Source organism: Accipiter gentilis, chromosome 32 (genome assembly GCF_929443795.1).
Source record: "Accipiter gentilis chromosome 32, bAccGen1.1, whole genome shotgun sequence".
Lineage (NCBI taxonomy): Eukaryota > Metazoa > Chordata > Aves > Accipitriformes > Accipitridae > Astur > Astur gentilis.
Window position 1 is genome coordinate 10,268,291 of NC_064911.1, and position 72,089 is coordinate 10,340,379.

At 43.0% G+C, this 72,089-nt stretch overlaps 1 long non-coding RNA gene across 1 annotated transcript; it reads right to left on the bottom strand.

Moving 5' to 3' along the window:
- Positions 1-28,921: 28,921 nt before the first annotated feature.
- On the bottom strand, positions 28,922-55,922 carry LOC126053201 (uncharacterized). Its single transcript, XR_007510297.1, has 3 exons — positions 55,826-55,922; positions 55,665-55,737; positions 28,922-29,275 (listed from the first exon to the last, which is right to left on the bottom strand). It is a non-coding gene; the product is annotated as an uncharacterized LOC126053201 (long non-coding RNA).
- Between the last annotated feature and the right edge of the window lie 16,167 nt (positions 55,923-72,089).

The window sequence follows — 72,089 nt, forward strand, 5'->3', positions numbered from 1 at the left end:
TCACTTTTCTTCACCATCAGAAATATCTACTATAAATAGGTGCATAGTGCTGTGCAGTTTTGTAGCTGTCTTGGTCGTGGTGAAACTGTGTGTTTATAAATCAGTACTCATTTTAAGAGCAACATCTGGTCTAAATTTTGCAGCCAGCTGTTCACACCTTAAGGAAAACGTCACAGGTCTGGATGACTTGTGAATAATTAAGTATTTGTATTTTACTAATCTTTTGCTGCCCTTGCCCAACAAGTGTGTGGTTGGGCAATAAACATGAAATGGTTTCTATTAGCAAATGCTGTCTGTATCTTCACTGAAAATACTTGGAGTAGTTGTGGTTTTGAGGGGCCTGTTTTGCTTTGTCTTTTTAATTTGTACTGGGGGGGGAACAGACATTAAACAAAACACTGAATAATACCATTGAAAATATTTAAAAGAACAGACTTACACTTCTATAACATCTGTATACAATCTCACTTCATATTTTGGGCTTAGTTAAAAGGTATGATACTGTGATAAGGAAGGTTTGGCATTTGGAGGTGTGCTTCTGATTGGTGTTTGAATGCGACATGATCATGTGAATATGAACATATGATAACATTCCTGTTTTTGTATAAAAGCAGGAGGTATTTGCCAGTATCCACCTGCAAGCACAAAGGGGAAGTTTGTGTGCTAGCAAATTGGAAATGAAAAGAATTGAGAATTTGGTCTCTTTTTGAGGTATTTCCTTAAATTAGTTAACACATGGAAAGATAAATTTTCAGGCAAATCTTGCAAGTTGGAAAAGTTCTAACCAAGTTCACCAATTAGTAAAATGACAACCTTTGCATGGGGGAGATCCTCAAGTAGCATCAACAAATATTTAACTCTTCAAACCTATGGCCTTATTTAAGTTTCTGAATGAATTCAGGAGAGGTGTAATATGTAAATACTCATCATTAATGGCTACATTTGTAGTACCACTAATCCCTTAGTGCGTAATTCTTCCTAAATCAGTTGAGTGTGTCTCTTCAAAAGCTTGTGGGTATTTCTTTAGGTGCTTGATAAAGCACTGACTTCTCAATAAGTGATAGTAATAGTGTTCTGCTGGATACTGTTTGGGCTTTGAGTATGTGTGCTAGTAGTGATCAATTTGCACTGTAGTTACTAATGAGCCTCAAAAATGAAGTCTGCACTTGATGTAGTCCCTAGTGAATGAAAAAAATTGAGATGATCGTCAATAATTGGTGCTTCCAATTTGTCTAATAGCAAACCCAGCCTTCTGGATGCCAGCTCCCTAAATGGGCAGGTATTTTGTCATACAAAATGACATGTAGGCAAGGTGCCTGATGTGCCTGGTGGGGTTGGGTGGGTGGTAGCTGAAGGAGGCATGCTGCGGCACCAGCTTCTGCAGCTGAGCCGGAGCCCTGGCTGGGAGAGGTCTGTCCCTCTGCCGAAATTCCTCAGGGGAGGAAGGAGTGGATGGGAGGCCTCCCTCCCCACAAGCAGCTGTGGAATGAGGATGAAATCCAATGTTTATTCTTTCTTCCGGAAACTATAGGAAATGTAGCACTCACGTAAGTTGCATAATAGTACTTGCAGTTGCAATAGGGAGAGCCTGAGTGGGACACAAGGAGAGCGAGGTGTTAGAAACTCTGATGCTCTTGGAGAGGAAAAACTGCAGTATGGGCTACGAAAGTATTAAACTGCTTTACCAGGGAACTTCCCTGATCCTTGCTTAGGGGAGTTTTTCTTCTGGTTTCTGAGCATCCTTAAAAGGTTTTTGACCTTTAGTTAGTAGGTGCCAGCTAAACAGTGCTGCAGTGCAGTGTCGTTAATGCTTGGGAGTAATTGTTAGTGCAAGTAGGCAAGAGGATGTGCCTTGTGGCTGGGGTGAGGAACTGGAAGTCAAGTGACTGGTTTGTTTCCACTCTGGTGCTGGTCTGCTGCCTAGTGTAGGCAATCTTTTGGTGGAAGTTGTCTGTGATTTACTCATCCCTTTTTCTTTTAAGGGAGTTGTTCACTTGAATGCTACTAGTTGTCCTGTCTCCTTCACTGTTGTCAGCTGCAGTAGTCCAGCTCTGCTTTGTGATGCTTGGATGTCTGAGAGCTTGAAATGACTAATGATATCCAAGCTTTCCATCTTCATATATAGAACATAAAAATGCTACCTTTGGTCAAACAGGTGCAGCATGAGCTTGACTTTTAATAGTGGCACTGCTTTAGCTGGGTGATCACCTGCCTCTCTGGAACTGCTAGAAACTGTTAGTTGAGGAATATCAAACAGGTCTCACTAAGACCTTCTGTTATGCAGTAGCTGGGGAAGGCAAAAATCTTACTTGACATCCAGAAAACCAAAGTGCTTTCTCACAACTGGTTCATGGCTGCAGGAAGAATGAACCTCTGGGACTCTGAAATCCATATACAATCTTAGTGAAAGGACACTGTCAGGATGATGCTCAAAGTTGCAGCTGCCTTGCTGGTTTTGTTCACTCATTTTCAGTAGGCAGAACGATGGGGAGGAATGGTTCACTTCTGAATGTGAAAGGCAATGTCTTGTCTTCTGGTAGTTACTAGTAATAGCAGCAAGGTTATTGTAGGAGATACCTTTATGTAATAAAAATTGAAAAGTACCACTTGTTTCTTATGCCACAAAAGAAACCTCTTATGACTTACCTATCTAGATTTCTCTCTTGGAAATGATGTATTTTAGTAGCACTGTTATATAGCAAAAGATCCTCTGAAAGATATGTGGATCATATACTAGAGAATGAGTACAGAAGGTGGCATTATATTTGAATAAGAGATGTCTAATTGCCTCTTAACTGTGAAGTACTGTGGCATGTCTTGCTCTCCTGTTAGGCACAGAACACATCTGCTAGATTATCTGATCTGGTAGGGAAGGGGGGAAAAAGCTGTACTGACCAGCTGAGTGCTGTGTTTTCCCCAGGAGTTTCTGCCTGAAGAGGTGCATGTTGAAGCCAGAATGCCCCATGAATAATGTGTAACTTCAGAGATTATGACTGGTTTGGTTTCAACACCTTCAATATACTTTTGCTGCCTGATAAATTGGCCTACTGGAACTTTCTAACTTCTTGGCTGAGGTTAAGAGCATGTAATTCTGTGGTGGAGGAGCAGTATGCAATTCAATACCACATAAGTGAATGTCAATTAAAAAGTGCCTAGATATGGGCAGGGAAGCTTAGTCAAATAAAATATTCCTTTAGGGGGAAAAAACCCCACCAGAACAAAACACTTGTACACTGTAGATAAAGCTGCTTCTTTGTGATAGCCTGGAGAGCCAAAACCATTGGAAAAACTATTCCTGCGATGTCAGGTTAACCTTTTTTTAAAGGGTTACATTCGGAAGCCTAGTTAGATATGAGCAGCAGAGGTTCTAATGGATATCCTGAGCAGTGTAGTTCTGTAGTCAGACCAAAGGTATTTTCCTCCTGGAATCTGTCATTTACCTTCCCTAATTTGTTTGGTGCAGAGTTGCTTCTTTGGTATCTTGTGCTTGTAAGTGCAATTTTTATGGAATTTAGGAGATATGTCTTATGCTTTGGGGATGTGCTGATAATCAAAAATTGTTAAAGGAACTTGCTTAGCAGACACCTTGATTTAAAAACAACACACCCACTTCATTGTGATGCTATTCAGGGAAATGATTCAGTGCAGTTTCGGTGGGTTTAAACAATGGCTTAGTGGCACACCTATTTTGTAGAAAGCTGACTTTTAAATGGGATGCCTGTTTTCTGCAAGTCTATACATAGCTAACTGCCGCAAGGTGATACTTGGTAGTATACATGTCCTGTACAGAGCCTCCTTCATTGCATACTATTTTCCAATGCACTGAAGATTGCCAAGTGAATCGGAAATATTGGAATGATTTGTTGGATCCTTCAAGTTTCACTTTCAGAACTGTTTTATCTTGTAGTAAAACATAACTATGGATGAGCTGATTCACACACAGTATGTACAGTCAAGTCCATTTGAAATGGTACACTTGGTTTTTTCCTACTCTACACACAGTTTCTCATAGCATGCTACCTCATTTATCTTTATCTCTTTGTTCATGACCAGTTTGAGTTGCAAATAGTAAAATACACTGCGGAGAGCTCATGGTCTTGAGCTCAGCTCACAGGCTTCAGTTCTGTACATAAATTTGTGTTCAGAAACGGAAATGGTAGAGCTGACACTGACAGTGAGTGGCAGGCTGTAGTGATAAAGATGCATTGTGAGCACACCTTCATGCAGAGTGCTGGCATGTCAATACAAAAATCCCTAACTGAAGTCTCTCAAATACAATGTGAATTTTGACTGCTTTATTCCTGCCCATGTGCATCTCCGGCACACATCTGAGAGTGACTGTGCAGTCGATGGGTACTGTACAAATGAGTCAGTTCCTGTTCCTTTGGCTGAAGCTTCGTTAGGAGTTCTCAAAAAAGTATTTCAGAATGTGGATGTGGTCAACATAGTCATTTTCCAGGCATCTTAAAGGAAACCCACATCAACTGTGAAAGTGAACTTTGAACTCCTCTGTCCTGCCACTAACAGAACTCTCGAGCAGTGCTAGATGGGAATGCTTGTTTGCTTCAGTCTGTTTTCCCTCATAGCTTGCACTTCTTGCCCTTAAGATGAAGTGCCCGGTTATTTTTCAGGAGAATTTCCAATGATGCGTCTGTGTATGACTGATTCATTACTCCACTGGTGGTATGTCAGCTAGACATTGTAGTTAGAAACAGCTTCTGACAAATTTTAGGCCACATTGAATTGTTCAGCACATGTAAGTAATACTGAAACCAGTTAAACCCACTAGAACCTGTAGTGTTATTTCCCAGTTGTTATGGCAAGATGCAGTACAAAACACTTGTGCTGCACCTCCTAGGATTTTATATATGGCTTTAGCTGAGTAAGTTCTCTTGAAGGCATCAGTTATTAAAGGGGGGGGGGGGGGGGTGTCTCTCTTTTTGAGATGTCAGGTGGATTACTTTCACTGAAAATGTTTGTCTTGTACTCTGAATCTTTGCCTCTTTAGAATGGCTTAGTTTTAAACAACTTTACTATAGTCTTCCTGACTTTTGCAGTGGATTTTTTGTACATGTACTACTTGTGGTTATGTACACATTATGCAAGCTGGGAATATACCAGGATCCAGGCTCTGAATGGCATTATCTCCAAAGTGACTGTTTTAATACTTCCTCTAGTTTATTGGTATGTGCAACTCTGCCACCTAATTGTTATCTTGTACTGATGTTTGTATTCATATAGTGCACTGGATTTCCCCATTGGTTACCCAGTGATGCTGCATGAGGCATTCTGCCAACAGAAGGGAGATGTTTCCCCTGGGAGCCTTTAGAAGGCTACTGCAGTGGAATGGTGAAGCAAGCCTCCAAATGGCAACATACACTTCATTTAGAAGAAAATGCTACTACACAGATGATGGGAAAACGGTTTGAATGTGTGTTGGAAAATGTAACTCCCAGGTCTCTTATCTGGAAACCTGTGCACTATATACAGTGCTAACTATGCTGTATAGTTAGAAAACAATTAGAGTGGAAAAGCTGTGTTATCAGTAACTCTAAAGGTTGTAAATGAGTGACTCTGCTTTATTAGTGAGGTGTCCAGCCTTCCTTACAGTCTTTGACAGGAAAAAGGAATTTTTTCATGCCTTAATTTGCATGTTCACAGCAGTAGTTGTGAATCTCTCGTGGGCAGAGGGACAAAAAGAATGAAGACTTAGTCTGAAGCTGATCATGACATTAGAAGACATAGAATGGAAAGTCAAGAGTGCCTGTTGTCCTTGCTGCCTATCAGAATTGTTCATGTGCATGTTTTTGTTTGGGCTTCCTCCCTCACCTTTAGAAAAGAGTGAGGATTAATGAGACTGGCTATTTGATAGTGGTTCCTGTGTTACTGCTGTGCATTACAAAATATCAGGTGTATCTAGACTTTACCAAATGGTTTATCAGGACAAATCTACCTGGTGTTTTTAAAATATGCTTTAATAATAGTTACAATTTTAAATTGCTATTGTACTACAAAGACATCTTTACTTTTTATTCTTTTCATCTTATATTAAGTATATGAAAGTATGCCGTGTGAGATCTGAATTTAATATGGCCACATTTAAGTTTTCTTAATGTCATCTTGATCTGTAACAGGAATCTAGTTCTAAAGGTTTTGCTTCAAAGATTAAATTTAATTGCAGTAATGGATCTGACACATTCCTGACTTGTGTGGTTTATTTTGCAGTGAATGTAACTTCCCTTCTTCAGGTAACCTTGCTGTTAGACTACTGTGAATGAATATAGAACTCCTTGCCACTTGTCTTCTGTGCTTATTAGATTGCTACTGATTTTTTTTAAACAAAATGTGTACTGATGTACTTAATGTCAGTATGTCTTGCAGCTGTAGGGAGATGGAGACCACCTCACTCATCAAGCCATATCTATTCTGAAGTGCAATCTTAATTCACAATACTGGTGCAAATGCACATGTGAAACGGTTGGTCTGTATCCTCTGCTTGCTAATTCATACTTGCTCTAAGTTCATTTTGAGTTCTGGGCTTTCGAAATGTTTATAGTGTTCAGATGTACAATAAGTTTTTGGTTTGGTTGGTCAGCCTCTGTCTTGCTTGGATGCTTGGTCTTTAAAACTCTACCTTTAGAGTATACCCTGCCATCATTTCTCCATGCTGTATCTTTGGTAATGAAAAACCCTTTTGGGTAGGAAGTTATTGAGTTGGAGTAGGCCTGATTCAAAAAGGCTTTCTTGTTTACTCTAGTGTACTGTGGATAATGCAGTACTTGAATACCTTAAATACTTGGAATAAAAAAGCAAATAATCCCACAGAAGTTGTAAAACTTCCCAGAGGAATACTTAGGACTTGTTCATGCTCTGCAGTGGTATTCTTAGGAATAGGTAATACTTGCATTTAAAATAAGATGTCCTATTAAGCAGCTGAATTTAACAATGACTAGTGAGTGGGCATTGCAGTAAATCAAACTGGATTAAATGGTCAGGTATAGCCCATGTTTCTATAACATGGCCTGTAGTCACAGTCTGTTTTGAGTAGTTTGAGTATGTATTAGGGACTGGGAATAATGGCTTCTCAGCAGAGTTCTCCACTTGGAGACTGAAATCCTTTCTGTGTATTGTGGGTACTTCATGTACCCTTGAAGGAAGTAGTGCTTATTTGAACCAGGTCAGGCGTCCTCATGAGAAGTTCCAGTTAAGATCTGCTGTTGTAATGCAGTGTTCATAACTCATCAAGAAAAGCTTCTCAAACTGCAGAATGAGTTTAATCACTGTCCACTACACACTGTAGTGCAGTGTTAATCTCAGTTTTGGTAGGAGACGTTGCTTAATATACAGTTCAAAACTGCGAACACCTTGTGATTTGTGTAGTCTACTGTTCTGTCATAACCTGAACCTATTAGCAATCCATTCAAGATTTAATATTACTGATCTTTCATACTATTTGGGATTTCCCTTTGAGTCCTTTTTCAAACCCACTGGTATGTTAGTCCTTATTCTTTTCTCAGTATTGTGAATTCCTATTACCATAGTTGCTGCCTGCCCTGAATAAATTTTCCTTCTTCATTCTAAGATCACCTTAGCAAAGGACAACACTGCTTCCTATTTTTCTGTTGTGGATATATTTTTGAGTCTCTGACTATTCCTGAGATTCTTGAGGTATCTTGTCCCACTGAAGTGGATACACAAATGAGCTACTCTTTTGGTTCCTTCCAGTTACATTTTACAAAAAAACAGTCCTTGGCTAATTTTTGTGTTTTTCTTGGAGATGGTCTAAAAACAGTTCATGTTATGGAAAAACTAGAGGATAATCTTGGCAAGATTCTGACTGGGTAAAACAGCCTGGAGATTGTATCTACCATGGGAGGAGAAGCTTCTCCAGCTGGTGCCTCCTCTATTCTGTTTCATGGTAGTTATCACTTGCACAAAATACTTCTGCAAGTTCAATCGTCTCTTCCAGGTTCCATATTTCCCTCTTTGAGAAAGGGATGAAGTAAAAGTTAAATGTCATACTACAATGTGGTCACGTATACTTTCTGACCTATTAAGTTTGTGGCTTTATGGTGTTTCTGCAGTATCCCATTTATCTCCCTCTTCTAGTATTACATTGCTAAAATCCGTGAAAGTCATCTTCATATGTTACAAATAGCCTTTAATTTATCAGCAACAGTAGTAGTACTGTCTGCATCTCTGGCACCCTTGAGACTTACCCCAGACTTTTGTGCCTTTTTACCTTAGTTAATGTGACATTTTCTAAAGACTTACTGTTTAGTGGTCAGTATGTACAGAGTGCTTTTGCACTGATGGATGCAGCTACTTCTTTTGCCTACCTCTTATCTGTATGATGTCAAGCACGAGGGGCCTTATTAAATAACTCAGCTGATGGCCTGTGTAGTACAGTCCCCGATCCAAATAGGTCTTTCTGCTTAAATGCTCAAAGAAGGTAAAGTAGTACTGACAGCCATCTCTCTGCCCTGCCACTGTGCTTGTTTGTCCATGTTTACCTAATCTCATCACTCCAGTGCAAGTGTGCATATGTGTCTGTAAATTTATGTATGGAGAGGAGATCTTTATTTAAATGGTTGTTCCAGTAAGGCACAATCTTTTTGTTTCCCTATGGACTCTTGGTCCTGTGTGTATTTTAAAACTCCTCTGCTGGTTAACTTGTAAAGCTAGATCTGTGTGACTTCTTCCACAACATGCCTAGGAGTACCAATTTGGAGTAAGATACTTAGTATCTTTAAAAGCATTGATGCCAGTGTCCCTTACACATAACTATTTCTGCTTTCTCTTAAGTTAAATATAGAATATCACCAATCAAGAGCTGTGTGAATTGGTGTCTGTAACCCACGTGTGACTTGCTGGCGTGTAGTGCTTCATGTGGATTTAATATCAGTAAATATTAACACTGGTTCTGTAGAATAGACATCTATTTTGGGAAGCTTCTTAATACATTGCTTCCTTTAGACCATAAATGGTAAAGAGAAATATGCCCAGCAGAAGAGCAACAGGTACAAAGTCATGTGAGCTGTGGGATAAACATATGTATTTAGGTCTCTGTGGCATAGTAGCATGCTGTTGTCATGTGATAATCTTCAGACAAGATAAAATGTGTCCCTGGCTTTCAAATTTCTCTTGTAAAGATTTCTTAACACTTAAAGAATTATCATCCTTATTTTTTGTTGTTGTGAGGCACTTCATCTTCTAAATAATCTGGAGAACACTTACCTAGAATACAAATTCTAATTTAATTTCAAATTTTCTGAAGACCTTAACTGCATCTGTACTGTAATCTGGGAGTTATGTTCATATTTCCAGGCTTCTGAGAGCTTTGATGTTCCCTAATGATTTTTTAGATGTCTACCTTTACACTACTTAAGATGTATGTTCTAGTTGTAGACTCTGCATTTTCTTAACTTATATGTGGATAATGTAACACTCAGACCTTCCTAATGTGTAACTTGCCTCTTGTGTTTCCAGAGTAAAGTTTGCTGCTGTATAAGATAACAGGTGTGACATGTTGGGTGGACTTGTTCTCCTTTTTGTTGAGATGGTTCTAGCATTTACCAGGGGAAGGTGGCTGTCATCTCACTCCATGTCTCAGTGAGAAAGTGAGTCCCTCTGAGCCATAAGGCAAAACAATGCCCAAACCATGTCTAGTGCAGGATCCCCATCCTACAGGCTTACAACTATTTGATTTAAAACTCTTATCTAGGTAGTTATTGTATCTTCTTTCCTCAGCTTACCCAGGTCTGCTTGGGTGGCAGAGTTATTTTCCTTATAGAATAGTAAGGTGATCAGAAACAGTTTAATTTTACAGCATAAATGTAGTAAACTTCATATTGCATTTATTTGAAAGTGGGCTGGGGGAGATGTTCACTTCATCTGAACAGCTGAGTTCACTGGAAGGCAATTAGGAGGAGAGGGTGGGAAAAGGACAGTAAATTAATTTATAGTCACCACCCTCTTGTTGCCTATTAGGGTGTGATACAGGACCAGGTAGCTTTGTAGCATCATCTCTAACTGAATAATCAAGTGCCTTATATTGCAAAGTTCAAGTAACATGAATGCTGTTCTCCTCTGAAATAAGTACTAACTGCACTTGGAAGAGTAATTATCTTTAAGTCCTGAAGGAGTACACGGAAGGATCACTGTCAGTGCTGGGAATTAGTCTTAGGAATTGTTGCCACTTGGCTTGTTAACCAGCTTCTGGATCAAACTTGTGTCATCCCTGGCTTGCTTTCAGTTATTCACTAGGTTGCCATTTCAAGTTGATATTTTTTCTCCCTGATAATTCTCTGCACATAGGTATCCAGCATGAAAAAATGAGTGTTACTAAAGATGAGGGCCCCTATTTTCCACACAGACTGGGTTACTATGCAAGCTTGAACTGCATGGTAGCTTGAATTGAATTGCATAGTAAGGACATAGTAGGGCTTTCAGAGCCCAGCCATCAAAGATTATGTGCTGTAGGGTTATTGAGAGAGGCTTATTTGAGTAACTTCAGCCAGCATCAGAATTTAGTAGTACTTAGTCTTAATCTCAGCTGAATCATATCTGCACTAAAAATACAGTATTTTTTGCTTAACCCATTTAGTTTCTACTTATGTTTTGGTTAGATTGTTAGTCAAATTACTAGTATTTGGCATACTAGGTGTGTTCTGTTGCAAGGTGCATGCATGCTGTTTAGAAAAGAAAGTTAAGCTAGCTAAAGATCTGACAAAAGAATTCTTTGACATTTGAATCTTGCCTAGCATCTCTGCTGCAGCAATGTTAATATGCTGTAAGCACCAACCATTTGCTTCTTAAATGGCTGGGTGGGCCTGTTTCATATATGTGCTATACCCTGATGTATGCCCATAATATCCATGTGCAGCGAGTCTGGCAAACCTATCGCACAGGCATGGGGGCTGCCACCAGTCTGTCTCGTGCCCTGTGTAGGTCTGGGTTAAAAAGAGGAGCCCAGGGGTGCACAATTTGGGGGGAGAGTGTGGTTTCTCACTTTCTCTTGTCACCTCTTTTCTGCTTTGGCAATCTTCTGCACTGTAACCCTGCCTTATGCATAGGAACACTGGGTTCGTGTCCACACAAGCAGATCTAACTGTAGGTGTTTCTGTAATACCATTAGTGTGCAGAAAGCTATCTTCCATATGTCTTGTAAAGAACTGAGCTGCAATCCTCTGGCAAGGTGTTTATTTAATGCTGCGGACCTAAACAGAAACTTCAGTAGCACTGTTTGCTGTCTGTATAAAAAAAATCACCTTACTGCTTGTGAAATTGTGATTTGGTGGGTAAGTTAATTCAGTTTCTCATATTATATTACCATCCAATGGACAGTTACAATGCACTGGGGTATAAGCACTTACTAACAATAGCCAACAACTGAATGCTACTCACTTGCAGAACAGTGTGGTCCTGATGCAGGCATTACAGAAAGGAAGTTCTATAATTTCATAGCATACAGAAGCCTCTAGCTTAGAAACCTTAACTGATGCATGTACCCTTCCATGGAAGCTTTGTGCCACTCTTCAAAGTTGTAGGCTCAGTTATTCATTACTCCATCAACTTCAGTGAACAGTTTGCTTAACTCAATATCAAACCTGTTTTCTTTATGCCTGTATAACTTATTTTGAGTTGATCTGTAGGGGGCTTTTTGCATGCTAGAATAAATAATTATTTGCAGCATCCTTTATGGGTTTTCACAACTATGCCAGTTTCTTATCTATTTGTATCAAATCCTTCAAAGACTGTCTGTGAAGTCAACTCAAAAATAGGTCCTGGTTAAAGGTAACTGTGTTTGCATTTATCAGCAATTAAGTTTTAAAAACAAGCTAGCTAGTTGGCCTCTGGGAATGCAAGTGGTTTTGCCTTTAGGAAGTTGTTTTAGAAGGCTGTGCCAACTTTATACCTCCCTAGGCTTGCTCATTCTAGTGTTCTCTGGCAAAGCAATTTAAAAAAATGTCTTGGGCAGGATTTTCGTAAATCTATTCAGCCCAATCAGAAGCTTCACTTAATGGAGCGATGTATAAATAGTGCGGAGAGTCAAGTGACCATCAGCTGGTCTGAATGGGTTTGACCACTACAGTCACAGGGTCTGAGGTATGCAGGAGCTGGAATCACTGAAAACATGCTTTGCTGCAGAGATATCCTGGCCCTGGTGTAATTACGTAACTGCAGAGGAATTCATGTGTGTAAGAATGTGTTTTAATTAGACACCTGTATTTAATGTTGGTTTCACCTTCTGTATTATTACTGTGGGCTTTTAAAAAAAGTTACCGCCTCGGTTAACTTTCCCATTTCATTAAGTAGTGTGTATTGCAGTGCATAGCTGAACTCCACAATTATGCATTTCCTTTATAAAGTGTATGCCTACTTGGTTGAAACAATGCACTGATCTGTTTTACTGAATTCAGAACTTAAGACATAATGGCTCTTTGCCTAAGTTCATATTAGGTAATTAGAAGCTCTTGGCATGCTTGGTAAATACTGAAATTCCTTTGTATTGTGCATTAAGCATGGAGAAATATTTCTTCAATTGCAGTGCCAGTGCACTGAAATTAAGCGTTTTGGCTGTCCCTGGTGATGGCTTTATTAAATCTTGGTGAAACTGTCAGCTCTGAACTTACAGAGCTGCTGGCTTGCTTTCTGTTTGGGAAGTTACTGAAGCCAACATCCAGGTAATGACTTCTTTATTGAAAGCATCCCCCCTGCCTGAGTTATAAATATCACAATATGGATTCTAAGCAAACTAGTAAAATGGCACCTGTTTCTTTGTGTTGAGTTCACTTAACCTGTGGCAGCGCTGTCCAGAAGAAAAAACTTTTACCAAATTCAGTAACTTCATGGGAAGAACTATTGTTCAAACCCAAGTAATTGGCATTTCCCTTCTTCCTTCCCCACCTTCCTTGGTCTTTATGCTGAATAGCTTTTCCCCGTTTTCATTATAGATTTTAATGCTTGTCAGTGCCAGCCGTATCCTTATAGTGTATTAGCCCATGATATGACTGACTGTCACAGCAAAGCTGGTTGAGGACCTGTTTGTTCTCTTTCCTGTCAACTCAACAGCTAGGCCTTTGATTAAAAAACTGAGTTATTGGCTTTATTCAAACTGGAAAAACTACAGTGGTGTATGTATCAGTTACCTTTCTTGCCTTGATTGATCTATATAAAGGTCATTCAATCATATTAAGTGTATCTTGATTCAGCAAGTAAAGGTAGGAGTCTGTTAGGAGGTGATTCACAAGTGTTCTAGTCACCTGCCTTTTTATTTGATGCACAACACACATCCAGTAGGCTTTTTTCTAATTTTTACTTGATGTGGTGATGTGCTTAGTTGCTTCTTGCATTTTTGGCAATAAACCTTCATATTAGTGCAGTTCACCAGTGTTCACAAACCACCTCCCTTTTCTTTCCTGCGAGAGCCCTGAACTTGAAGTGATGAACCCTTTGTCTTCTGGGGGGGTTGACCTCTTCCTGTGGTGGGTGCACATGCATGGCCCACTGCTTCAGTGCTCTGGGGGTCTTAAATGCTGCTTGGCGGCTGCCCCTCAACATAGCCTGCCCTTAGAGGGAGGGTGGTGTCTGGGTTTGAAGCTCTGTTCCTCCCTTTGCCTCACTTGCTCCTTTTACAGATGCAAGGGGCCTGGCTAAAATGCACAAATGACTGAATAGTTGATGATAAGTCAGAAGTGTTTTCATTAAAATAAAAATTCTTAATTTAAAAAAATAACATTTGTAACACCAAGAGTCTTGTAAATCTGCTGGCTGAGCCTCTTGGCCTCTCCTTGAAGACACAGTGACTGTGCTTTCTCTGGCTTATCCCAGATCCTGCTTGACTGAGGATCAGAGGAGAGATATTCCCTCTGACTTCCCTGAGTGGCCACAAGCGCCTGTGGTGGAAAAGCTCTGTCCTAGTATGGGGTAGGATGACCCTTTCCTCCTGCATGCTGCTGGGCCCTAACTGAGAGGGAAGCTGGGAGTGTTGCTTGATCTGAGGTCAAGGATGGCTAGCCCTAGGCTAGAGCATGGTGGCAATACAGCAGAAGGTTATGCTGGCTTTTCTTGAGGACAGTTGAAGCCAGGGAAATGCAAAAGTGTTGCCTACAAAAGGAGGGAGAAGCAGGCAGGTTGCAGTAAATGAAAATCACTGAGGTGAGTTCTCCAGCAGAGAAATGCCAGTATTTGTTTCCCAGCTTCAGGGCTGCTGCTGTCATGCTTCAGTGTTACGTACTTATTCCTGGCAAACTTCTGTCAGTTGTGCAAGCTCCAGAGGTTAGCATCGGTACTGTATAAGGATTAAATAATGTTGATTCATGCTTAATAAATGATGTTTGTGAAACTGCATTGTGGAAAAGTTCAGTGGTGTATGCATGCACCTCTTGTGCTTCTCTTACAATGGGGGCATAACAGCAACCACTCTTCCAGAAGTATTTGAGAGCAAGCTGTTCCAGTTATTTCCTTTCCAATAGACCAGTCTTTAATCACTGATACTATTGTTATAATCTAGTCAAACATTTGTGGTAAAACTGCTCTAAAAAATTACATGATTAAAAATACATAAAAATGCTCTTGCAGTCACTTATGTGTATGACTGTATTTTAAAAACCACTTCTCAGGCCAGTGACAGTGTTAAAATACTCTGTCACTAAAGTTGAAAGTCTCACCAGTTCCCAAATAAATGTTTTATTTAAACAGATACTTGAAATACTTAATGAGCAGTTCTAACTTGATAGTCATTTTATGTCTTTACTGGCTTAATTCTTGCAATGTAAAAATCTTAACACTTACTCAAAGACTTCAAGGAGTTACCTAGAGTATATTTCGGTTACCATTGGAAGGCCAAGCTAGGCATGTATCCACTGAGATCTTTCTCAGATGTACTGCACTATGCTATAGTGGCTCCTGAGCTGGTAGAAAGGAGCTGGGATTCCTTCATTTGACACCAGAGATGAAATGATTTCAAATTCCCATGAATGGGAGTTTTTATGCAAAGACTCAAAATGCTGCACTGATTTCTAATAGAAGTTAACTCTAAGCAGCTCCCCTCCTGCTCTCTGCTAAATTATGTAGGAATTGTACTTTTTTTTCACTGCAATGTGGGATACATTTCCCCGTTTTGGGATTACCTCTGTGCCTTTAAGTTTACTTTTATTTATTGAATGCCCTTTCTGACAGGGTAAGAACAGCCTGGTTTTGAATAATTCATGGCTTCTTGTAGAATGCTGTCTGAGGATTGAAGAGAAGCTTAGGGTGACTTTGGTTCTCCTATTATTCTACTTCATATTTGTGAGCATTTCTTATCTGGTTTTGGGAGAAGGTCTTTACTAATACATGGGAATGAGAGGTTATTTCAGAATAAAGATATAGAACACTGAGTACTTGTTAATTATAAAAGCTAATGACTGCATACCTGAGGTGACTGTTCTGGCAACATACTTCTCTGTTTACTATCTACAAGAAATCTCTGTAATACCAACTGTAGGAAATTCTTTAAGAAGGCTTATCTACAGAGCTGTTTCATATACTGATTTCTTTTTTTTCTAATTGTTTCTGCAGGTCCTGTTGGATTAATGCTGTGGATCGGTCAACCCAGAACCTGTAGTTGCCCATCAATCGCTCAGTAGTCAGTGTAGATTCTGTCTTTACAATCAGCAGCTACATCTGGCTACTGGGTCTCTGATGACATCTCATATCTTCTATCTAGACTTTTTATTGGATTTTTATCTTCTCTCCTGGGTGCAGAGCAAGTTCACAGTGCTAACAAGTTAACTTCTGAGGTGTGGCCCCACCTGAGGTGTTGGATCTACTTCACAGTGGGAATCAGATTAAATACCTGCATGTTGTTTATTGGAAAGCAACAGTCTTTTCTGTAGCCTAGTCTTGGGGCTTGTAGTAATCAAAACTGAGAGTATTTGTAAATTTGAGCTAAGACAGTAGTCGAACTTCACTCTTTTCAATGAAGAATCTTTACCTCTTCTGCAAAGGATAGGTATTGAAACAAGTCACCTTGGCTGATTGCATGACTACTATGCATTAGGGGAGGAAATGTACTGTGAACTGTGGTGTGCACAGCTGTTTCTATAGGTTGTATGGGAAGACTGTCCAGGTTTGGGGCATGAACCTGGCATACAATGTAGATTTCTGTGTTTGTTAAGCAACAGCTACATTGTCTGCTGGGTTTCCAGCTGCCTGGAAATACAAAGTGGAGGGTTATCTACACTTTTTTTTGGTCAAGTTACCTCCCTTGTATCTCTGAGGAAGACAATGCAATTGATGTCCAATTGCTGCCTCCCCCTCTGTTCTTACACAAGGGATCCAGCTGGTGTCAACTAGACCTCTGAGCCAGGTTAGGTCTGAAACTAGATAAGGAAAAAAAAAAACCGTTTAAGGGATTGAAGTGTTACCTGAGCATGAGTAGCTGTCAGGCAGAAGTTAATGCCTGCTACCTATGTAACCATTAGTTTGCCTTGGTAATGGTGCTTCAGTTATTTTATTTTTTTAACTTCAGTTGGAGAGCTATATATGCGTGTGCTGTACAGTTAGGGAAATCTTTTTGGAGAAGAGAGTAGTGGGGAGCTATTTATAGGTTTGACTTTAAAACATGTGCTGCACATAGCATGGCTTATACACAGAAGGTGCCTAGAAATAATTGGGGAGTAATAAGATAATGTCTTCAGTGCTGATACCAGCTGGATGTCTTGTTTCTTGAGCAGCACCAAAACTAGTGCACTTCATTTGTGCACTCTGTCCAGCCATGCAGTGACAAAACCAGCAGCTTCAATTTGAGAAGAGTAAGCCTGGAATAGCAGGGGATTGTTGTCCTTTCAGATCTGGACTACAGTCACAGTAGTAAATGAGGAAGCTTGTAGAGCAAAAATCTGTACTGTTAACCTTTCATTGGCAAGCTCTGTGCCATTTGCATTTTCACCATGGATATCAGGAGAGTTGTGATGGTCGCTCAAAGGGTGAAGAAATGTATGATTTGGCTAAGCTTGTCTGTCTGTTGGACTATACATGGATGGTTTTAGATCAGCTGGCATCCACAACTCTTCCTCTTGAAGGGCAATGCTTCAGGAGGCAGAAGGGTTCTTAAGTGAGTGTTGCTGTTAAAAACTCTGCTTTTGTTAAAACAAATAAAACTTCTTATGCAAAGAACTGTGTATCTTTTCCTGTTTACTGTATCAAACTAGGTTTGCACCAAGTCTTCTAGGACCTAGGGATTATAAAGCTATTCATTATAATGTCTAGTGTAGACAGCCCCCCAGTACTTGCATCAGCCTGACTATGCTCAAGAAATACACATTCACTTACGCATTCCTACATTAAGTAAAAATATACAGACAATTGCCTACAGCCAATAGTTGGTGCAAATAATCACTCCCCCTTGAAATTAACTGTGGATTGTCTATATGGCTTTGAAAGCTACTTCTTAAGGTTGAACAAGTTTGTCCTTTGCTTTATATGTTTTCCTCAATGCCAGTCTGTTGGCATCTAGATCTCTGACTTTGCAAAACTGGTAAAGACTTAGATGTAACTGAGTCTTTTTCTTAAATTAACTGGCACTTTTTCAGTGCTGTTACTGATGTCTCATTCCATATAGCCTCCTGAGTCTTGACCAGCATATGCACGATAGTCATAAAAATGGCAATATATTACTCTCCAATATTTCTGTGGCTCATTTAGCTTCAACAGTATTACGATATTAGCAGTTTTTTATAACATTGCTTTGTTCCTGTGTTTATAGATGTTCAACTGGGCTTTTAAGGATTCATGTCAGAATAAAGTATGTCTATGCCAACTGGTTATATGGCAAACACCATAAAGCAATTCAAAAGCAGATCAACCTGATGTTTAGCATCAAGCCCCTCTCCTATTCAGTTTCACTTCCCCACTGTTTCAGTTAAACTTACAATGTTGAAATCCCCTTTGTGGGCAGGTACTTCTGGTTCCTCTTGGTTTTCTGTCATGCTACTTGCTTTTGTATAGACACCTTTAAAAAAAAAAAGCACACACCCTCCTCTGTTACCTTATTCTGAAGTTCTTGCTTTATTTTCAGTGTCTAGCATAGCTAATGGAAGTATGTAAAAGTGGTTATTCCTCCTACTGTGATACTTATTTTTTAGTTCTTTGTTCCTTTTCTTCTATATGGATTTCAGTGAAACTGGCATAAATAAATGCTTATCCTTTCCTGTCCCCTACTGAGGGTCCCATTACTCCTCCTGATTAAACTGCTGCTAACAGCAGCCTGAAGTCCTCCCTCAGCTTCAATAGAAGAAACTGGATCCTGTGACATGCCATTTTCCATGTGCTCAACCTTAGTGGGTTTCTCTGTTTCCATTTTCTTTGAGCTTTCACTCCCAACAGTAACCTTGGCTGTATTTTTATGATGCTTCTTACACTGTGATGCTCATGAGGGTGAGGACTGACTAGGGTGTGTGCTGTTTCCTGGAAAGGAAAGTGAGACCAAGGCTCTTGCCTGGCCAGAGTGGTCCCTCTTCATCACACAGCATCTCTGAAGCCAGGTCAAGGCAGTAAAGGATGAGAACACAACTGCTAAATTACTCCGCTATATCCCTTTTCCCAAAGGCAGAGTTTGAAGTTTGACATTCAGACTTGGTTGGAGTTTTTTTTCTGCACAATTCATCAAGCAAATAATGGGAACTAAGACAACAGTGGCAGTTGGATCTGTTTGCACTGGTAGATTGGAGATCACAGCACTTTCATAATTTTGTATTTTCTGTTGTGTCTCAGTTTATGTAATACCTTCCCACACTGATATTTCTTCCAGGCCTCTGCCTCTTTTAGAATTTACTTGAATATCTATTTAAATCTTAATACCAGGAAGAACAATATTTTTACTTTCTGCCTCCAGATAACTACTAGGAAAGCCTCACTGCCTACTATTTCTCTATTCTGTGATGAATAGCTCTGTGAACTCTAAACTTTATTTTCTTGTCTATGTTTATTCTTTCTATGCAAATCAAGATTCAAAGAACTGAAAAGATGCATCTAGTCTGACTTTGATGCACTTAACAGCATGTGCTGCCATATCAGTACATAGTAGTAACAAATATATTCTGTAAGTTTTTGGTTTGGTTTGGTTTTGTGGTTGGGTTTTTTTTCAAAAAAAGCTGGAATTATTAAGTTTCTAAAATGTCAATAACAAATTTAAAACCTGAGGGGGCGGGGGGGGGGGGCACACACAATAAAACCCCAAACCAGGCTTTAAATAGAACAGAATGGTGAATGGGTTGCTTTAATTGCCCAAAACTGTGAACAGTCATTCCTAATGGGATTGTCCATTAGGCAGGTGGCTTGTAATTAAACTATGGAAACCATCTGTTATTTGGGACCTCTGTTGTCCTGAATAACTGGGTAGATTCTGTGTCTTGTGCACAACTGCTTTCCGGGGCTGTTTGGTTGGTGGGTGCTGCCTGGGCTGTGGCTGTCTTCCCAGCTCTGCTCTGCACAAAGGAATTCCATAAGGAACTACCTGTGGAAGGCCAGGGCAGAAGGAAGGTGTTGAGGGTTTTGGAGCAGTCTTTTGGAAACCTTCCAGCAGGCACCTCACCTTTTCTTTCCCTCAGCATGAGCAAGCACTTTTCCAAAGGCATAAGCACACCTGGGATTCCTCACCAGAAGTACCCTCTTAACAATGTTAGTTTGGTGCCTGACTCGAACGATGTTGGTGTGCTTGTGCATTTTTACTCTGTAAATACTCCTCTGAGTTGACAGTGAAAATTGGTCTTCTGAAGTAGTGTTTCAGGCAAGACGGATGGCCCTGCGACCTCTGTATTGTATTTATCTGGGCCTTTCACACAGGGTCATAACACAAGTCCTGTCGCAGAGAAGTGTTTAGACACAGTACTACAGCACTCGTAGAGTCTGTCCGCCATGGGGTTGTGTGTACTGTCACATGCTGGTTTTTACAATAAACTGAAAAACTAGACCTTGTTTGTCAGTGTATGCAAAACAAAGCTCCACTAAAGAAGTTTTGAGCTTAAGTGGTCCTTGGCATTGGAGAGCCCCACGACTTCTGAATCTATCCTGTCTGTGGCTAGCCAGCTGCTCATAAAAGCACTTAACCAAAATTGTAAAAAGTCTCGAGATCCAGTTCAATATTGACATTTTTTCTCTTGCTATGTGGCTTACAGCTTCTAGTGGTAGCTCAAAGAAGATGCTGAATTGTTTCAGAAGACAAGATGACCATTCTTAATTTTCAGGAAGTGGCACACCATTGCTCAGCTAATAGGATAGTGGCTGTCTGTGTACGCAGCAGCAAGTTTTAGTTTGAAGGCTTTGAAGAACAGCTGCTGCTCCTACAGATTAACAAACTTTATCCTTTTAAGTTGGTAATTTTTCTAGCTACTCTTAAAGTTTTCTTCTGTAGGTTGCTAAGTAACACCCGCACATACTCAATCTTCCATGTGCTCTGAATGCCAGTCTTCCATGCAAAACACCTTTCCAAAATTAGTGACTGTCAAGCTCCTGAAAGGTAGTGGTGCTGTGATTCAAGTCAATCATGTTGCCTGCTGTAGGTGTTAATTCTCCCATCTAAAGACACTTGCAGAATCACTAATACGGTGAATCTCTGATTCTTTTTAGCTACAAGAAAGCTGTATCTTCTGAAACACTAACTCTGGAAGAAGTAAATTGCAGGGGGGCACACCTATAAATATCAATTCGTTCATTATGGTGATAATATCTCTCTTTAAAGCTTAGTTTTATTTGAAGCGCAGAGTTCTGAAGGGACCTGGGATGAATCATTAGGTAGGTAGTTTTCCTGTGCCCCAAGGCTGGCCAACCAGTACCTGAATGGGTAGGTGCTGAGGATTTTAGGGAGGGGCAAGCACTGGGAAGATGTGAGGGAAAGAGTTGATGGAATATAGGAAACTTTCCCTTTCTTTTAATCTGTTTTATCTTGTAGAAGGAAGGATTTATACCTTCTGTTCCCCCACCTCTAGAAATTCAGTATACTGTTCCACTAGACATACGTGCTATACCAGACACTTTGGGTAGTTTTGTTCCTCTGTTTGCCTGTGCTTGTTCCCTGGTGGTTTTGTATAATCCAGGCAGGTGAGCTGTGCCTCTTTCAAGAAGAGTATCAGTACCTGAACCAGGGCATCCTGTATACTGAGACCAAGAGCTGCCGTTACTTTCCTTGAGTGTACTTTCTCTGTTTCATGAAGTTCACTTGGGCAATACACACACAGAAGAGTCTGTCGTGTAGACTTACGCAGAGCACTGAGATAACTCTGGATAATTGCAGTCTTTGCAAAACATCTACATAAAAGATATTAAAATTACAGCAGCACAGCCAAGAATACCTCAACTTTGTAGCTGCAGCCTTTCCAATAAGCAAAAAATGAATGAACGTACAAGTAAACAAACCTGCCGCTGCCTTTTGTCGTCTTCTGTAAGCCTAGGCAACTGCTGCAAAGCATGGTGGTGGTGTTTGTCATGGTTACTACAGAACTGACTCATGAGCTGTAGGATTAGGAATTGCGACAACCCTCCCTAATATCTCCCTCTATTTACTTATAGATAGATTAGCTAGATAGATAAAGATGTGAAAGTAAGTTGTACCCGTTGTTGAACGGCCTGTCTGCGTGCTTTGCATGAAGGTTCTTGATCCTTTCTGCTACACGGTTAATCCTGGGTCTGACAGCTTCCTAAGGGGTATGACTTTGCTGCTGATAGAGGTTTAGCTGCTCTCAGCTATCGCTACAGCTTATGCCGGCATGCCGCATCACACGTTTTGGGTGCTCTTTTGTGCAGAGTTTGCTCACTTGCTAAATGGAGCTATCAGCTCTTAGGCTAAAGCACATTAAGTTCTTAAACTAAACTAGCACATGCACTTAACCATACTTGGTTAACAGCCTGTGGCTTACCTGACACAGTAAGAGAGATATAATTGAAGTCCTGGGATGGTCACTGTATGTGGCAACAACGTGGAAGTCAGTGGAGCTTCCCGAACAATAAAGGATGTTAATCGTGTAGTGTATATCCCATTGGTCTTGTCATCAGTCCCCTGAAACTTTCATGCCGTTCTCGAAGGCTAGTGGTACCCCATTTTTTTTCTTCACCTAGGGTGGATAATGATGAAAAAAAGATTTGAGGTACTGGTTAGAAGGTATTTCAGAAGCCAAATCTTCGTAGAGGATTTTCACCTCAAGTGAACTTTCTGGTAATGTAGAAAGACATGGATTTACATGGTGGAATAGGCTGCCAAGCTTTTGGATTTCTTTGTGTTTAATAGTGTTGCAAAAAACAAAACCCTTGCAGTGGCCAAACTCCATTCAGTTCTCCCCTAACAACAAGGACAGCGTGATTTAATGTGCTCTCTTGGATCCAACTTCTGCTGTGTTGCGGGACCACAAAAGAAAGTTGCTGTCCAGAATACATGTTCTAAGTATGGGGGATTTGCATCTGTCCTGTAGCGTCCCTGTTTTGTGGATGGGGAGTTGAAGCACAGTGGAATTTAGGGCCAGCCTTCCCCCCCCCCCCCCCCCCAAGTGAATATCAGGTTTGAACAGAAGTCTCTGAAATGCTGTGTCTCGAGTGGCTTCTCAGCCCTGAGGGAAGGAAGGCACTTCTACAAAGCCTGCAGAGAACTGAAAGTGAGTTTGTTGTCTATATTTAAGAGAAGTTGGAAGGCAGAGGAGAGGATCTGGGGTTTGGAAGGCTTTGGAGGCTGATCAGAAGAGATCTTGCCACAGCCTATATAAATTAGAATACAGCCCGAGGAAGTGGGAGACCCAAATTTATTACCTGCAGATTGCTCTGACCCCTAAGTTTTAGACTGCTGGGCAGCAGAGAGATGCATTGCTTTGTTAAAGTAACGTTGCTCTGCTGCAAAGAAATGGAAGTTCATACATTCAAAGAGTAGAAACACAACTGTGATTTGGTGGTCAAAGCATACATGACTGAAATAGAGGGTGGCGTGAGGTAGAAAACCTGCTGCCCAAGACTGCTAGGCATGTTGCATTAAAGAGCTATTGAATGCAGCAGCCCTAGGAGCAGGATTGTTGCAGTGGTGTTTTGCTTCTCAAGGACTTCCTCCTAACAGTACATTTTGTTTCCACCTCTGTTGAAGGATGAGAGGAGCTTGGTCCCAGTGTTTGTAATGAGAGAAGGCACAGGACTGGAATCTTTCTTTCCTTCTGCTTCCTCGTGGTCCTCTGAACTTTGCTACTCCCTGCCCCAGAACAACCAAAGTGGGTGTATGACCCCCCCGCCCCCAAAAAAAAAATAATTTGGGAGATAACAAGACTGAACTGGAAAATTATCAGGTTTTAGGTTTTTAGTCAGTTAAAAAACCCTAAGTCAACAAGAATATTAATTTTGTCAGTTTCTTACGCACGACGGAGCCTCGAGAAAAAGTAGTAGAAAGTTTTGAACTCGGCAGATAATGCTGCAGGATGTTCTTAGACGCAGCTAATGCTTTGGCTGCCCGTAACTGGGACCCCAGGAACTCTAGTTGGAGTTTAATAGGGCCTGTTGTACGAAGGCAGGCACCTCTATAGGTATTCATGATGTGCAAGTACTACCAGAACAAGAATATAAACTCCCTCAGAAAGGGATTTAACCGCAGATAGAGACTTCCTTGAATGCTGTGTTGACATTCATTGTTTATCTGTTCAGACTAGTCATATTTGGAAACACTGTTCTATTCTGACATATGACTTTTCCCAGGAGCAGCAAGGCTCACAACGAAGATTTCACAATAAAGAAAATTCTGTTCCTCTTTGTGGGAATGTTATAGTAAAGCCATGACAACTCATTTGGCAGAAGATTGTTTTGTTTTCAGCAAGGATTCCCCCTCCTCCCCGATCCCTACACATTTTTGATGTGTTTCCATGTGGTGGGGTTTTGGGGTTTGATGCTTTTTTTTGTTTGTTTGTTTCTGGGAAGGTGGGGGTGAATCACTTACGTTTAGCCTCCCAGCCATCCACTTGGAAACCATGCAATAGGTTTGAAGAACCCGCGTCCAGGCTTGTGTGTTTTGGTGTCACCATGAGCAGTGGAGTTGCTCCTAATTTATGAGCATGTGAACAAGTTCAGCATCGGGCCCTTAGGATCTGCTCAGCTGGTACAGCACTGAAGTTGCACATCTTGCTCCTGGCGAAATGGGTGTCATGGTGTGAAATATTGAGAGGTGACACAAATGCATAGGCAATAGCTTAAATACAAGGTAGCAATTGCAAACCTGCATGACTGGAAAGGATGACTTATCTGCAGTCACTAGTGAGGCCAGTAAAGTTCAGACACTGGTATCGTTCCCTGGTTCAGTGCTGATGACATGTTAGTGCAGGGTATATTTGGAAGTCAGTGGTACTTCTGGAGGTTGCAGTTCATGTGTCTAATCTTTTTGGACTTTTTTTTTTTAACTGCAGTGCATACTTTTGAAGTGGAAATTATTTTTACCCTATTACACCAGATCTTTTTCCAAAGTACCAACCTAATTAACCAGATGACAGTAAGTTGCACTAGGGATGGCAGCCTAACAGCTGAAAAGTCATTAGGCTTTTTTGTAACCTTCCCTGGAGCTAACGTGGATATTTTGAGCAGAATAACACATATGGTGAAATCTGGTCTTTACTGTAGTTCTTGGAAATTCTCTCCATGATCACAGTTTGCACCCACCTAAAACTCCCAAGTTATAAAGAGGGTGACATTTTCTTGCTTTAGTGTTTACTGCCCCATCCAAATACTCTCACCGTACATTTTGGAGCTGGAAGCACAGGGTTCTACTTTCGAAGAAAAAAGGAGAAAGACAGGAGGTTTTCAAAGATGTGACTTTGTGAGGATAGCAAATAAAACCACGGTGTTATCGCCAACACTTCCGAAGCATTTCTGAAGCTGCTGGTAGGCCAGTCTTAGTCTGAATGTGTTTGCCGCATGTTGCTGAAACTATAGTTCAGGTTATGTTGCTGTTACTATTATAAACCCTAGGAAGTGGGTGTTTATAAGTGCAGTCAACATTCCCTCTGAGCAAAAAACTGGCCTTAAAAGGGAGTTGTCCCAACAGCAAGAAGGATTATTTAAAGAAAATGATAAATTTTTGCTGTTCAGAGAAAAAAAAAAGGAAGCAAAACCAAGGATGGAATATTAAGCATTGCCCACACACAAACATTTTTTTTCTTTTCTTTCGTGGCTTTTATCCAAAAGATACTCAGTATAGCCAGTGATCATTTGTGATGGAAAATGAGTGAATTGCCTTCTCTGCATATTTAATTACCTGGCTTTGTTTAATTAGGAAAAATTACAGTAGCACATCAGCAGAAATGCATTGTCACCGGTAGCATTATAGTATATTCTACTGCTCGTAGTCACTCAAGTCAAGGACAGGCTCTTAATATTTCATTTGCACCTCTGTTTTGTTCAGTAGCTCCCTAACGTTTTGCTACTGCACCAGAGAGAGATGGTAGTGAGTACGCTCAGGGGACACCCACCCAACCTGCCACTCCGGGAGAGAGGGACGCTGGCTCGTGGCTGGTGTGGAAGGCAGGAGGGAGGTGGGCATGGACAGTCCTAGAACTGTAGGAGCCCACCGAGACAGCTGCCTCCAAAAATAGGTAACCACCAAGCAAGGTTTACTAAGTCACAGTTTTAACATTGGCATGGACTACAAAACAATCCGTAACCTAACAGGGACTTGTCGTCCACCTAAACCCTGCTTCAGACCTGGCTTTAATTAACATCATTAATAAATCATATGCTTTCCAGACATCTCCAGTTTCCATGACATTTCTCTACTTTCAGGTCTGACGCTTTCTGACGCTTTCTTCCCCTTCTAATCTTTCTTTTGTGCCTTCCCCGCACAGGGATACTCTTAAGGCACTTACTTATTGTCATCAGACGGAAAGTGAAGCTGCCTCTGGGATTTCTCATTCATGACTGGAATTTCTCTTTCCCTCCCCAGACGCTGTTTATAGCAAGATGCTGGCACTTTCTGTGTGCTTCTCCTGGGCTCCTTGACAAATTGGGTGCTTTCAGAAAAATCAAGTGCAGTGCTCCAATTGCATGGATGTGGGTGTGCACGTTTATCCATCCAGCTATCACTAACGCACATGTACTGTGTGACAGGATGACGCTGAGGAACATCTGCCCAGGATAGGTAGCACTCAAGTCCTGTATAGTACGTGCCTTAAAATCCCAGCACCTGTACTCCTCTTAACATAAGATCTTCCTTCATGTGAAACTTTTAAAGAAAAACATGCTTTGAGCCCTTGGGATTGCAAAGCACGAACAAGACTTTTTTCATTCTGAGACGTGAAACAAAAAAAACCCCTTCAGACTAGAACAACTTATTTAAAAATGTATTGAGAAGCATGGGGAGGCAAGGAAATGAGACAAGATTTTTGCAAATATCGCTGCGATGTCGAAGGGCTGCAGTCAGACCGTTTGTACTGCACAGTATGAAATACATACAGGGCTCTCATGGCTGCGGTTGCAAATCAGTCCTTCATACCCTACCTCCTGCCATTTCAAATTGTGTTTGCATCCAAATTCCTTAGGTTGTGTTTGCCGGTGAAACTTTTTTCCCCAAAAAAGAGGAAAGCCGTGGCAGTCTGTACTCGCCAAGGAGGGTAGAGCATTCTGCAGGGCCAGCTCCAGCACCACGCCAAAGCTACAGCAGGCTCTCATATCTCAGCCTTATTGTGGCCTTGTTGTGCTGTGGCTGCAGTTCACCGTGCAGGATGGTTCTAGCAGGCAGGACAAAACCAAGGTGAAATGCACCCAGGGTTACATAGCTGACCTAGGTAAACTGCTGCAGTTAAAGCCAATTTGATGTGGCGTTTCACCGTGCCATCTTTGTATCACGGAGCTACCTGGCTAGAGAGTGATGCTGTTGGAGCTTTTGGATCAGCCTGAAAGAGCAAGAAACAGCCTTTGTGCCTGTGCATTGAGGTTTCTCACTAGGTTGTTTTCAGTTTTATAAACTCGTTTTTTGGATTATGCTAGTCTGCCCTTCGCAACAGGTCATCATGTTTGTTGTTTGCCCAAAACTGTGAGGGTAGGTACTGGGAAGCCAAAGGATATCACTGAACGGAGAAAAAGTCACAGGCAAGAAATGCAGAGAAACGTAGAGCTCTGAGAATATTTTCTCCACTGAATATTCAAAGTGGGGACATTAAGGTGGAGAGTTTTGGGGGAGGACTGCAAATTTCCTGTAGTAACTCACAAGGGGTGAGGCTGGAAACTGCTACATCGTTTTTGCTCTTTTATGATCAATTGTGATGTAAATGCTGATGGCTGCTTAACAGGCAAAACAAAGTAGGGAAATGATGAGTCATATGTACTCGTAGCTTGTCTGAACAAGTAATGTGCAAGTCAAGTTTCATTTAAATGCGGCAGAACTTTCCCCCAAGGATTGTGTTCACAAGGCAGGGCAGCGGGAGGCTGACAAGGGCTTTGGATCGGCATCTGTGGACCCCTCAAGCAGATAATTTTCATGATGCTGAGGCTATCCAGGTTCAGCACTGTTTGTCCTAGAGATACTGAAATTCACGTGACGGTAGCCTTCACTGGAATCTGTTGTGAAACACGGGTGGAATTTTTTCTATTGCTTTTCAAGGGCATGATCATATTTCTCCTGACGTGGGAGAATGTATCTTCCCTATCGAGAGAAAGCTTCTACAGCTCTCCAGCATTTGGGAAGAACTGGCTGGCTGCCCTGCCCATCCGAGAGGTTTAAAGACGACTCAGTCTGTCTACCTTCACACCAGGTTACCTCAGGAGGCTTTCCACTCCAGCAACTGCAGCTCAAATGGCAGAAGCACCCTTAACATTTGCCTTTTCAAAGCATCATCTAAATTATTTCCCTGTTGATTATCGTACATGCTATTGCAATATTTTTTTGTTTGTTTCCTTTAGTAAAAAGATTTTCTTCAGCAGCAGAGTACTTTCATTCTCCACGAAAGGAGAGCGAGCTGTACTGGCAATTAATGACACAGCACTCGTTAGGAAGTTGGTAGCACAACTCCCAGTGACTTCAGCACGCCCAGGAATAAAACCCAAAGCGCATGCAAATCACCGCAGGTATCTGTAGTGCAGTAGCATGAACCTAAACTGTAACATCCATGGCAAGCATACCCATCTGTAGCTCAGAAATACTGTCCTTTTCCCAGCAGCTGTTCTGAAGGCTGATGTGAAGCCCGGTCCAAGGTGCCTGCTGTCAGCTGCTGGGATGTTATTGAAATAGGTATATGGGAAACAAGTCATGGTTGTTCAAACCAGCCAAAAACTGGGGGAAACCAATCTCAGAAATCAAGGTTCTGTGTGTATATATAGCAAAGGCACAATCCTTTGAAATTGTGCAGTGAAAAGGATACAGTTAGGAACATACTGCAAAGGGAACAAGAACATAGTTTTGCAGTTTTGAAAACTACTTTTTGAATAAGTAATCCAGTTCCCAATTCAGAACTAAAATAGCCTTCCTGTTAGTGCAGTGCTGCAGTCTGTCACAGTTGGCAACGAGAGTTTTCCCTTTTGGTCGACTCTGGGTTTAAGTAATAATAAGAATATGCCTGAAGTGCAGAGTCTCTTCGCAAAAGGCCTTTTTTGCACATGATTTATTAAAGGGCTGCCCCGTCATTTCAACATTGTACAGTTACATGTTTTTGTAAATGCCACCTAATATGAGGTGCCATTTGAAACACGAGTGCATTTTCTACCTAAGTTTTGGTAAACGTGTCTTGGGTGTCTGCTCTCACTCCCAGAAAGTCATTTGGTACTTAATCACCTGGCTAATTAAAGGTCTGATTTAGATCTTTCTTACAACTGGTGACATAAATCAGTAGGAGCATTCCTGACTTCAGGCTTTTATTTACTTCTGATTATATTACTAATGAAAACTTTAATATTACTTAATGAAAGCAGATGCCAGGTAAAGCAGTGGGAAATGTCCTATTATTTAGTTAATAGGGCTTCAGTGAGTCAGTCAAAGGCTGCCGCTCCTGGAACAATTTAGAAAAAGTTGATTGAGGAACCCAGGGCGGTTTGGATGGACCCAGTGTCGCTGAGCAAGCACATACAGTCAACCAGCACTGGACAGCAAAACGCTGGGGCACATGAGTGGCAGGGAGGAGCTCTAAACCACATCTGGAGATTTCTGCGAGTAGGCATTTGGTGAGACAGAACTGCAGTGTCGACTGTGCTACGAGAGATGGGTTTTGAAAGGAGCGGGAATATGACCAAAAGTGCAGCTGATCCCAAGGTGAACCAGGAGCAGTGCAGCAAGGAATCTCGGCCATCAGCATGTCTGAAATAAATAGAAAAGTTCTCAGGAAAAATTGCAGAGATCAATGTCCAAGCAATCCTGTGCATGATGTATGAGTTGCTTATGAAGGAAACCAATTCTTTTGCTGAATTCAGCCAGACATATGAAACAATCCATCAGATTTGGAATGAGCTGTTGGATTGATTAAACACAAATGTAATTAGCTCTTTCTCTTTTGCTTGATGCTTATCATTTAAAATGATGAGGAAGCAGGAGAGAGCTCTATTGAAAAACTACTGTATTACACTTGTGAAAAATGCATGGTTGTTCTGTTTATAGACCGCTCCGTAGCTGTAATCTTGAGAAACCAATAAGGAACTTTACCATCAGCGAAGTTAAATAAGAACAACCTAGTCACTGTGCCTTAGCAGTTTGCTTATTGCTGTAAAAACACAAAGTGCTAGTATTTATTTGTAAAGGATCTAGAGTGCACTACGGGCTCCTGTGACTAAAGGAGCTGTCCTCCAGTGTAATTTAAACTTCCTTGCTCATTCGTAACCACAACCACAAGGTTAAACTGACCTTCTCTGTTCTTCTGAGTTTCATCCCTGAAAAATGCACTGAACTCCCACCCCTGCCAAAACTAAGGATGTTCCCTTCACATCATTTTTAAGGCCAATACAGAACCCTTTCCCAGGTATGTGACTCAGTCTTAGTCATGTAAACAGAAGTTTTTCATTTTGAATGAGCCAGTATGTGTCCTTCCTTCTCTCACCATATGACAGATTTCTCTTTTGAAAACTATATCCTAGTGGTATGAAAATTAACATATCAGCCTCAATCCTTCTCGATGACACTGTAAACACCCAAACCAAAAGAATGAAAAGCTTGAAGGAGATACAGTGTTCTCAGACCACTACAACAGCGAAGTAAAACATTGTATGAGATGTCAGAGCAGGCCTCGTGAAGGGGGCCAAGAGCTCCAAAGGGAAGGCTCTGTCCTCTCTGCTCCCTGAGTGTCCGGGATCTTCCAGTGTGCTCTCCCCCTGGGAAATACCAATTCAGGAGCATCTGACCCAGTGCAGAATGTTTGACTGTGATAGGCAGTAAAGAAAGTTGTTTAGAGACGCTCAGAAAATGAGATTTTAAATTTGGGATTTGGCAAGTGCTGCTCTGACTTCTTACTCTTGAAACACTCCGCTGTGGGACTAGCATCAGAGGTTCACTGGTAAGTCAGTCCAGTGGCATCCAATTCCCAAATAACAGGATTGAGTTGCAACCCAAAGTTAGGTACTGACGGAGACTAAGCCCTGAATAAAAGTTAAATATATGCATATACACATGCATGTGTATCCGTAGAGAAAAAGCTACTGTAGTGGCTGCACTGACACGTCTCATCTAATGGCTGTCATACAGAAAGGGGAAACGTACTCATGACAAACAGGCACATATTAGTTATTTTCAGGCCCCGTGATGTCATACTTTTTTTCAGGCACTATTGCACTAAGTTTCTCTTTCTTGAGTTTCTTTTTTCCTGTAGAAGAAAAAGAAACTTAGCAAGTGCTGCAAAGCACAGTCAATCAATGCCTGGATTGTGTCCAACTTACTCAAGTACATGAGAATGCATGGGAGAAATGGGTTGATTATTAAAAAGTCAAGCCTTATAGAAAGTAAAGGAAAAATATCAGCAGCTATTTTAGATGTTCTTCTTACTTACTCTCAGTCCTTTAACCTGATTGTTTAAAGGCATGTTAAACTAAGTGTGAAATGTAGTTATCAGTTCCATTACACTGCCAATTTAGTGTCAATAGGAAATTCATTGTATCAGAGACAAGATCTTCATGGGTTTTTTAAAATAATCTGCAGCAAAAGCATAATCCATCACCATTCAGGGTGGTGAAGGAATTTTTACAAAATTGAGATGGAAACTTGAAATGCCAAATACCTATGTTAGTGAGTCTATGACTTACAGTTAAAACATCTGAATGTAAATGGTAATGAAATGGTCTTGAAATATCTCCAAGCACCTCTGTGTCCTTAGAAGGTGCCGCATATATGTCACTCAGTATAGGAGAGCACAAAAAGTGTTCACAGCACCAACCTTACCCCATTCTGCTAGACTTGTTCTCTTAACACGAGCAATATGATTGTTTTTCATTCCTTGTCTTTCTGGTGCCAATTTCATAGTTAAAGCGATTAAGGCTACACCAGGTGGGACAGCAGGGACCATGTGAAAATGACATAGTCTAGCTATGGGTGATGCAATAGGTCCATTTATCAGTTTCAGCCTTGGAATCAAAGGGGACTGATAAGGCAGAAGACAAGTCATGGTCCTGCATTTTCACTTCTCAGCTGTGAGCTCACAGCTGAACTTTTGTCCACATTTAGAGAATCCAGCTTCTCTTGGCAATTTCTCATTCTTGCTCCACCCAGCCCCTTGCCTGCTAAGGTGTTATTGCAGTGTGCACTAGCAGCTGGCTACCCCAAGTTCCAGAGCATCACGATGAGGCCATGCAGGCTTCGGCACAGGCTGCCACCAGAGTATAATGTTGAGAACTTGCATTTTTATTGTGAACAGTGTATTAAATGCCCATGCTAGTACATCCTCACTGCTGCTGTTACCAGTGCTAGCTAGCATAGATGTGCTATCCCTTCATTTTACTATGTAAATAGATTCTTTCCACATCTCCCTTCCTCCCACTGGCCCTTCCATATCGCAGTAGGATTTTGTCATACTCTTAACGTATTTTTTTCCCCATCCTCACGTTTTTCTTTGAAAGCGCTCCTTGCAGGGAGTGGTGGTGCTGAAGCCTGGTGTGACACCATCTGTTTAGCAATCTCAGCCTGGTTTCCAATAGTCCACCTGAAATGGATGGTTACTCCTGGGCTTTCCTTCTGCTGGAGCGCTGGCTGAGCAAGCCACCTCGCTTCTTGCTGGTGTCAACACCACAGCCTCCCTGAGCACATCGGTAGGGAGAAAGTTGTATTTCAAACCAACACTTGCAGAGTTTCTATCAACTTCTGCAGAGCCAAGATTTCACCCAGGATATCCCTGCTTCCCCCTCAAAGTATCGCATAAGCACACATGTAATCCCAAGGTGGGTGGTAGGATTGGTTACTGCAGGACCCCTCTATGGCCACACCAGCTTTCTCCAGGCGCAAGCCGGACCCCATGCACTGCAACGATGTAGCCGAGTCTCGCTACCATGGGCTAGGGCAGCAACAGCAGAGAAAACTTTGCAGCTGGATGTAGCCCTCCTGGTAGTGGGACGGGGGATGGAAGATGAGGGCTTCGCGGCTGCCGCGACGACGCGTGCCCCAGGAAGCGCGCGATGCGTAGAGTGGTGCTGAGAGCTAGAGCTCCTCAGTTATTCAGCCCACGCAGCGTAAAATAAACCCTAGGTACATATACTATGGCCTTTGCTAGGAAAGGAAAGGAAAAGATCGAGAACAACAAAACCCCCATATGCTGAATATCTCCTACAGATTCCCCCAGAGCCTGGCAAAGTGCAGTGCCAAACTGACCCACTAACTACAGCCAAACAAATCTCCAAGCGCTGGGCACCAATTCATTCTGAAAAGTGACTGCTCCTGGTTTAGGACCAAATATCCTTCTTTCCCGTTAATGCTCTGTTGTTGGCTTCATCTTTTGCCATCATACACCATGAAAAGCAAGCAGGAAAAAATAGATCTCGAGGAAAAGTTAATAGCACGATATGCTAATTAGCAAGTGTTCCTCGGAGTGTTAGCCCCACATAATAACTACTGACCCATTTGGGTATATTTTCAAATGCTCTTTCCTTTTTGGTGTTGGCTTGTTCTGCAGCTTTGGATTAAGCAGTTGCCTTAAAGCCTTCATTTTAAAGCATGCGTTGCACTCACCCATCTGGCAACTTTATGTTGTATAATACAAGGGAGTGCACAGTATGTGGCATAAATTACAGACAAGAAGAATGCAACAGCACAGCATGTAGGGTAAATTAAAGCAAGCATTCTTCATGGCCCATAGCAGAGAAGGACAGAACAATTTTGCATCATAAATACAGGAAAAACATGTGTTTTAAAATGAGAATTTAAAAAAAATAAATAAAAAAGATATGCCCTTGGAGGCAGGCAGCTTGTTCCTAGTGGCAGCAGCAACCAGGCAAGACCACATAAAGGAATAAAGAAAGGGGTAATGCTAGATAACAAGAGGTAACAGATTGCAGTAGGAGGACAAAGAAAGAAACCAAATGCTGAGATGGAGCAAGCCCCAGTGGACTTTTAAAAACAAGAGCGCAAATTGAAAATGAAAGGAGCAGAAAGCACACACAGCTCTAAGGATGGAAACCGTTCTTGTCGGTTTTTGCGGTATGAATGTATGTAATGCACACCGGTTGTTAGTAACATAGCACTTAACGTCAAAGGGTTCATAAATGGTATCTACTGACCATGGTCTGGTGAACTCAGCATAGATCCAGGAGCCAGGAGTTTCTGCTCTGAAGATCCAGAAATGCTGACCATCCTATGCCACCCTCCAGCCTCTGTACCATCGTGTGGGCGCGTATATAAGCGTGTGCTTGTGTGTGTGCATGCACACATCCATATATAGGGGAGAAGGAGTGGGACAAATTGGGCTCCTGAGCAAACTCTGCTGGCTAGCACGCACTAGAGCAGTTACTCTGTGCCTGTCCTGTCCAGTCCTGGATATCCTACTTGTTGTTGTAGGCAAAAGGGCTGATCCTGGCTGCAGGATCCTTCCTAGAGTGCTTTGCTGTCACCAGGCGGTTGGGACAGGTGAGGTTTGCAGCACCCCAGAGCAAGGGGCACGGTGCAGAGAGCGATGTGGTGGCGTGGAGCTGTGACACTGCACGCTGCTTTCTCCTACTCAGCACCGAGCTTGCAGAGATGGGACGGGTGCCACCTCCTCCCATGTGAACTTCCATGGCAGCTTACGCCAACCTAGGGCAGGGCTTTTGCTCTTCCACTGTCCTGCCATGGCCCTTCCCTCGTGCCAGCGTTGGTGCTCATATTGCTGCACTGTGAGTCGCTTCAGGGAGCTAATTCTGCTAAAGTAACCTTACCAAAAAAAGGTGACCCTACTCTTCTCCTTGCTGGGATGCAGTTACGCAAGCCATGAGCCGGCTTAAGCCACCAAAGGGGCGATCGGAGGTCTGGATTGGAGGTGTGGGACCATGGCAACTTCAGTTTAGATGAGGTTAAGCTACCATGGAACGGTACTCTGGCTCTGTTTTCCTTTCCCACCCTGAGTTGTTTTTGTCAATTTAGAGTATGTTTTTCTCAAGGCAGGGAGTGTTTCCCATTATGTGTTTGTGCATTGCCTAGCAAGTTGGAACCCTGATCTGAGGTGGAAACTTGAGGCCCCACCATAGTACAAATAATAAATGTAACAAAGTGAAGAACAGATGCATTCACATATGGTGTATTATAATTCAGACAAATAAAAATTCTTATGGTGTATGTTAAAATCATTCTATATGTGTCACAGTTAGCATAAAAACTGAAAACAAAAACAAAACCGTGAAGAGTCAAGGCATCTAAAAGTACGTACCCTACTTCTGCATCCACAAATACAGATTCCTCTGTACCCAGTCCTCATTGCCAAGGAAATGATCATGCAACAGTGTCCTGTAACTTTAGCGTTGCCCTGGTTGTGCTGTCATTTTTAATTTTTTTTATAACATTAATTTCAGAATTTCTTTCCAGCCTAAGCAAGCATCTCCCTAGCCTTCCGGCCCCTTGACTGCACATACACTCATATGGGGCTGTACATAAAATGTCTACAACGTCTTCATTTTGCATCATGCCCAAAGAGCACACCATTTTTGTCGTTTTGAGAATGTGGTCCTTAATGGCAGCATCATCCCAGGGCAGTTCAGGTTTCATTCCCACTGGACTGGGAGTAGGGATCATCATTGTGACACAGGGTAGGTTTTCCTACTCTGTGCTGGCATTGGTAATACTAGCAGCCACAGCTATTTGCAAAGAGGAAAGTTATTTGTGGCAATCTCTGGAATATAGAGTTATTTAACTCTTTTGGAAGAGGAACCTTCAGATAAAAGAAAGAATGAATTTTTAGAGAGTTACAGCCATGTGGTAATCCTAAAATGAATTATATAAGATGTCAGGATCTCATAGGCTGACAGAGATGGAAAAAAAAATCTTAAAGCATGTCTTTAATAATTTTTTTAAAAAATCACACTAATTCATACTTTGCTATGTCAATTTTCAGAAAATTCATTCTGTATATAGCAAGTAAATGCTGTAAATTTGGGAAGGTTGCTTTATATGCTTCAAAAATAATTAAATTGTTTAATTCCTGTTCTAAGCACCAAATTCACATCAGGCTATAAAGTCACAAGCTTTGCCTCCATGATAATTAACATTCATAAATATAGACTTAACAAGGCTGCCTTTCAAAGGGATGATGCATTTCAGGAATACAAATTTACATATACAAACTGGATACACCAAACCCAGAACTTCTAACTTCTTGATACTAAGGTTTACCAATTCGCATCCTTGCACTAATCAATGAAGCACTAAGAAAAAAAGCAGTTTGGACAATTGCCAAAAGTACATCACAAGGAAGCATAAATCAAGGCACTAGTCCCTTATGCCAAGCATTCATTAGTAACTAATGTTAAATTGAAGTGAACCTTTTTACAAGCAAGAAAAATAGGCAATCCTGGAAATTGTTTTACTAGCAGCTCTTTATCCCCCTTTTCCTTTCCTTGGCAGCTAGAGGAAACACAGTCTAAGCAACACATTTGGCACCAAAGACCTTATATAGTTTCTACTTCATTAACGGATTTGAAAAAATGTGCAGAAAATACTACGCATAGATAAGATACATAGTGCCAAGCAAAAGTCATCACTCCCCACCAGCTGTTGCCCAGAAGCAGTACAATTATTTAATAGGTATTTGTGATTGCCTTCTTTAGACACAAAAATTAACATTTCTACATCAGTCTCAGCTATCTGCTTGAGAAATCCATTCTAGCACTTAGATGTCAAGCACTGATCGTACAGAGGATCACAAGTAGTGCTTGGACTTAAGTGCTGGTGCTAGCAACTTGATGATAAGATAGAGCTGAAAAACATCTAGTATTTCTTCATTCAAACCAAGCTGATTCTTGCCAATACGGTGAAAATCTGTGGGATTAAGTAGTTGAAGAGTAGGGCCAGACTCTCTCTAGCCATTGTATGAACTCAAAAGTTTATTTAGGTTGGTGGAGCGGTGCCAGTTTACAACAGCTAAGTATATGATCCCCACAATCTTTTTTCCTTTTAAAACAGTCAGAATTAACCAAGATAAACTCTTCAGTCCTAAGCTACTGGTTGCCTGAGGAAATATTTTGAAAGGATTCTTGCCCAAAGCATGAACATCTCAAAAACTAACTTCTGGGCACACATTTGATGTATTATTAGAATTGCTGAATATTCTATATAATATGAACGTGTTCTGCATCCTACATATAAAAAAAAAAAAAAAGTAGCCTGCAACTTTCTGGTACTTTTGCAAAAACAGCTCACTTTTCCAGCAAATCAGTTCACATGCACTATTGGAAGTGCTAGCGTGCTATGCTAGATTTATTTTTCCTGGATTCTAGCATGTAAAACCTGGCAACTTTACCTCGGCAAAGGACCGCAGGTTCACCAAAGCCTGCAGTCTGCCTGAGCCTTCGCTCCGCTTAATGTGGGGAACACCCTGGCCAGCACCTTGGGCCTCTGTGGTCTCTGCCGGCACCATGTCAGTACAAATGACTGCGAACAGCTCGCCGATGGCCAGCAGAAATCAACCTCCTTGCTTCAGAGGCATTCCTTACGGAGAACAGACTTGATCAGGCCTGCCCAATATCGCCTTCTCCCTCTGTCTCCCTACAGCGAATAGTGGGATGGATTAGCAAGAGGCCAGGGAGGAAAAAAAGCAGATCATAGCCTGCTCTGCAGGTCACTGGCCCAGCTACTCTTTCCATGTCATAGAACAGAGTAAGGCAATGGACGTGTGGCCAAGGGGAACACCAAAACAGATGTACTTCTGAGACACAGCTCCTGATTTAGGTCCTTGCTTTCATCTCCAGCAACACATACTCAATAGCATGGTGGGTGCTGGTGGTACTCTCTTACGCTGCTTAGTTCCTCCAGGACCATACGTCAGCTCTGCCTTTCTTCTCTGCACAACTCCGTTCTCTTTTCTTCATGTCTCCCTGCACTGCTGTTTGGACATCCTTACTCTTGCAGTGAAGACCATCACCATCCACTTGTTACTCCCTTCTCTGATTTTCTCACAACCATCTTTCTACAGTGAGAAGAACATGGTGTCTTATGGGCTCCAGCTCCCATCCAGCTGGCTTTATCCTTTTAAAATTCTTTTTCTCTAACGATCTTAGCTTCCCCCCTGTAATCCTGGAGCCCTTTTTTGGACTCAGCATTAATCACCCTGAAAAAGAGCAACAACAAAACTTTCTCCAACCCTTTTCTTCCATTTGTACGCGGTCGGCAGAGTTGCTCGGGGCTTGGGATCTGGTTCATTTGGTGAACTCCTAGTGAGTCACCAGGCGTACATGCCGCAACCCTCTGAAGGCATCTTAGCCACGTGCTGACCTGCTCCAGCCCTGCGTAGCTGGTGGGGTCTCGGGGGACTGCAGCAGATGAGTCCACAGTCAAGGAGTCAGCGGCATGGTGGTGGCTAGGAGGAGCCGTGGTTTGGCAGGAGCTTCTTCCCCGAGGCTCCTTGGGTGGCAGCAGCTGGCTGGGCACCGAGCAGCCAGGCTGGCCCTGGGGTTGCACTCCATTTTACATCGGGGTGTGTGCAAGGGCAGAGTCAGTCTGTCTGCGAGCAGGAGAGCAAAGAGCCTGGACGCGTGCATGTGGAGAGGGCAGGGGGAGAAAGGGGGTGTGTATGGGGAGGAGCTGCTTGAAAAAAAGAGCTCGTAGCCATGGTTATGTGTTCGTACACATGTCGATCTGTAGGAGAAGAGAGAGACCAGCTCGTACGCTAGGAGTGATAGAAAAGTTTTCTGATTTTGATTTCGACAGTTTCTCTGAAGATAGCTCGCTGCTTCTTGAGCAGTTCACAGAGTAGCTGAATTATTTCTTTTCCAGGGTAGCACTTTGAGAAAAGCCTTTCTGTGAATTTTTATGGTATTTTTCTACTTGCTGTGGTATTCACAGATGTTAAGGGAGGTGGGAGCGAACAGGCCCTCTAAATCCATAATCACTCTATGCAGTTACATTAATGAATGTCACCATTGATAAGTACTGTATGTTATATAATCAACCAAGCATTACCCAAACACAGAGCATTTTTATGTGACCCATCAGAGCTATAAGGAGACATTTTGGTGCCGGGAGTATGTCCTCCACTCCCCACTCCCGCTAGCACTTTCCCAGCTCCAAAGCTCCTTCTGGCCACCGCTGCTGCCTGCAGGTCCTCATCTTGGGTTGTAACCACAGCGACAAGAGCTGCTACCGGTCTGTTACATTTCCCCCAGTTCAAAGTACCCGCTTCACCCCGCTGTGCCACTCCTGTCCATGCAAGCCTTGCACCCTCCTGCAAAGTGAGTCTTCCCTCTCCTGGGAACAAGTCCTTGGTCTTGTGTTGCAGCCTATCCGACTCGAACGAGTTCTTTTTGCATGTGCTTATTGTGTGACAATAGACATCTGAAGTATCTTCCAAAGATGAACAATCAGCCTCTTCCACTGCAATCAAGGGGAGATTTGCCAACAGCTGTAGAAAAATTGGGCTCAAACCCTCATCTGAAAGACAGATGAATAAAAAATGCAACAGACATTGCTGCTGAAAATAGATAATTTCTAATTCCCACAGCTCTCTCTTTGTGGTTTCAAATAAGCCTTTCTACATTAAGACTACAGTTTTCAAACCAACAAAATTAAAAAACCAAATGTTCTTTCTGAGTGTTGTTTCAATTACGTTTCCATGAGTGTACATGCGTTTGATGTGTGAATTTTCCCATTAGATTCAGATTACTTTGGTTTGGACACCATTGATGAGGCATACCCTGTACAGTGGCAGTGGGATTAGACCTCTCATTTTTACATCTGAGGGACCAAAGGAAATGAGTCAGCAAATTGGCAAGGTCCTGTCTGATTGCAAAACTGCTGAGCATTATCAGTCTTTGGGATTCAATACCTGTCCCCATGCCTTGCAGCTCCAGATCATTCTGCTAAACGTTCATGCTTCCAGGGTCATGAATAAGCAGGTATTTATTATGTATGCTACTCCAGCACAGGGCTTTTTGCATGGCCTATATATGCATTTTAAGGACTGACTGTTAGTCATTATTAGGAATATTTATTACTCCTGTGATCGAATCAGCTGCTGCCCAGAAGCATTACATTCATGTAATAGATTGATGTTACTAGCAGCTTCTGAGTTAAAGCAGACACCACAAAGATTGTCCTGGCCACAAAGAAGCATGTGGAGGAAATCAGAAAAAGATAACTTGGAGGAGTAAGAGTTGGGGTAGCCTTTCAAGAAGCAGGAAATCATCTTCTTTTCAGGGTAGAACTTGAGCCATTCATGAAAAGGACTCTATGTTCGCGCTGCCTGTGGCTGGACTCAATGGTTCAGGAATTTTCTTCCACTTCTGTGTTCCCTGACTTCCACCTTAGGTGTGCTTTAAGCCTACTTTGTGCAGCAGGGAACCCAAAACAGGCCAAGATGGACTAAGCATTTATTTTGCTTCTTTTCTTCATGCTCGCCTCCTCATCTACTATGGGCAGCAAGTGTGAACTGTGTTGAAAAAAATGAAACATCAATACAGAAATAATACTGTTTCTCAGGGACAGTGTAAAGACCAGGAATACAAACTTAAGTCTTAACAGCAATGAGTGTTCCTAAATTAGTCTTGAAAAAGTGCATTTCATCTAGACAAAATGTATGAAAAGTTACAGATTTTAGTATTATTTACTCCTCTCCCATGTCAAGTACGTACTGCTTTGCTGACTGTGGGATATGGCTAGGTAAGGAAGGTAACCTTGCTCTAAGGAAGTCACAGTAATTGCCCCTGTACTTCCATTCAGCCACCCTCCCGTTTTTGATGTCCAACCCCTCCCATTATATTATGGCTAAATGAGGTTGGAAATCCATTCCTATGGGATTTTGCTACCGATTTGGGTTGGAACAGGATTTCACCCCGGGAATGCCCGCAGACTGGTGACTAATAATGACTAGACAGTCTGTGCATCTGGGGCTTTCACCTACCCTGGCTCTGAGGGAGTTAAAAATTTGTATACAAAGAAACAAAAAGAGCTGCTTAATATTTGATTTCTAGTGCAAGTCATCATATACCATATGGTAAGGTATTTATCCCAACTACATGTTGTTCAGTAAATCATAGGGGTTTGCGGGGGGTGGGGTGGGGAAGGAAGGGGGTTGTTGTTTTGATCTTAAAGTTCTGTGCGGCAAACTGTCTCTGTAAATTGCTGTCATCGCAATGGCTGTGAACCAGTCTGCTGTGTAAGTCTGATTGGAACAAGCCACCAGAAGCACTGCCCTTTTTCCTCCCCCTCCCCACACCCTTGGTGTGCAGATGGCAAACGCGATCGTCCTCCAAAGCTGGGCTGGATGCTGGGACCTTTCATGCGCAGCACTGCCTTACCTGATTTGCAAGCAGACGAGACCTGTCAAACCAGGCACAGGAAAGAAAGACAGACAGCTAATACTAGCGTTTTCAACTTTGTTACTACTTTCAGTGGTGAAAAGCAAGTTCGCCTTGCAATAGTTGGGCAACTCAAGTTGCCAGAAAGGCAAATATCCAACATACACCCACTGGCCACCTCTACAGGGCTTTATGTTGTTGTTTGTCATGTATTTCTGTGGCTGGTACTAATTTTCAGTTTGTCATCCTTTGACTCATAGAAATCCTTCCTTTTCAAAAAGGATGCATCTCCCTGTTGACCACGGAAAAAATGTGGCATGCAATTCAATCCTTTCCTGATAGCACCGGAGACAAGGAGAGGGCAAGTTAGAACACCGTGATGAGGAAGTTCTGTCATTTCCAGAAGGAAGCATGATTCACCGTGCAGAGCATTTTTGGGAGCCTGAATCAGAGCTGTCGAGGAAGTCAGTTCTTGGACAGTTTAATATTTAGTTTAACTATGACTTTACCGGTGAAATGTGTGCCTCTCCCCACAGCCAGTGGGTACGGCAAGATCAGATTACGTGCCACCAAGGAGCAGGCAAGAAGATCGCCAAGGAATTGGCTTTCAAATGTTTTGGATAAAATGGGAAGTACCGCAGAAAATCTGTCCTTAAATGTCATTGCAAAGCAGAGCTTTTCTAAAGCAGATTTAAGGGAGAAATATTTTCTCACACTTTTCCCGAGCACAGTGCAGGCAGTGGGAGGGACCTGCAGGGTGGCCATAAGGAGCCTGCAAGGGGAGGGCCATGCAGCGAGCTGCAGCCGGGCTCCTTCCCAAAAGGTCTGGAATTAGCACACTAGCGGAGAGATGGCTTCATTAGTCATGGCACAGACCTGCTAAGTAAAGCTATCCACAGAAAGAGTGAGTTGTGTGTTAGCTGCCAACAGGCTGCAGGATAAATTCAAGTTGGTTTTCATCGCCTATTGTACCCTAAAAGGATCACGATTTGATTAACGTAGTGTCCCCCCCTCCACCGCCCGCGCACACCCCCTCACACACACATGCCGTATTGCAGGAAACAAGATTAGACCGGAGTGTCTTCCCCTGCTCTTTCGCCTCCCCACCTTCGTTTCTCCCCCACAGGAAAGACAAAGACTTATTGGCAAAGCGCTATACATCTGGGAAGGGTCCTCAGTTCAGGAACTTGGCATATTCTTGGTCTACCACAGGTCTGAATTGCTGTCTGTTTCGGAGCAGGCGGCCAACTACGCCTTTTCTCCCCAAACATAGTTTAATAAAGTGGGGGGAGAGAAGAAAATCTATGTCGTTATACGTGATGATTAGCAGACTGTTGATGTGTTTGTGTCTCCAGGGGCACATGTATATCACCGGAGTCGAGCAGAGGGAACCGGCTGTTAAGATATTTACCGTACGGACGTATACACAAGCACCCAAAGCATAGTGCTGGAGGGTGGTGTTTATGGCCTGTACATTTAAATAAATAGAAACCATCCTTCATACTCGCTCTTTGCACTCTGCTGCACAGGGATTTACTTTTCTGGCCTCATGGATAAGGAAAGACTGAGTATCAGGGAGAGGCAGAATTCCTATAGGATGTGAGAGGAGAATGGGATACACGGAGCATGCCTACGCATCCCTCGAAGACGTCACTCTATCTGGGAGCCAAAAGGTAAGGGAGTGGGTTTGCTGACTCTGACACACGGTGGGAGGAGATCCGAGACACAAAGGAGTCATGGGTGTGAACCAGGAAACAAGCCCGTGCCCACCCAGCTTTTTTGTTTGCTTGAGGAGGATGTAAAATATGCTTACACCAGTTGTGCTCCAGCTCCAGCGCTAATTGTTAACAATAAAAGGTCACCAGAAAACAATTGCTGGGAACCAGAATTACACAAGGGGCCTGGGTAATGGGATCACTCCTTCGCGGGAGAATGCCACCCTGCCAGGGAGCGGGGTACGGGGCGATCCTCGGGGGGGACTCGCCAGGTCAGTCGAGGAAGGGAGGTGCGCGCTGGTGTCAGTCAAACCTCCCCCCCCCAGCTCCCTGCTCCCAGATGGACACGCACGCACCGGGCAGTCTCTTTCAAGCTTATTTAGCCCTTATTTGAGGGAATTTAAATGTAAGGTGAAGTGCTCTTCTTTTCCCTGTCATCCTGGGAGGAAAATATTGGCTTCGACTTCCCTTCCTACGGCAGAGTTAGGGCTTTGAGGGGGAGTGCCGGGAGGTTTGCATGGCAGGAACGAGGACTGCTGCCTGGGGGAGGGCTGGCGTGAACTGGAAGGCTGCTAGCATAGACCAAGGGAAAAAGAGGGAGGTACCTTTTGAAGTATCTTACTCCCTCCCAAAATACATTCATACTTCATGGGTGCGAGTACTGCTCAGGAAGAAATTTCTAAGCTAGCATTAAATTCATCTGCATAAGCATCAGTAACACCAGCAAGGGCTGAAAAATCCTGCCAGCATGCTGGGTAAGTACTTTGGCAATCCATCCCAGGCCAGCTCTGTGCTGTTACGGCCCTCTGGTCTACTTGCATATGTCTACTTGTGTGGTCAGCACACCATGGGCTGCTCTCTGGGCATCTCGCTACTTTAACCTTCAGGACTTAGCAAAATTAAAGGATGTCTGAACCCATGAGAGATGCTTTTAGGCCATGTCCATGCTGAGAAAGAGGCTGACTGTCGGCCAGAGGCTGAATCCAGGCCATTCAGCAGTCAGTAGCAGATACAGCTACGAAAATGCTAACTGTGCGTGGAGGTGGAGGCGTTCTGGAGCACCCTGTGACAGAGCAGCCTCGGACCCTGCCTGTCCCGCCTTCACTCCAGGTCCACACAAGTGCGACTATTCCTAGATGGTCCAAAGACAGTTATTTACCTTTTCCTAGACCTTGCCCTCTGAGAAGTCGTATGTGTATTTAGCCCACCTTTACCTGAAGTCCTGGCCCCTGAGCTTTCTGCAGCTGCCTCCATGCAAAACAGCACAACTTTTCTGCCCTCACAAACACTCCCCTCAGCCACCACAAACTCCCTCCCAGCCCTTCATATCCAACTCCTGCAACCAGATTGTATAGCCAGGGAGAGAGAACATGGTTTGTGGGACAGATAGATGTGAAAAGCAGTCATTAGGGGACAGTACACAACTGGTTTCCCTTCCTCTAGTGACTGCGCATGTCTGCTTCCCCCTGGTGCAATTTTGAAGCTGTTCTCTTTGGTGATGGGGCTCAAGTCTATTAAAAAAAGCCACCGCCAAAACCCAGTTTCCCCAAAACTCCATCAAGTCTAGAGACGGTGGTAAGGATGCAATGCTTTGCAAAGAAAAGAACAGGCGACCAGGTAGCTGCTCTGTAGGTATTCTGTACTCATAAGTTTCTCAGGAAAGCCACAGGATTAGCATGCAGTATAGCAAGATGGGGGTAATAAGCTCTCAGGCAGCTGAAGGACACTGTGAGAGAGGTTAGATGATTTATGCGAGGAGAACTTGCTGAATTCTCAATCCTTCCCACATGCAGTTCCCTCACGTGAAGGATTTTGCTCTCTGCAGACAAGGAGAGCTCAATGACTGCCAAGGCGCATCATCTTGTCCTGTGTGGCTGTGAGGTGTGGGAGCAAAAAAGGGAAGCGAGATTAGTTTGGGACCAGGCTCTCACTGAGACACCATCGTTATAAAAAGTGGAGGCAAGAGGCCTATAGTTCCCTTTGAAGGGGTGCCATGTATATGCTAGAAGCTGCTGGCGCATGCCTGGGGTTGTGCAGATGCTATATGCAGGTCATACAGTCTGGGGGCTGTGGTGTGCCCAGTACCAGTGCTAGAAAAGAAATTCAAGGGCCAGAAGACTCTAGGTGATGCTGATATTTTGACTGTCCATGAATCTGGCCCCATTGGATTCAGTGAGGTCACAGCACATAAGAAAGACACAGATAATCTGGGGAGGGTCCAGAGCAATCACCACAGCTACAACAAACATTGCCTGCGGAGGGAAGACTGGACAAACTGTATTTGCTTACTGTAAAGAAAAGGAGATGGGAGATGATACTGAGGATGTCTTTAAATATCTAGAGGGTTACTGCAAATATAGCAGAAGGATATATCTGCGTTAGCCTGTGGTGAGCTGGAGAGGTAGGGAGAGGCTTAAACTGGAATAGAAAAGATTCTTATTAGATACCAAGGGGGGAAAAAACCAACCTCTGCCATACTAAGATTATGAAGCCCTGTAATGGATTGCTTGGAGAAATTCTGGAGTCTCCAGGACTGGATGCCTTTAAGAGTAGGAAAACAGCAACCAGGAAGGACAAGGACGTAGCTGATGCTACTACCACAGATAACCTCCTGAGTTCCTTCCACGTAGTAAGCAAGTACTACAGTGAAGAAGAGGAAAAAACTATTTTCCAAGTTGTCCCTCATTCATCCCAGTTTCCGCCTGTATCACTTTTCATTCCAAATGCATTAAAATGTGCAAAATCATTCCTCTGTTAACATATGACTGTATAGTAAAACCCATGAGTTAGGAAAGAGTATGTCTTGTGAAAACAGAGGATATGAAAAATTTGTACTTTTATTATGGTTACCAAATCCTTCTTTTTCATAGAGCAGGTCTGATTTTGTTCACTTGCTCTTAGCAGGCAGAATTAACGGTTACTGTTTTCTGTAAAATAGAGCTTCCATTACTGAAAAAAAATCATTTTACAGCACTCAGTGTTCAGCCTATAAAGTTTAAAAGCTGTATGAGGAGTTTTACATTTTGAAACGTTTACTTTTTCGTGAACTATAAAGATGAGTCTTAATGCCCAGATTTCTGAATCAATAAAAATGCTCAAATGTCTTTGACAGCAGGGTAGTGAAACTAAAGCCAAAATGCCACTAAACAAAAGATAAAATCTTGGATGAAATGCCCTAGCCTTTACTGGCATTTGTGAGAAGTGCTGCCTCCTCATATAGAGATATGAGCAAAAAGTGAGTCCTGCCACCATGTCTTGCCAACGGGTACGCTGAGCGAAACAGGCCCTAAATAGGCCAGTTAAAGTAGTGCAGTGTTTGCTGCGTGCACTGGGGCTTTCAGCACATACTTTTGATGAGAAGATCTTTATGACAGTAAGTGTAGATACTTATTGTTATACTTAAGGTTGAATTCCAGCTTTTGTCCAAAAGCTACATCCTTCTTCTCTCTGCTACATTTTTAGCTGCTCAAAACTTTTGTCACATTTGCTGTTATCACTTCTGTGGTAAAAGAAACCATGTTAGATTGAATAACCTTTTTCTTTTTTAATTATTTGGATAACCATTAGCTGTAATTTGAAATGCAGCCCTAGCATAGCTCAGAACTAACAAACTATACACCCTAGAGGGATCTGAAAGAGATCTGTGAAACAAAATCAGGCCTCAGATGACAAGTGGATCTGTAAGAGTCCACCTTTTATGGGCTTACAGTCCAAGATTGCAATAGAGCTCTCTCTCAGTGAGTAATCTAAAATTGGAAGAAAAAAACTTCAGGGTTCAGAATGTTAAAATCATTAATGTCCTGGAAAGTACTGATGTGACTGTGGATTTGAAATCTCACGTTTTCTTGTCCCAAGAAGGGCATGTGCGTGTGTGCGCTCTGGTGACCCTTAGGTTTGGTCCAAAGAAAGGATGCCCCATTCTGATGGTGTTCACAGATCCTGCAGTCTCAGGTACCTTCGTGTCAGGGAACTAAGGGGACAAATTATTTGAAGCATGATGACTAAACATGGCTTGAAATCATGATGGAGGAATGTATACCTGTTCAGGTTTGGCTTTTCAGTTCTTGGGTTTTTTTCCTACTATGACTAGGTAGTATAGTGTGTGCTTACCAAAAGCAGCCCTAGCCTTCAAGCACCGTGACTGAAGAAAAGCTCTTTCAGTACCTGCAGAGCTAGACTTTCGGCAAAAGGCAGCCGTCCCCCACACAGCAGAGGCGTCAGCGAGAGCCTCTCAGCCTGGGCTATGCTGAACCAAGCCCCATTTAGAAAAAAATCATTCCTAACATGTGAAGTTTTCTGATATCATACAGACCCTGAAATATAGTCCTAGCTTTCCATGGGACGGGATTTCAGGAGCCTGAAGGAATATAAATTGCTAGATTGGTAGCAACCACGGTCTACACTGTAAGTAAGCAGTTATTGTAAGATTAGTGTCTTTGCTAGGAAGGGGGGCGGGGGGGGGGTAGGGATTGCAATATTTGTCTAACATATAAATGTGTGTAGGCAACTATATCTCAGTGTTACCTGTAAGTGGAAAGCAGCCTAACCAAATTCCCTTCCTGAGGGCATAGCTTGCCAAGTGTACTGCCTGTCCCATCACGTGTACAAATCTTCATCGTCAAACAAGAACTTTCTCTGGCTGGAAAGCAGTAACTTGTAATGCAAAGCATGCCAGCGTATGTCAGCAGTATTACTCCCCTGGCACTGCTCCTCCCTGTTAATTGTAGAGTAGAAAACATTCTTCTTCAGGCTTTTCCTCCAACTACCCCAGTGCGAGAGCCAGAAACCGTGGACATTTGTGTGGAGGGAATTTGGCAGCTGAAACGCGTGGAAGCCTGGCTCTGGCATGAGCATTTCCAAGAGCAGCATCTGGACCCCTGGTTAACTTCCTGACTGATCTCCTGCCTCAGACAGGACGCCAACCACGATAAGTGCACCAAACATAAGGGGGAGGACTGGGCAGAGGCTTGGACATTTCTTGCAGTTTTAAAAATAGCAGAGCAAATCCAAAGCACATTGGCAGAAAGCATGTAACTTCAAAACTCAACTGGAAAGTGCCTCCTCCTGATGATTGTCTTGCAGATTATTCCCTGGGTTGATTTTCTGCCTGTCCCAGCAGCAAAGCCACAGCTGCAACCTCACTGACAGAAATGGGTGAATTCGGAGCTCAAACATGAGTGCATTTCTCGTGCATAGTGAACAGCTTCTTGGCTCGATTTACAGAGGCATCTGTGTCAAAACTACTGTGATGTTTGCAAAGTCCATCAGCGTTTTGATCCTATGGGGGCAGACAGTAGTTTTGTATGTGCCATTTTCCTTGTTTCCTCCATTAGAAGAAACCTTATACTGGCTTTCCAAAACAAAAGGGAAAAAAGGTCCTGTTTGGGTTACCTCCCAGCTGTGCATACATATGGGTACATATGTGTGCCTATGTGTGCACATCTATATGCATAGGAGAGACTTTCCTTCAGTGGTGAATGGGAATTTAGCCTGTGCTGACTCATAGGCTACAGATGACTGCAAAGTTATTAGGTTCTTCTTTCACCCAAACAAATCGAGCTTCCTGAGTGTTTGACTCATTCATTGGTATGTGTTAGACTAAAACATAGTTTAACGTTGCTACCTGTCCATCGACCTACATAGAGATAACTCTGTGTAGAAGGAGAAGCCAAAACACCAAAGCAAAGTGTCTAAAGCAGGTAACGGTATGTTTTCCAGTACCCTACTCCTGCACAGAGCTTGTACATCCCAACCCGTGCCCAGCTTTCACCACCACGGTGCCTGAGCATTCAGGCGTGGAAGTGTGACAAGGCTTCTGTTAAATTCTCTGGGACCAGAGACAGTCACTTTTCCTGCACACCAATACCCTATACATACACACATGAAAACATGCAAGTGCTTGCAAATTTTATAAACTTCATCCAGCACACCCTTTATACAAAAATCACCCACTTCTTTGTTGATTCACCATTCCTCTTTTCATAACAGGGACGACTAACACTTCTGAATAATAAATACAAAGTCTTTTGCAAGTGGGAAATAAATGGTATCAGATAAATACTCTTGGTTGATTTCTCTTGTCCTTCTGCTGCTCTTTTTTTTTTCCATTACCATTTTTACCCTATCATTATTGTCTAAATGTGCGGAGAAGAACAGAAGAATAACAAAACCCAAATGCTGTTATCTGAGATGTACATTGCATCCTGAGACTCCTCAGCACAAGTACAAACAAAGTTGATTTCCTACCATGACAAGGTGGCAAGGAAGTGGGCCAGAGGAGGAAAACGATCTTTTTACAAAGAGGACCTTGTCAAAGACAACTTTTTTACCAGACATAAACTCAGGGAGTTAAAAAACTTTTTAAAAGAATGGCCAGGTGCAGGGTAGAAGGATGAAGTTAGGACTTAAAAGCATTCCTCCAAAATGTGGCAAATAGATTCTGAATTCTGATCATGTCTGGATCGTCGGCAGGTGACTAATTCATCTGCAGTATGGAAAGAAGACTTTTTAACACCGTCTGTACATAGGACATACCACTGCTTAGAGGAAACACTGGCATGCTTCAGTCACTAGGCAATTCTCATCAGGCCATGAAGGTATGTTAGTCATGCTTTTATTAACAAAGTTTTTGATACTTCTGCTTTGCAGTAAGCAGCGAAGCCTTTGTATCTCAGAGAGACACTCCCCCTTAGAGATGTCGTGCAAAGAGTGAGACTGTAATATCTTAAATTTTGTTCCAGGTTTGTCTGATAAGTGGGCGGCAATAGTTAAAGGCCAATTTGTGCTTTTCCATCACACTGTCTAGACATATTTGCAAGCACTGCTTTGCCTGAAAGAGGAAAGGGTATATCATATATTACACAATAATGGTTTATTTTTACTTGTAATGCATTAAGAGGCTGTTTTCAATCAGAAACCATTTGATATGAGGGTATGTTCTGGACAATAAATGGAAAAAGTGGAGCATATCCTTTTTTTTTTTCTTTTTTCACACACCAGACAATACCCATACTTTCCATATAGACAGGAAATGGCTTAGGTTTATATATAGAAATACAGTATATTTTATATGCATACATAATGTATTGATTTATTTTAAAACTATCACTGTATAATTGGTTGAAGCTGCAAAATTGATACACACCTATGTAAATACTTTAGTACAGCCCAGAGAAGACAAACCTGGAAACTTTAAGAGAGATTCCTTCCCATCAGACTCTAAAGACATGACATGCATGGTGCGAGGGTCGTGTGCCATTCCGCAGTTGCTCAGAGCCACCGTATCTGCTCTGTTTGGCATCGGTGTGTCGTAACTTATGGTCCCACTTGGCTCCCCACAATATCGTCTCAGAGGTGCGTATCTTCTCACCCCCTCTTCATCCCACCACTCCTAACGGGCTACCAGTTCTTTGTTCTTACTGGTACTGCAACCAGCAGGGCTGGGTCTGGGGCCCAATTTGTCTTAGGCTGCAGGGGTCCCCAGTCCCATACCTCCCATACCCCCTGGCTACCTGGTACCTCTTTTGGCTAGGGCTGTCCACTGCCACCTTCTTTCCTGGGACCTGGAGAAGGTGCCCTGCATTGCTTAGGAGTGGGGCATCTCCATCGCAGAGCAGTTTTCTGCAGGGCCACATACTGTGGGCATGCTTTCCCCAGTGGAGGGACACATAAAATCACTTTCATGGGAGGGTGACAGTTCCCAGGTGGCAGCTCTGGTTTTGGTTTGGGGTTGGTTTTTGGGGTTTTTTTCCTATCTTTCTTTCCCTGCACCTGCAGTTTCCTGAGGACACGGATGTTGGCATGGTGGTGAGCTGCTCCTGGCTTGCTGAAGTCCAGGCCACTTAAGCAGGTAAAGGACATCTGCTTTACCAGTACTGTTCTGCAGTTTAGCAGAGCTAAATCACTTTTTGACTCTAGCTTCTTGCAGAAAATATTTGGATTGTTTTAAGATGATTTGCCACTAAGCTAAGACACCGGAGGTTAGGAAGGCTGGGAGTTACATGTTTAAAACTATGTTCATTTCAAATTGGATGAATTCCTGCTCACCAGACTATGATCCACAGTCAGGCATTATGGTCAGATTATTTAATACATTAGCAAAAGTGAATTTGACGGACACAGTCACCAGCTGGGCTGTGATCTGATAAGGCTGTCTCAGAGAAGACACAGTAATAGGTCAGAACAAATATATTTGTTTCTTTCAGGCACTGTAAACAGATCTGTGTTTAATTTATTCTAAAGGGCGCTTTTTTTTTCCTGTGCTACCAACACGTAATCTTTCACTTGGATTTTGTTTGTTTGCTTGTTTTTACGTATGCTAAAACTCTTAATGGAATTCTTCAGTCTTGTATTTCATTTCATGCAGATAACAAACTTCTCCAGTGTTTTTAGATTTCTTAAGCCCCACATGGTCTTCCTGCCCTTTTTAATACATTTTTTTCCCAGCTGTTCTTTAATGAAAGAAGGAAGAAGTACAGTGAGACTACTAGGCTACTTCCAATTGCAACCGTTAATGGCCATGGTAGGCAAAGATTCACAAATCCTGTTACAGATAAGAAAATAAATCTCTCTACCATGAAGCTGTGGCGTAAGGACTGAAATACTCTCTAAGCCATAAAAGTTGAACTTGGAGTGAGGAGAACTCCAGCCGTCACCTTGCATATTTCATTTGTTACAGGCCATCTGTGTGCATCATCAGGGATCTCAGGAAAATATTACTCAGCTGTCTTTTATCTCTGTCTAGTCTAGCTAAAGCGTGGGTAGCAGAACACAAAGAAAAAAGTTCCCAACTTCAGTCTGATGATAAAAGATGCTGGTAAGCTAATAGAATCTAATGTTTTGTATTGATTAATAATACAGGGCTATAACCCACTGAATCTGCTGCAGATGGAGCATAGTTTAGAAAACAAATAATGAGTTTCTTCCTTCCTAATAAGCTCTTTATTACTTGTTGAAGTGGAATGTGAGAGCACAAAGTAAAGCTCAGGTATCAAAAAAAAGTGGTGATGACGGGTTGAGGGGGGTCACTTGTGAAAACAGTGGAAATCAAATCAATTAGGCTTGTCAGCTGGAAAACATCATGGGGAATTAACACTTGTTTGTCTGGATTCCTGCAGCCTGAACAAAAGTGCACAAAAAATGTATTCAGGTAACAAAGGAAGTGCTGTATGAAAATTGTGGTTTAACTAAAAGAAAAAAAAAGCATTGTGTAAGACTTACATCCACTGACAAATGAAATAAGTAAATAGGATAAACCTTTAAAAACAACCATACGCTTTTAACCTTCAGAAGCAAATGCATCTGCACAGCAACAAGGGACAGAGGTAAAGGTACCACCTCTGTCAACTTGAGGGCTTATAAAGAGTAGAACCTGGCAGGGCGCTGCTGAGGGTAGTGAGATTTTGCCTGGTTGCCGTGAAACTGAAATTACAGCTGGTGGCATAAATTGAAAAGGCATGCAAAAAATCTGGGGAATATTTGGATCCTGGGGCTACAAAGGAGGGAAACCTTGGGGGCAGAGGCATTCGGGAGTCTTTGGATCTCAACCTCATTTCTGGTTTATTTTGTTTTCTCTCACTTCAAGGTTGAACTATACTGAAAGGCCCTTCCCTCTACTGCAAAACAGTCGTCTTTTTTTTTTTTTTTTTTTTTTTTTCATATTGCACTCCAGGAGAGCAAAGATGGTGCCAGGGCAGCTACAACCACAGCTTCTACTGGATCAGTGCCTGACTGAGGAAAGCAGGAATTCAGAACGACGGTCTCCAAGGCCTCTGACTAAACTCATTAAAACTTGGACACAAATATTAAGCGGTGAGATGCATTGGCCCCGATCCCTTCTCCTCCCCTAACTCTGGCAGACACGGGGGACTGCCCCCCAGTCCCTGCCCCTGGGGCTGCCAGAGGGGTGACTGCCCCCAGAACAAGGCAGGGATGCTCTCCTGCATCAACCTGGACTAGGCAGAGCAGAGACCTGGTTACCAAAGCCAGGGGCTTGAGGTTGGTTACCTGCACACAAGCTCAGGCCCAGGCTGCCGAATAGGCTGATTTCATGGGTGCTTTTTATCACTGGTTAATTCATGTAGGTTCTTCTGAAAGACCCCAAAGACCCAAGAAATACTGGAGGAATAAGCAATAGGATCAAAATGTTCCAACAACTTTCACTTATACTAAAAGAGAAGGTGCTAGTGAATTATTTCTTTATCTTTTACATTTGTATCTACCATTACTGATTTGTAAGTAAGTGCTGGTTTTTGATGTGAAGTGGCTGAGGTAGCATTCGAAGACTGACTGGATTCCAGAATAACAAAAGCAGTTGTTCTTCCCCTGTTCTTGTGTTTTATATACTGACTACACATACACATTCTTGGCACACACTACAGTTTTTACAGTGCACAATTTTTAATGGAATTAGAAAAAGAAACAATTTCAAATGACAGGAATAAATTAAAGGAATGGCTTGAAGGTACAATCACAAATGGCTTAGTACTTTACATTCAGTGGGAAGTACCTCGGGAAAAACATTTCTTCTAACGTCTAGCAGCTTTTGAATCACTCTGTTCAGAGTTTCAAGTGTCACAGCCATCTCTAGCTGTAGTTTGAATTATTAGTATGACTGTGTATAAACTTTTTTTTTTTTTTTTTTTTTTTTTGGCTATACTTGGGTGAAATAATAGAAGAGAGAAGTGTTGTTTAACTTCTTCTGTGTTATTCCAGCCATGAAAAAACCCTGGTCACCCCTGCTTTCACATATTTTATTTTACAGTGAAGTTGGAATATTGAGTCAACTAACTTACACATTTCCATGCAAGTAAAATATAACAAAGCAAGGGCTAACTTGTGGCCCTTTACAGATCAGTGGTAGGGAAGGTGTGGAAAGCTATTTGGAGCTCTCCTGCTCACCCCTGTTAACACATGCATGTTTCCTTAAGGAAGTGGTGATTACACCTTGTTGTTGGCAGTGCAAAGCTTAGTAAATCTTTACATTTTCACTATGGAAGAAGGGAATTTCCTCTTACCTCTGTGGGCAGCCAGCCAGCGAAAGGTGATGGGAAATACATGACATCCTGTTCTGCCTACCTTTCATCTTTCCTGTTCACAGACACATTTTGAGCCTGACATGCAGGTGTAATTAAAAACAGGTTGATGCCATGCACAGCTCAGCAGATGCACGCAAAATTAGTACCTGCTGTGAATCCAAGTACATTGGCTTTTATGAAACAGCCAGGCATTTGCAAATCGTCTCTTGTAACTGCAATAATATCAACATAAGAATAAAATGGATCGTGTGGCTTTCACTAACGTGGATCGGCTCAATGGCTAGCATTTTTCTCAGTAGTACTCAAAGTAATGTAATGCTAACTATTCATGCTGATGTTTTTCAGAAGAGTTAATAGTATTGCACTGGTGCATTTCACACTTTAAAAAACCCCTCTTTTCCTATGTTTCCTGGGCATGCTGCTCATGTAGGCACCAATGCAGCATCTGCATTCTCCAGCTGGCCGCTGCTGTGCGCTGGGGCTGGAAAGGGGCTGGTGCGCCGGTCATTCTCCTTTGCCATGGTCTATAAAAGATGACTCTGAGGAGGATGCAGCTCTCCAGCCTGCTCACTGGAGGCTCATACTTGGCATGCCTAATGCAGCTGCCATACCTTCTCTTCCCGAAGGGAGCCAAAATAGGAGAGGGAGATGCAGGCAGGAGGTACCTGCTCTGCAAGCTACCTTGCCTGCCCTGCCGCGAGCAACGAGAGGCTGGTGCCAGGAGGGGATTCTAGGTGGGGACACACGCCAGAAGTGGCAGAGAGCAGAGGCTGGGGCCATAAAATTTGATGGCATCAGAGCTTTCAACTGCAGTACTTCGCATACATGCCACACTGGCTCCTCCCTGGCAACTGGCACCAAGAAAAACACAGTTAAAAAAAGATCAATCTCTTGTCATCTGCCTCACCAGCAGTTCAGGCAGGTTTTGTTGCTTTCAACACTGGGGCAATGTTGGCTACTAACATTCTCTCCGCTTCAGTTTAGTGATCCCAGACCATGAGTAGGAGCAGTCATTCACCTCAGATGAGTGTAGCATCATAAATCTGTTCAGCTGCACATTTTAGCTCTGTGGTGTCAGACAGGCATAATTAGAGCTCCAGAGTCCAAGTGCCACCACACTAGTCTTACAGCAGTGCAATTGCCCACGCTTTACGTGAGTCATCTGGTGGGAGAGGAGAATTAGGCCCAACATGTCTGGGCTGAAGCAATGATTTAATCAAACTGCTCCTTGCAGCTCTGACAAGTGTCTTTTTATGGTTCGTGGTGTTTAGTTTGAAGTTGCCAGTTGGAATTTTTCACACCTGTGGTTTATTTAAGCCCTTATTCTGCTGTAGCTCTAACATTTAAGACAATAAATGTGTCCTGTAGAGCTGTGAAGTATTAGATGAGGGAGACGTTTATGTGCAGGTGACGAGAATAAATGAATGATACATGCAATGCTACATTTGCTATTACTTTCCAAATACAGACAACTGCTGCCCACGACCTCCCAACTCAGAAAACTGCTGTTAAATGCAGTGAGGAGCACCTGGCTGAGTCCTCAAAGCACTCACACTGTGTGCTCTGGCTATTCATGCAAGTAAAATTTTCATACCGTATATAAATATTCCCAAGAACAATGACATGGGCTGATTGTTTTCATTGGGAACATTTAATGAGAGAAAAGGAATCACCTCAATTTAATGCCATCACACCTGAGATCAAAATCTACTTAACAGAGAGGAAATTGGAAAATATTTACAGAACAGAAATTCCAAAAATAAATAGGAAGTCCCCGCTGGAAAAAAAAGGCAGGCAATGCAAACAGATCAGACTGTAGGAGGACATTGCCATACTTGAAAAGTGGAATTACAAAGTAACCCCAAATCATTTCAGACAGTAGAGACGGTACAGTGGGTTTATCAAGACTTTAATCTACAGGTAAGCAGAAAAGGAATTTTTTTAAGCATTAGAAATTACTGGAGTTTGTTAATCATTCATTTTCAAAATTCCTTGCTTCCTCCAGAAGTTTAAAGTTAACCAAAGAATAAGCAATTGTATCTATTTGAATTACCTTGCTTCAGACACAGTAGAGCTTCCATTGTCAGCAGCAGCAAGAGCCTAACATTTCCAACTTCCATTCTCAGCTGTAACAATTCAAACCGATTATTCAAAAAATAATAAAAAAAAAGATAAAAAAGAAGAAAAAAAAGAAAAAGAAGCAACATAATATACATTATCTTGTTATAGCATCTTCTTTCAAGGCATTTTATTCAGAACATCTGTGGTCCCTACCACTTTCCATCAGTGTCCCACTCATCTCGCACTATCAAGATAAATGCTTTTTTAGATGCACGTGGTTGGACCTTGCATTTAAACAGGCTGTAATCTCCATGGCCGGAGATACCATGAATAATTGAAATACCAGAGAATAAATAGTTTCACTAACCATGTTTTGCCTTAAATAATCAGAGCATCTGGTAGATCCACATACATTTAATTAATTTGCTGTTTGTTTGCTCCATTGCATAATTAACTATTTAATTTCATTGCCCTCTGGATTTGCTCACTAATTAATTATCCCTTGCTAATTCATCGATCAGCTGCTTATGCCTCGTCTTACTTTTCTAGCCACCATGTTTACCTTCTACTTTATTGAATCACTCCTCCTCCCTTTTCTGTATCTTCCCAATTTCCATTCCTCTTTCTTTCCTTTCTCTGCTGTCTTACTCTCGCCTGCCTCAGCAGTGAGCCAGCCCAGTCCCCGTCGGGGCACAACAGCCGCCCCCAGACACAGCGGACAGGACCGGGCACCATGTTCAGGTCCTGGAGAGAGTGGGGACCTCACTGACAGGGCAAAAGCTATTTCAAGTGTAACGATCCCAGGAGACAGTACTATCCTGGTTAAAATTAGTTTTCATTTCCAGTTATTAAAGCAAACATAGCTGTACTGGAGAGACATGATTTAGGACAAATGCAGCTTGCAGTTGTTTGAAATGGGAAGGATTTAATGACTCGGGGACTTGCTGTCCCTAAGACAGAAACTGCTCACTGGCTGATGTCTTAAACTTACTGTTAACGTTTCGTGGCATCCTGCAGGTTGCTGAGAACAATGCTATATGCACAATATAACCAAAAATAATCTAGGAAATTAGATCCTATGGGTACACCCAAATCTTTACAGTCTTAAATAAATAACTAATGCCTAGAATACAGGGGTTTTTTTTCCTCTCCACTAAGAACTGGTGCGCTCCTTGTCCAATCCGGGCTTACTTAATTCTCCCAGAAGTCTTTAAAGCTACTTCTACTAAGCATTTTGGATGTTTTTTTCTCAGAAACTGCTTTTGTGAACTTGCACTGTCTGCTGCAACCCATTCAGTCAGCGAGGTTTAGGAGTGTGATGGTGACTTTGAATTCAATCTTCTAATGTTAGACTCTCATTATCTAAGTATAGCCAATACATTTTATTTCTGTGAAAGCTTGTTTGGATTTCCGTCTGCTCCACTCTCTTCTGGTTTAGATTTCTCGTCTGAATGCTGTCCAGAATCCGGTGCTTACGCTACCATTCACCATATCACTTTTTGCTAATTGCTCCCATATTCGGAGAAGTCACGTGTGCCAAATTGCTGAATTGTGACTGCACTTTCAGGCAGCTACTAGCACCTCCCCAAAGAGGCAATTAAAACACCAAACAGTGCAGGGGCAGGAAAATTGCCTGTGAGAGGCTCTGGGGGTCATCCAGCATTCCTTCAAAAATGTCTTTTTTGTGTGTTTGACCTTTCCAAAAGAGGGAATATTTTTACTGCTAAATTTTTGTCTGTCTTTCAGCAGACTGAAAGGTTGTTTCAGATGATCATTACATGAGATGATCAGGCAATGTTCACTTTGACTGATGGCACAAGAGTGGCAATTCTGCTCTGACATTGGTTTGGTGAAAGGCTGAAGTAGGGTCTTTATTTCATGCACATGAGAAACACCGCTGACATTGGCAGGACTGTGTACAGGTTTGGAGATAAGTATGTAACTGCATGTCTTGATGAATTGAGTGATTTTCCTTGAGATTGCTCCTGCAGGTTGATATCACTCTTGGAAAGGGGGCCTAGGCAACTAGACCACAGAGGCTCTGAAACACAGAGCAAAGCGAGGCCTAGTTACTGCTAAAATCTAGTCCTAATTATGGACCCTGCTTTCACAAAACATTGGCAGGATAGAGCTTTTTAATTGCTATTACCAAATAGAAGGAACAAAATCCCTTAATTCAGTATTCTAGGTAACAACAGGTGAACGTAGCAGGATGAAGGCTGGTGACATTTCTGGAAACACAAAGAACCTCCTGTGACTGAAGGAGCATCATTAAAAGTAGTAAGAATGGTGTTCTCAAAATTAGTTCAAACTATCGGGTCACACAGGAATTCATTTGGCTTATATATAACAGAGGAACTGGTGGGAAGAAAGAGGAAAAAAAAGCTTTCTGCCTTGTGCTGATGAGAATCACAGAATAACTCCACGTCCAGTCCCACATGCCCTTGGTGGTCTGGGGAAAGTGTCGCTGAGCCCCAGAGCACCCAGACTGGGTCGTCTTTCCCCTCACCCTCCAGAGGAGCCTCCTCTGGCTACAGAGGGAGCCTAGACACTGAAAGTTAAGATGTTCATCTGCCTTAAATGTCCACCAAAAGCATCTCCACACGAAGTTTCACTCACTTTACACCTGGACACATGTTTTTGGGACATGTGTCTTCCATTTGAAAACCAGAAGGCTGAAAAATGCTTCTGGGTCTTTGGAGGGGGAAAGGGGAGGGAAGGGATGGAGGATGCAGCTTTTCCAACATCAGGATCCTTGGGCAAGTCCTGCAGCGAGGTCAAGTATCTCCTTCTTTCTCAAACACTCATTTTTATGCTGCATTATATTTACCCAGGCACCTTCCTACACACAGGCAGCAGCTCAGGCCTGGCAGCAGCCACATCTAAGACAAATTGTTCAGTGGTGGGTAAAGAGCACAATAAAACCCCAACAGCTCTTGGTACTCTACTTTGCACCATGGCAAAATAAGTGTATCCATTGACCTGGGAGGTGGGACCAGCAATAGAAAATCTCCGAAAAGATGAAGGAAACCTTCAGGAAAAAAAGGGAAAGGCTGTTTTTCAGCCGAGAATTCCACTTCTCTATTTTGAAAAGAGGGAGGACCGCATGAGCAATCAGCGACTGACAAGAAACGTGAGGCGCTTCAGAGGTCAGGTCACCCTACGGCAGCAGAAATGCCCCTGCTCGCCAGGCGTCAGGCCATGTGGAGGCATCCCCCCTTTGGCGGGCCGCCGAAATCCCCCCATGTTCCCAATGAAAACAGGAGGAGCTGAAGTGAAGAAGCATTGGTGTGCGGTCGGTCTGGCATGGTGGGGCCTGTCCCAGAGTGTCCATGGCACCATTGCCTGAGCACAGCCCCGAGGTGGTGGGGAGGGATGAGGTACACCCGAGGTCCACGCATCGTTCTCGGAGGGCTAGAAATAACACCTTTTGCAGATTTAGCTCAAGTCTGCCAAATACTTGAGCTACTTCTTTGCCTCTGGGACCAGTTCACCGGTGACAGGATCAAGAGGAGCAGGAGTGTTCGCGCACCCCTGCTCCGAAACAGGGGCAACACGGGGTGTCTGCCGGGAGCTGTTGCTGCCACGGCCGATCCCTTTCGCCTCCGCCTCCGCCGGCCCCGTGGAGGAAATGTCGAGGAGCGAGGAACAAGTGCGGATTTGTCTGGTTCAGTGGCTTTGAGACAGCACCTGGCAACGTAGCGCGGAGACAGACGCGAGCCTTCAAAAAAAGTTGGCTCTGGCCCACGGTGAGCGCCGAGCCCTGCCGGGCAGAGGGTCCAGGCAGTGGGTAGTTTCCTGAACGGACGTTTCTGGTGTAAGGGGAACCTGGATGAAAACAGTTCTGTTTTAAATAGCTTAAAGATACATGTGCTGGGTGAAATAATTCCGGAGAGGGTTGTTTCCAGCCCCTTTGTGCGGGGAGGCCTGTCACGCAAGCAGAGGGTAACGCTGTGTGTCGTTCCTCCCTGGTTTCTGACAGATTTCTTTCCCGCCTTTTTGCCCTGACTCTTCCCTGTCCCCCCATCATCGGTCCCGTGTCTGACTTGTTTTTCCCCTCCTCTCCCTGTGGATTCCTTCCTCCTCTGCTACTTTGTACCAGCCAATCAAGGCAGGTGAATTTCTGAACTTTTGGGGAGAAAATGGCCACTGGCACCACGCCAGGGACCTCCCTCACCTCTGGCTGCACTCAATCCCCGTCAAGTCTCTGGTGGTGGTAGAGGGGGGGGGGGGGGGAGCAGCCAAGTGAAATGCTTCAAGCTGTGAGACATTTTCTGTTTACGTTGCAGGCCAAACCTCTTGGATTTGGACCAGAATGGCCACTTTTGTGGAGGCTGATATATCTGTGGAGAGAAGGAAAGTAGTGCGTATCCCGGTCATGCTGTTTTCCCAGGGAAAACAATAATGCGAGGTAATGCTCGTTCTGCTGCAGGCTGCGCGCTGTCCTGCTTGACTGGAGCAATGGCTGGGAAAGCTGGTATTGTACCGTAAATAAGGAGCAGCTCTTGAGTACAAAACGTCACCTCTGTACAAATGCCACGCTGCTTCAGATTTTCCTTTTGGGGGGGTAGACTACTCAGAAGGAAGTAGCAAGGCAAGCCCGGTGTCATGTGGAATAGCTGAAATTCCTCAAGTTCCTTTTTGCCAGGATTTCAAGCTGTGAAAGACACATGATCTCCACTGCTTGAGCCTATAACTGAGGATTTTCCCCAACAAAGATGAATAGGTAACTGTACAAACTTATTTTAATTTTTTTTTTTTTTTTTTTTTTTTTTTACATCTGCCAAAAGCCATAGTAGATTCTGAGTTAAATTGTTATTAGGGCCTGCATTTGGAAGCAGTAACCTCAGATGGGGTTTATCAAAAGGAATATATTACTCCTTATCCTCAGGAGCTGATCTGGCCTACGATCACTTCTAGAGAAAGATACAATTAATTCAAATTCTGGATCCTTTTCTGCCATTCACATTGTCACAGCACCCCTTGAAACTAGGGGTTGAGGTCCAGTGGCCTCAAACCCCTTATTGCTGTATTTTGTTTCAGCCAGGGGCCAGTAACAAGCTGTATCTATAAATCTCTCTTGTATGTCTGGAGCAGGAGCTGCTGTCTGTTTTCATGTTAATAGGTAACAAAGTTTAAGTACTGAACAGCTTCATGCTGAGATTTGCTGATTCATCAAAAGTAGATGGGATAGGTGAAGGGAGAAGCTTTACACCTTGCTACATCAGTGGTTTGCTAATTGTCCAGCCCAGTCCGTCAGAGGGCATCTTGTTAACTGAAGAGGCATTGCCATTTGGGGACAGAAGAGGGCTGTCAATAATCTGTGGAAAGGGGTGTTGAAACTGCCTCTTAAATAAAGTTAGAGATCAACAGCCTTCAGGGAGGGGGTAAGAGGATTTGAATTTGAAAAAAAAAAACTGTAGGAGGCACCAAAGGAACATGGTGTAAACAAAGGTTAGCATGTTTTACCCAGAAGGCCCTATGACTTTGATCTCCTTGAAAGAAAACTAAGTGTAATTTGCTTTCATTTGTCTGTCATACATGGCTTTATAAACCTTTGCAAGTCTTGTTATCTCTTCCAGATTTTTTTTTTTTCAAGTAAGTATCTTTATTGAACTTAACATCAGAGTTAATTTCCAGATAGTTTCCAGATAATTAGCTAACAAAGGCATTTCATGTAGAAATCCTTCTCACTGTGTGTCTGGAGCACCCATACAAAGAGCAAACACTTCTGCGAGTTTCTCTGCAGTATCCAAGGTCTCCACTTTGTACGCCTCTGCTTCCCAAGCCAGCTTGAGAGCTGATAGTGCAGGAACAAGGGGAAAAACTATTTCCTGGTGACCCTGTGCTAACCCAGAAAGACTACAGGGCAGTAAGGAATATGCTTCTATCTACAGAAAGTTAGCCACAGTTTTCACTTGGGGCCAGGATTTTACCTGTGGTCTGTCAAGCTCTTGTCTGGCTTGTGGACTGAGTGCTTTTGGAGCACATTTGCCCAGCGTGAATGACCAAGTCAGCAATTTGCTGCTGCCAGCTCAGCCATGGCAGCTGCCTGGGAATGCAGGCTGAGCTGCTTGCCTGTGTAAAAATAGGACAGGTAAAAGCAAAAGGTACTATGATGCTAACACAGCTTATTTCACTTTTACCCGTAGCTTTGAATGCAGCCAATTACTGCTAGTGAAAAGCAACTTTTTATCACCTCCATTTGACTTTTTTATTATTATTATTTCTAATGCAGATATCTGCAGCTTTGTGTTATTGCCTTAATTCTGGAGATGAGAAAGGAGAACAGGGAAGGAATGTCACTTGTCCCTGATGATACAGCCATTGTCAGACCCATGAGGGGTGCTCTGAAATGCCTTGCTCTTAGACTTGTTCTCATTCCTCTGGGTTACAAAGACGTGACAGATACAGTACATGTTCTGTTCTTACACTCTGCACAGCAAAATCAGACAATTAGGAAGAGTCTTTGAACATGAAAACCGAAGACTGAATAATCCAGACATGTACTTTCAGCTGTTTTCTTTATTTTTTAATGAAAAAAAATGTTTATTTAAACTCTGAGAAAAATCCTGTCTATCTGCCACCAGGTTAAATCTGATTTGATTTCCTCAATTCTTCTCTGTAAAGGCTTTTTTTCTCTGCTTGTATTACATTGGATAACAGTAGAATTACCATCGCATAATGTTAGTCTAAAAATACATGTACCATTATTATTATCAAATAGAGATAAGTGTGCGTTGCCAAGTAAAAAGAAAGCTGTGAAATATAATGCCATGTACAAGTATCTTTGTCTTGATCTTCCAGAACATGAAGGATAGACATGGGCTGCCAGATACTCAGTTCTGATGGATAAGTGCAACTGTGGTTTCCATAGCTATGCAAGGTTTTCTATAGCACCCATCACCATGGTATCTAAGCATCTGTTGCTGCTGCTGAACACTTTAGTCTACGGTGTACTGAAGAGAATTAACTGAAATAAATAAATAGAAGGTCCTTGAACCTGGCCATCCGTAGTGTGGAGTGACTTGGGCCAGGTTCGCTTTTCAAAAGAGATTGTTAGTTTGTCTTTTCACAAATCCCCAGTTGCTAAGCTTCTTGTTTTGGTGATATCTTACAGTAAGGGCATCTCTTGTGCTGTGGTTCAGGCTCAGCTTCCACGTGCCTGGGCACACAGCTTTTCAGGACGTGGCCACTGGGCACGATGGAGAGCACACACAAGATCCTCAGCTGTGCACCAAGCCAAGCTGCTCCATTCATTCTCACTGGCTTCTTCAGGACCTGTGGATCCCAAGGTCATGCCCACTTCTTTTGCTATATGCCGGACAAGTTTTCGGGCAGAGAGTGGTCATGAGAAGAGACCTTTTCCTCTGAAAGGATGATCATTCTGCTTAAAGGGAGGCAAACCTCACTGTCTTTGGACATGTTGGAGCAATGCAATGTCAATGAAATACTTGTAAAGTGATAAAGGAAAGTATCAAAGCTCAGACAGACCCACCATGCAAAGCCACTGGAAATACACACATACAATTTTGTGTCTGCCATTAGTTTTAGAGGTTTCCTTTCCTGGTCTTTCTAGCTAAAGACCTCTTATGCAATTGTCAGGCTTTCATCCTGTCTGCACTACAGGAAGTCTGGTCTTGGGAACTCTAGTTTCCCTATGCAGTTGAGATGCCTCTTTGAAGATTTATTCAGATTTTTCTTTTGTCCAGAAGATTTCCTTTACCTTTAATTGGGGAGGTTTAGGTCTTCCTTTTACCAGACCATTGTTTGTCCTCTCCATTTTAGCAACACAAATATTTCTTGGGGATGGTCTGATGCAGTTTTTATTGGCTCAAATATTAAATAATTGTTGTGCTATCTCATCCTTGGCTATACTCTGTGATGATGCAGATGCTCTCTGTACTTGGAAAGCAGTATCTGAACTCAGAGCAAAAATCTTCCTTTAATGCAATCCGTACGTTGTGTAAGAACATGTACATTGTCAACCCTACTTTATGCATTCATATAAAGAGAATCATGGGTGCAAGCTTATAACTCAGCTTTGCCTGAGACCAGATACAAAAGTAACTAATAATTTTGAGGCAGTAAAAGGGCCTGAAGTAACCTGGTCCACAGGTCTTTCTCTGAGAGAGATTTAATACCCCTTTGCATGAAGAGGCCGGGATCAGGTCTTGGAAGGTGTACAGGTCTGTCTGTACATCACTGCCTTTGTACAGCACTGGGACAGAGGTAAGAAGCCCCTCCTTCAGGTCACAATTTCACAGATGCTTTCAGACTACATAGATCAGCACTGCCACTAATGAAGCAGTCCCACTGACCCCCAGCGCTCTTCCTTCCCCCACAGTCTCCTTTTGCTTGAGCTGGCATGAACCTTTGCACCAAAGCGGTTCAGAGAAGTGACAAAGTCAAAACTAACTCATATAGACACCTCGTTTTAAACCTACCTGGTGCCCCGCTCCAGTTCATGGCACAACACTTGTGCTTAAGGAAGGAGATGGCATTAGGCAAAAACCCCACAGCTGGGACTGGAAAGCATCCCTTCTCCTGACAGGAGCCCTGGCTGATTCCTGGTTTAAGGGAATTGTGAAACTGTGGCATTAAGGAAGGGTTAACGAGTTTGTGAGTGCTGAAACAGGTAGGGTACTGACCCCACTCATTGCTGAGCCAGGTCAGGTGTTTCCTCATTAAACTCTGTTGTGTGAATCCATCTTCCTGTGGATCTGTCACATAACCCTTCTTGAGTCCCAGTGCTCCAGTTTTTTCATCCATTCACAAATTAGCTGCAGGACTTCAGGGGACAGTTCCTTAACCAGACCTTTTAGAAGGACGTCCATTTTAGTGGGGGTAAATTACAGCAGGCATTTGTAGTACCCGGTTTTTTTAGCTGACCTATTTCCTCTAGTTTTCTCCATACATTGTCACTGGTTAAATAAAGCCTCACTAGGAGAGCTGGCCCCTCTTTCTGATTGCAATATTCAATTTTTTATTCATGTGTTCCTTTACTGTTTTCTGCAGTTCCTAAAAAATCTGGCTGAATTTGGGGCAGGGAAGGGAAAATCTAAAATGCTCCCTCTTAGTCTGCACTAACAAATATTATAAAAGTCAGATTCTAAAACTTCCTATGAACTCAGATGTTTTGAGAAAAGCCTGGAGCCTCTGCTCATAGTCGAGTGGGTGGGTGTCCTGCAAGAGCAGCAATTACTGTACAATAAACCAGTCAACATGTCTTGTGTAATTAGCATGAGTCTTTTTTATAGGAATATCTATGGTGCTGACAGACCAGGCCAAGAAAGCCACCCTTCTCCATACACACATGCACGCATGAGGAGACGTGAGGGCTAAGAGGGTGCACCAAAATAGCACCCCCCAGCTCCAGCTGAAATCGTGCTCCCTTTTCTTTCACTGAGCACCTACCACAAAGCTGGAAATGGCTGGTTTGGTGAGACAAATGGAAAGGGGACCTGAGAAACAGCTTCCCTTTCCCATCCTCTGTCTGCCTCACCGAGGACCCGAGACTGAACGGCTGCACCAGCCACGGGCTGTGAGCGGGCGGCTGCCACCCGTGTCCGAGCTCTCCCTGTGCCACTTCAGGACGTGCACAAAGAGCTGTTGATAGCAGCAATGTCCTCTCCACGCATGTACACAGTACTCACATCCCCTAGTTTGCTAATGGGAGGGGGCAGACTCCCTGTTTGCCACTTGAAATCTCACTTGAAACTTGGAAATAAAATGAGGAGGGGAGAGAGAGAGAGACAGTAATACAAATTGGCATTTAAATTTGTCAGTTAGATCTGCAAAGATTCACTACCTTGGATTTTTTGCTGTATCACTCCCTAGTTATGCTCTTTCAATGCCTCTGTCCTGCTTCCTTCTGCACGTTCTGCAACAGCCTCCTGTACACATGCTGCCTTGCAGAGCACCACAGATAATTTTCTGGTTTTTATTAGCTTTCCGAAAACACATGGAGCTGACCTCCTTCACTTCAGCCCCCTTAAAGTTTAATAGGGTGTCTATTGTAAAGCTAACTTTTTCATTCATTTGCTCATACAGGGAATATTTCCTTTGAACAGCAGGCATGTTCTGCTAGAAAAATCCCTTTGGGAAAATATGAAGCTTTGAGAAATGTTCTGTCCTCCCTCAAAGAGGTCCCTTCTGAACACAGACAACTTCTACTGCTATTTAACTATCAGTAACCCCCCCCTGCTGTACCAGTATCTGCTGAAGTACTAAGATCTGCAGCAATCTGTAACTTCCAGTGAAATGTAAGCAATTAACCTGATTTTAATGTTACACAGGTATGTTACCAACAGTCATCTGTAATTCTTTAACATTCTTCTCAGTGTAAATCACCTTGGAGGCAGGGCAGCCCCTTTTCTAAGGGATTTCAACAAATGCTGAGTTAAAAGCCAAGGAGCAGAGAAATAACTTTTAAAAGGAAACTATACCTCAAGATTTTTCACTAAAAAAAAAAAAAAAACAACCACCAAAAAAACCCAAAAACCAAAAAACCAAGGCGAAAGCCTTCATTTTAATTTAATTCAAAGTGCCCAAGAGAAAGATTCCAAAGAAACTCTTTATGGGATATATTTCAGCTAACTAAATTTCTTAAGATTGCACATGATTAACCAAATATTTCTGCAGATTTGAAGTTTGAAACACATTTTTACTTTTGGACCCAAATTTTTCAGTTACTCAGAGACCACATAGGTGCATGGGATGCAAGTGGGTGGTGGCTGAGAGCAAAGGACAAAAGCTTCTCTTTCATTTACTTTCCAAATCCAAAATTCAGGCTTCTGCATTTAAGATCAAAACCCAAAAAGCATTATCCTACGTTTTTGCACTCTCCCATGTATGATGCCACCAGTGCACATGAATTCCCACTGTATGCACTGTTCCTCTCCCGTTGAAGCTATCCCCGAGGACTTCTCTTGCAATGGGAACGGAGTAGGCCAAGCTCTATTTTCAGTGTCACCCTGGCAACCGCTTTCCCCTCCATCTGGATGTCACATCAAAGAGATGTTCCTGCCCCCTCTCAGGTTTAACGTGAGCCTTACAACTGCTGGGGAGGTCTCATGGCCCTAGCCCTGGAGATGGGAGAATATCTTTCCCCACACCTCCCTTTTGAAACTGTTGAGTATTTAGCTTTCACACAAAGAAAACCAAGAAAGTATGTCCTAGTTATATTTTAAAAAAATCAGAAATCAATAGGATTACTTTTTTGTGTGTGATTCTGAGTTTATCTGTGGATACCAGGATGCCTGAGGTTAGCCATACTGCCCACAATTTAGCCCAGAAATTTGAATTTGTATTTCTGCAGCAGATAAGTGAAAGAATAGACTTTCCATATATTTTACTGGAGCACCTATAAGGAAGACATACTGCCTAGCCAGCACAAATATCCAGGGTAGTGGGATGGAAGTTTAATCTTCCTCCCCCTCACCTCCCCACAGGAGACTGGGCAGGTCGCCCAAAGCAGTGCCCGCTCGCCCCCCTCGCCCCAGTCAGCCCTGATCACTGTTGCTCCCCCAGCTTTAGGCAACCCACCCTCACCGTGCTCCAGCGCTGAGCATCCTCAGCCCTCACTTTTCATGCACACGTGGCAGCAGCAGCAATAACATCTCTGCAGGCGGGTGAGAAGAGAGGGATTTCCACTGGCATTTTATTTTATATTTATTTTATTCCACTTTATTTTTGTGTCGCTTATGCTTCAGAAGGCTCAATCTCAGAGTATCCCATGGTTATAGAGTTACCCAAGCTGGAACTTCACATAAGGTCATTCAAAATACCAGGACTAATCCTGGGTCAATCAAAATCAGAAGCAAGACCTTCACTTGTAATTTTTTGTCTGCAGCCAAAGCTGCACATTGCAGAGACAGAGAGGACAACATATGGCCTCTTCCTGAGGCAAATATAACAGCTGTCCATTGCGCATGCCTTAAAGCACTTTCCACCCAAGCTCCTCACAGCGTTTTGACCTGGTTAAGTATTATAATGCCCATTTTAAAAACAGGGAACCTGTGGCCCATGGGGCTTCCTACAGCCACACAATTTGTCTAAGATACACTCAAGACTGCAAGAAAATATAATATGCCTTCAGCTTTGGCTCTTCCTTCCATTGGTTGTTCTTTACTGCATACCAGAAAGAAAAAATAGAAAAAAAAATATTAAAAATGGGACCATAACTTAGGGAAAGCAGTTATTCTCCCACAACATCAATGAAATGCTCCCACAGTTCATCACTGGGTCCACAGCTTCCGATCCACCACTACTGGTAGAGGAAACCAGTAACTATTCGAAACTTCAAGAAGCTACACAATGCCAGAGGTGAGAAAGCAGCATGGATGTTTCTTGCTGCCTATTAAGGATGGTGACAGGAGAGAAAAGTTCTTCTCTTTTGATCCACTGTGGCCTCTGCCCAAGTTGCCAGTGCCTGGGAAAGAAAAACTGATACCCAGCTTCCACACATTCACCACCGTTACTCCAGATCTCTGAAGCTGCTTTTGCCCGTACTAAGAGACAGGCAGAAGTGGGCCAAAAGCAAGGTGAGTAGAAGGAGGATGTCTCCGGTAGCCCAATGTAACTGGGAGGTGCCCAGCTAGTGGTGACTGGTGCTAATGGTGAGCAGGTGAGGGAGCCTGTGCTGTGAAGTCCTACTTCTGTGCTCCTTGTCAGGGGCAGAGTTTTGGGCCACCAGAACAGATAAGCCTTATTACAGGTGGATCTAGAAGCCTGATCAACATCCAAGCTTTCCGTGACCATGGAGGAGTCTCATCTCCCACTCAGTCATGGAGTTTGAATGTGGGTAGCTACCAGATCAGCCAAAAGTGCTGTTCTAGACCAAAACTTTACTTCTGTCTCATGTCTTGCCAAAAAAAAAAAAAGAGGCAAAATCACCTCTTAGAGGATTAATTCACAGATAGATTACTACAAACCACTACTGAAGCCAATAGAATTTGGATGGAAGAGGAGATAAAAGGGCAGCATCATCTTCAAATTATTGAAAAAGTCCTAAGTCCACAAAGAAATTGTCCCCTTAAAATGACATTTAATTTGAATGGCAAAAAAAAACCCAAAACAACCTTCCCTGTAAGCTCATTAATACAGTTGCTCCAGATTAACGCTGATATAACTGAAATCTGCATCCCACCCACATAAGAAATCTGTAATTAGCAGGTGGGAGATCACACACGGTTCTGTGGAAAATTTATATATATTTAAAAAAAAAAAATCAGCAATGGAACAGAGCTAGTTGATTTCCCATTCTCGGTTTATTCCCAATAGTACTTTTGCAAAGTTGTGGGTTTTTACCTCCTCCAGGCAGATTTTGGTTGTGCGAAGCAGCACAACTTCCCCTGGAGTACGCTGCAAAACAGCGGTGGCTGCCTGCCACAAGCTGCTGGTTTGCGGGTCGCTGCTCCTCCCCGAGCACTGCGGCAGCGGGAGCAAAAGTGAGCATCATCCAAAGTAAGATGTGCCACCCCTGTACGTGGCTTTAGTGCTGGAGGTGGACGATGTGTGGAGGGACTGAGGAAGGCCATTTTCTTTTGAGCAGAGGCAGCTGGAAGCAGGCACTGAACGGAGAGGATGTTTCTGGAGTGCTGTGGTCCCACAAAACCCACTGAACATCTCACAGTACCAGGATTACACGGAATTTAAGAAGAGGAAAATAAGTGGAAAAACAGAGCGACTCAAAGGTCTATCAGATCTGACACTCTACAAATACGGGAGACAACTGGGAGAAATGTAAACCATACTTCACTCCATGTCTGTAAGCAATGAGTGCTAGTGAAAAGGACACAGGTCTTGCTCCTGGCAGTAACTGGGTCTGATACCTTTGAAGTGTTTAACAGTTTCCAGTTTCCTCAGGCAGAGGAGGATAGCAGAAATTTAGCAATACTGTACTCCTATCACAATGAAACATGTAAGACGTTTGTAACATGTTTTGTAACAGGAAGGCACAAAAACGAAGGAGAAGAGGTTACTGATCTATTGACTAATCTTGTAACATAGGCTGAAGCAAAAAAAAAAAAACTTCAGGGATGGCTGGGAGAGCCAACGTCACCTTCAGTAGAGGGTGTCCAGCAGCGGAGCTGCCGGGGACTGCAGATGGGAAGGACGATGTTCCGCTGACAGATCCGTGCTCGAGGAGCTGCCACACCAGCACGGCTCTGTGGCTCAAAGGCACTCAACAGCTCAGCGTCAGATGATCCTCAGCACAGCACAGCACAGGCTGTTAGTAGGTGTAGTGACTGGGCTAGCCATAAGGGTCTCTAACTGCCTATATTAAAACCATGTATATGGTGTGTTATGCCTTCAGTTTTAGCTAGGGGATAAAAATGAATGGTTGGGTATTTTTCCTGTGAGGGGCTTGATTTCAGGGACAGGGAGCCTGAATGAGGTTGCAGAAGCCAGTCAAGCACTCACACGCTTCTTGCATCTCTCATTCTCTGTGGGCTCTCTTCCCCCTTCCTCCTCAAGACGGGGTGCACCTTGCAATTTGGGAAACATTGCTGTAGGATAGAAACTGGAAGGTAGGCGAGGAGCTGGAGGCTGTTACAGGGAGTGTTTTAGTTTGACAGGGTAGGAAAAAATGGAGCAATCTGCAGTAATGACAAGGGAAAGTTTTGTTTTGTTTGTTTTGTTTTGCTTTTTACTCTGTGCAACTCTTTTGCTGTTTCGTTCAATTCCCAACCTCTCCCTCTCCGGTATTGCTCCATTCCCTCCTCAGCCAACCCCTTATGCCTCCCACTCACACGTTCGTTAAGGATTAATTATTTCCTTTACACCTATCCTTGCCAACCCTGGCCTTCCCCCCATGCTCAGAGCTTTCCCAAGCTCCTTCACCTCTGCACAACCCAGCTTCTGCTCACTTAGAAATCCCCTGTTTGAGAGCAAACAAACTTCTATCCAACAAGATGGGACCATTTCTCCTTCCCCTTTCCAGGGCACACCACCATCCCAGCCTTGGAGCCAGACCCTCCCTTGATGTTGACACCGAGCACGTGCTGCCACATCACCCAGAAAGCCTCACATCCCTGTAACCTGTTGCACCTGAGCTCAGAAACCCCTTTATTTCTTGTGCTAGCCCTGGAAAATTGAAGGAAGCAGCAGGAAACCCTATGACCAGCCTCTATCAGGTCAGTCTGATCTAGGCAGAAGCTGATGCCCTCTGCGCTTGGGCAGCCCAAGGGCTCACAGGGATGCCTGTACCCAGGGGACGCAACCAAGCTGCCCCAAAGCAGCATGGCCACCCGAGCTGCCACACTGGTAGTCCCCAGCACTGAGCATACAGCAGCTTGCAGGATAACCCCCTCCAACCCAGCCCACACCAACGCCCAGAGTTTGGATAGCTGCAGTTCTGGCTTAATCGCTGGGGCTTAGTCCATCACCTGTAGTGAACAAACTGCAGTGCAGCTACATAAAATATAGCTCGTGTGTAGGGGAAGGCTGGAGGCAGGAGAGGGGAAGACACAAATCATCCAGGCACAGAGAGGAAGAGATAATGAGGAAAGTAGGTATTTATAATTTTTTCCCCTGTAAGAACACCTACACCTTACCCACAACAGGAGCGTCAAACACTCATATTGGCTAGAACCTGGGGTTTTGAAAGGTGGGATTTTTGTCTGGTTTTTTTCCCTTTTAAAGAAAGTGTTACTCCACCTCACTAGCTGAAACTTAAGGAGCCTCCTGAGAAAGGGGTAGCCCCTCCGCTGCCACCCAGTATGAATACGTTCATTTAAAGACAAAACAAATGTGTTTGCCTTTGAAATGACGCTGCTAGTTGGAAGAGCTGTTTGCATTTAAAATGGTATGACTGCATAAAGTGTGAAAGGTGTATATACAACGCAGACTAGTGAAGCAGACTCTTTTCTCCTTATTAGGGGGAATTTTTTGATTTTTTTTCACTGTTCGGAGCCACGCGTCACCGGGAAAGTAGGTACCGATAGCGTTCTTCCTTTGCGTCCTGAAACGCAGGCGGGTGTTTGCCTAAACATGCAAGCACAGAAGCAAGACTTGTGTATTTTGTATAGGAAGCTGCTTTTGTTTGCTGCCAGTAGGATACACAATGTGCTCTCTACAGGGGATCAAGATGTAGGGCTGTACAAACACCAAGCAGCAATACCTTACATAACTGGCCCTGGGGGAGAGTTATGTGTCATGAGGAGAAACAGTTTTGCCAGGAAAGGTAAAACACAAGAGGTGATGTAGTATTCATGGAAGAAAACAAGAAGCCGGTGGAAAAAAAACAATGAACTATCTGTGCAGATTATCACCAGGCAGACCGCTCTGAGGAAAACAGCCGCGGAGCTATGATTGCAGATTCACAGTTGATTCACCGCTTATTGCAGTGACTGCATCCATAACCCTTCCCTCGTGGGGGATTTGGCCTGTCTGCCAGCACCAGGCAGGCAGG